This window comes from Papaver somniferum, chromosome 5 (assembly GCF_003573695.1).
Source record: "Papaver somniferum cultivar HN1 chromosome 5, ASM357369v1, whole genome shotgun sequence".
In the NCBI taxonomy this organism is placed as follows: Eukaryota; Viridiplantae; Streptophyta; class Magnoliopsida; order Ranunculales; family Papaveraceae; genus Papaver; species Papaver somniferum.
Window position 1 is genome coordinate 145,396,223 of NC_039362.1, and position 72,089 is coordinate 145,468,311.

The window sequence follows — 72,089 nt, forward strand, 5'->3', positions numbered from 1 at the left end:
TCGTCTTTAAATCTTTGTTTGAATTCAATAACTTGCACATCACCACTTGAAACCTCTTCTAATCAATCACGCACATAACGGAGTCTATTAACAATGGATTATCACAAGATGTCTTTAGATCCGAAAATGGTTTAAAAATACCGTCTACACTTTGATCTAGTTTGAGTGAATCTTATATCAGAAGAGAAGATTCTCAAAAATAAACAAACTAAGTGCAATCAAAGTTTCAACAACCGTTAGTCAATCAAATCAATAATCGAAACTGTAATCACAATGAAATTATCTAATTTCCCACCAACAGTACTCGTAGAGCTTCTTGAGCCCACAAAAGTCTTTAAACGAGCGATCATAAGAGATTTTGCCTAATTAGGATATTTTCCTCTCCAGATAGACGGCTCCACCAGAAACAACAAGAATGAAGTTTGCCTGGCTCTTACGATAGTTTTCAAGAAATGCAAACTCAAGTATTTATACACCAAGGTTGTTTGGACAACAAGGAAAATCCAAAACCGAAAATATTCTCAAGATATTCTCATTAAAGTACCTAATTTCGGTTTTCCTATTTCCACATAAATGCCAAACCATATTTCCTAAAAACTCTCACTGAAAACTTCTATAATTAGTCTAGCACACTAACTAATAATATTTTGCATAGGATATGTTTTAATTGTTGGTAATTAAAACATATATGATGAAAATCATAACTAAATGCTTTTCACTTTTTCGGACAGGAGACCTCCTTGATTATCAAGTAATATCTTTGAACAATAAATGATAAGAGTTATGTACATGTTCAAACAATATCGACATCTAGAAGTTTCTCAGCAAACCTTAATTCCAAGATTCACACAAAACATAAAGATGAATGTGAATATTGGAACTCGGTTTTGCTCTTTGGTGCCGGTTGTACCAACCTCACAATGTAAGTTTTGATCGGTTATACCATGTTTTCCAAACCAGGTTGTGACCGGTCACACCTTGTTTCCCAGAGGTAGCTTGTGATCGGTTACACCTTACTTCCTGAGTTAGCTTGTGATCGGTTACACCTTGCTTCCCAAAGGTAGCTTGTGATCGATTACAACTAACTTCCCAATTCATCTTATGGACGGTTATACCTTGGATCCCAAATTAACTTGTGAACAGATACAACTTGCATTCCAATATAGCTTGTGATCGGTTATACCTTGATTTCCAATGTAGCTCGTGGCATATTACAACTAGATATATTATATAGGCTATGACCGGTTATACCATTAATCTTAAGATTTTAATATAAGTTCTACCTTGTCATCTTATATTGGTCATTCCAAAGATATTCAATAAAGAACCTGACCAATCATGATTTCCTTTCGATTGTGAAACAAGTTCATATATGTACTTCCTTTAAACAAATATTATAAAACATTGTTTCCTAGGGTGAAATCATGCCTATGTAATGCACATATAATCAAACAACTATATAGAATAAATTATGTTGATGTTGTATTTACGAAGTTCAAAAGATAGGCGTTATACTTCGTAATTCAATAAATCTCTTGACACTTTAATCATAATATCATGACCAAGTCTAACCACTAGAATTTATATGTACATTTTCGCATGCTATATTTTCAATATAATCCGACTTGAAAGATACGTTAGGAATGGAAACAAGATGAGTTAAATATTATTAACCTCAAGAGGAAGAGTGATGTAACCGTTGTATTCGTTACTTTTTCACATTGTTCAGGTCTTCAGAGTAATACTTGTACGTCTCAACATTCCTAGTCTAACCTAAACGAAGTTGACTCTAGTTTTTAATCAAGCGACTCTAGATGAGTTTTGATACTAAAATATGACAACCACACTTCATATACCAACGTTTGGTGGGTTCAATCTATGCTCTAACACCAAATAAACAAATTTATTCTTTGATGACTTACTTTTACACAATTGCTAATGTGTAATATTATATTCAATTATTGAAGTGTCACGTTGTTTGTGGTAACTTGGTTTTTGGAGAGGCTTGATGTATTTACATATTTAGTTCCCTTGGAACTCATGAGGGATTTAATTGTCTATGTATCATTCAATCCGATCTTTTAAGCCTCACTTAACCTCGATGGTTATGACATGATGTCCTTGAAGACATATGTCCTTTTGACCATGTCATATTTGCTTATTTGAACAAAATTTCTTTCTCAAAGAAATGGAATAGATAATTCCACAAAAAAAATCTTTTTCACGAGGTATAACTGATAATTCCTGTTTTTGGAATGATTTGAAGAACACAACTGGATGTGCTAAAATCTAGGGGTGAGAAAAAACATCCATATCCGTGGATTTTATCCAATCTGATCCGCATTTTGGCGGGTGGATACCCGATCCATTTCTTAGCGGATTTGACGCGAATGAATTTTTGAAACCGATCATTTTTACAGGTTGGACGTGGGTGGATTAGTACCCATCCGCTGGACACCCGACCCCAAGGATAATGTTAGTATTATACATATAAGAAGGTTATTATATAAAATTGGTAGATAATATATATAGTTTCTTATGAGATGCATTGAAGTTCCAAAAGTATTAACTTTGGATTGATTGGAGACCCTCATGTCAATAAAACTTACAATTTTGGTTGTTGGAAAGACATTATGTTACTCTAAGTTTTAAAACTAAGTTATATTACTCATCTTCCATATTTATTTGTTTTCGTTTATATCTTTTTTGAATCCACAAATTCAGCCGCATCAAATCCGCTCATCCGCTCGCCCACGGATACCAAATCCGACGGGTAATGGTTTGAACACAGGTGAAAATTTCAAGTCTGCCATTTAGATGGATTGGATTGGGTGATACCAAATCCGCATCCACCTATCAGTCGCTCACCCCTACTAAAATCTCTTATATTCAAATTTTATTTTGATTTTCAAAGTATTCATTTTTTTCATGTTTTACCTTTTGTCTTATAATTATCATACATCATAAATAACAATATACATGGAGAAAACCATCTTGAAATTGGAGTTTAGCCAACCAAAATTTAAAATTTCGCTTTTCTGCGTGAGACGAAAGAATTGTAAATAACGTCGATTTAACTTCATTGTTACAATTTATACGAGTAGGTTCTACAAAAACAATCATACAAATAAAACAATTTTTGAATCCACAAAAAGTTTATGCAAACTTAGAAAACCCATTCAATTTATTAGGGATTTTACAACCCGTACAACTTATCTAACATCAGATTCAACATACATTATTTCGTACTAACTGAACAAAGTCCAACTGACCACCATATTAAACACAAATGAAAACATGACGAAAAGAAACACACAAACCAAAAGAAAAAAAGAATAACTTATACGAGGTCAAAATTAGTTCAATAAACCAATTCTTTTACCTAGTTTTCCGAGAAGATCAATACGTTTTTTCTTACCTTTCTTCTCTTTTTTTATTTTATCTTCCAGAATGGCACGTTCATCCTCATATTTCGGCCAATTCTGCAGCAAATTGTGTTTCTTTAGGACTTGGATGCAGGAATTCTCCGCCAACATATTTAACCCCGCGATATGGAATCGTCGAAACAGATAAATCATAATTGGGCATGTTTAATACCACCCGCCTAGAACCTTACTGGTTCGCTCATTTGAAGTTGATAATTGTTGGATCTATCACGAGGAAAAGTTATGGGTAGAAGCTAACCACAATAGTTAATTAAACAATCATATATGTATATGAAATATGTCGTAGCGCCGAAATCGTTCTTATTCTATTGGAAAGTATGATCAACTAAAGATAAATGATATGTGACATATCTTAATTAAGAATATGACGTCACCCGCGACACTATTATTTTTTATGATAGGATTACTATGAGGATCTTTAAGCCTCTGCAAGCTAATCTTATATTCTAGATAATCGATAATTAACGTAGGGTCTTTCCATCAATGTATTTCATTTAAATTTTGGGCTATTGATGAATATTAAATAAATTCATTATAATGAAGATTGTGAAGATAACGGACATTTTCATTTTCTTTAAAGTGAGAGTGATACAAATTGGTGATGTAGAGAGAGAAAACAAGTTTATTTTGTTTGTTTGATTCGAGAATAATAAGTTTGGATAAAGATAAATGATGGTATCTATCTATACAATGTAAGAGTAAGCATTATTACGTCGAGTTTTCCCCTTTCGAAAGAGAGCTCTGCAGCGTCATCCTGACGTATGCACCCAATTCTCTGTTTCATGTTCTCTGAAACTCTCCATCTGAGATTTAATCCTACTAGTATTCATCAATCATTTCTTCTCCTAGTGATTCTCTTTAGTAGTTATATCATCTACAGATCCCTGTTACTTCTTATTACAACTTCAGATAGAAAATCTTTGCCAAGTGAAAACAGTTTCAACATAAATAACTACAAACATTACATAAACATCATTGAAATAAAGATAATACATGTCAATTAAGTTCTACATAGAGAGTTTCTGAATATGCACTCAGCATTACAACCCAATTTCTCCATCAAACTCTCAAAATATTAAAGTTCCAACATATCACATATTAACCTTGTACCCCATAACACCAAATCTCCAATCTTAGGTGCTACCAAACATCATAACGAACCCAAAAAAACCATAACCCCATCAAACTTTTTAACATTAAACCAAGAAATTCCCCTGAACACCATCACCTTTTCATATCAACGTCACCACCAAAAAAGAAAAAAACCCGACCGAAATCACAATAAACAAAAGAAGAAGCTTACCACCATCTGTACCAGCACCAAAAAGTGTAGGAATAAGAAAAATTACCAGAAAAGTTGTCTTGTTAAAAACTTGTTGTTCGTTTTCAAGTTATATGCGCAGCCTGAAAATCCAGCTTTTTCTGATAATTTTGAAGAAATTACCAAAAATCTTCTTCATCAGTATCCCATCCCTCCTCCTCATACCACTCACTGTCATCACTATCTGATGGAGTGGGAGAAGTACCACTGGATGATGAAGACTCTTCACTGTCTTCCTCTTCCTCTTCAGTATCCTCTTCATCAGACTTGGTCTGCAGCATCTCTGCATCCCTTCTTCTTGGATCGCCTTCATTCATGGTCCGTGCAAAGATCTTGGGATTGGAAAGTTTATACTCAAATCTTCTCTGCACCTTTCTCTCATGATACCTCTCCATCATTTCCTTACCTGCTGCAGCATCCGAAGCCTGAGAATCGCTTTCTGTTGCACTCTCATATTTTGGTGCTTTGGCATGCTTCTCTGCCCACTCTTCATCTTTTCTTTCTCGACTTTCAAAGTATTTTGGTCTTCATGCAGCATACAGATCTTCAATCCTCTGTTATTCTCTATGTCGAGCCCTTTTTTCCTCCTCTCTCTGACGAATCCGTTCATGAATTAGATGATCAATTTCAGATTGAACATCAACCCTCAATCTCTGTAATTCTTCAATGCTTAATGACTGAACAAGAAGCTTGGATTGTGCATATTCAGGGGATACTGGTGGTTCAACGGGAAGCTCTTCCTCACCGGCATTTGGAGGATTCTTGTTAGAGCATAACTCAGTTGAACCAAGTATTGGTATGTCATGTTTGGTTGTCATATTTTAGTGAATCAAAACTCATGTTAAGATTCGCTTGATTTTGTACTAGAGTCAATTTCGTTTAGGTTAGCTTGAAAGTATTAGGATATGAGACATTACAAGTATTGCGAAGACTTGAAGATGTGAAGAAGCAAGGAGCTATAATGACAACAATCATCCTTCCACTTGAGGTTAGTGATATTTGACTTGAACTGTTTGATTCCCTAACGTATCTTTCAAGTCGTGAATATTGAAGAAAAAAAACTGCGAAGCATATTTGAACTATAAATAGACATAGTATTAAGGAATACAATACGAGGTTTATTGCTTAACCATTAAAAGTTGTAGATAAGACATCGTCATAATCATTTAAATGCTATCGTGATTATGTATGGGTATAAGGTGAGGATTTCATTCTAGGAAACAATGTTTACACGTGTTCTAAGGAAGTAAGTTCATAAACTTGTTTGTGAACCGAAAAGGAAATTTCCAGGTATTATTGGTTTTTTATTCATTGATATCTTATGAACAACCAATATGTATGATTGAGTATAACCGCTCACAACTTGTTTATGTTCTTGGTAGAACTATTCACAAAGTCCTGACTTATGTATTGGTATGACTTTTATTAGTGAAACCGATCTTAAGTAATCACCTGAGATGTTATGATCGGGTTTTTAATTTTATGTCTGACCAAAACTAGGAAAGGGGACCCTATCCTAGTAAGAGGTTCAATACATCACAAAGGGGAACCGATCCTTGTATGAGGTGCAGCAGGTTTATAGCAGAAAGGGGAACCGATCCTATGGACATGTGCAACACGTTTTTAGGCAAAGGGGAACCGATCCTATGAACATGTGCAACAGATTCAAGTGAAATACCATATATATGTGGGGAACCGATCCTAGTACCTAGTCAACCGAATTTTGGAAAGCTAGTGTGACTATGAAAGTACTCACATGGAGGTAGAACCGAAACTTGTTTTGGTAAAACCGTTAAACCCATGATTTTTGATTGAATGTTATTTGATCAATCGCATAGTTCTTGAAAGTTAGATGAACCAATTCTAAACTTGTTTGGAAGTGTGGCAAATCGGTTTCAAGGTTGTAAGTATGAAAGAGAACTTACAAAGTTAGGATGTCAACATACTTTGAACACATGCTGTGAACGTTTATTATTTAATTGTTCAAAGTTATTCCTTAATAGCTAAGGGAAGAGAATCCCAGGATCGAAACATAAATAAGTTAAGATTCTTTTAATTAAGGTTATTAATTCATTTTGTAGGGAAATAAGAATTAGTAATGTGCATTTACTAATTAGAGATTTTCCGAGAGATTTCGATCATTATTTTTGGACAGAGCATTTTCAGGAATTATGAAAACCGAATTTGTGATTTAATGAATATCTTGAGAATATTTTCGGTTTTGGAAATTCCTTGGTGTCCAAACTTCCTAGTCTAAAAAATACTAAAGTTTGCATTTCTAGCAAACTAATCCTCCATAACAGCAAACTACCTCTTGTTGTGCTGCTACTGGTGAAGCCACCTATTCGGAGAGGAGAGTAACCTAATTAGGCGAAATCTCTTACGGCCGCTCGGTTTAAAGTCTTCTTTGGGATTGAGAAGCTCTAGTCAGTACCGTTGGTGGGAAACTAGATAACTGCGGTTTATCTTTTGTTTTCATTGATTTGATTGACTAACGGTGGTTGAACTTTGACTTCACCTAGTTTGTTTATGCTTGAGAATTTTCTCTTCTGATATAAGATTCACTCAAACTAGTTCAGAGTTTCGACAGGGATCTTTAGACTGTTGTTAGTTCTAAAGACGATCTTGTGATAATCCATTGTTAACAGACTCTGTTCTGTGCGTGATTGATCACAAGAGATTCAAGTGATTGTGTGCAGGTGTTTATTTAAGATCTAAGAAGATTTGAATACGAAGAAGATATTGAAGATTTATGATTTATGAGTTCATAATCTTTGGTGTGCACAATACTTGTTTTGGTAAAAAGAGGATCCAATTAATAATCGGTTTTATCCTTGTGGTAGAATTGGATTGATTAATTGAGTAGATCGGCATCAACACAATTATTTGGATTAAGAGTGTTGATCTCAAAATCTTACGATTACTTTGGTAATTGAACATAAGATAGATCTAAGGACCTGACGAAGAAGTTTATGTTAAGATAAACAGAAGAGTCTTTGTCCAACTCATATCACTTGGTTGAAGAGAGTTTATACCAAACAGATTTGTTGTTCCTTTACTGTTTGGAATACGAACCAAAGGAATTAATCCAAGTACGTGACTTATTTATAAGTTGGAGGCGTGGGAATACAGACGGAACTAGGTGAACTATAAGTTTAGTTGTTTGGTATCAACTATAAGAATTTGGTGTAATTTTGTGTAGCGGCTTAATCCTGAGAGTATCCAATTCTGGGCAAGGTCGCGGGGTTTTTCTGCATTTGCGACTTCCTCGTTAACAAAATCTTGATGTGTCATTTACTTTTATTTTCTGCATTATAATTGTTTTATTATAATTAAAGTAAATCACACAAACGTTAATTCCTATTTACTTGATAAGTGAATCCTATTGTGTTTGGTAAGTCCGAACCTTTTTTATCAAGTAAACATATTTCGTTGTTGTATTGTATCGATCTCGTATCCATAGATGATCACACGAAGTGTGAACCCATTAGTTGTATTGTCTCGACTCAGTCCATAGACGATCACTTTCGGAGAAAGGACTTATATGTGGGAAAAGTTTTAGATTGAGGTATATTTGGGTACCCTCGTCTTTTCAGTTCTGACCAGATGGATCAACCATTATCTAAATCTCTACCCTCTCAGTTAAACCTTTCCTTTTCTATGAAACACTTAGAAGAAAATTACCTGGTCTATGATAATCTCTTGGCTAAACAACCTTTTAAAGACCCAATTGCGCCTATTAATTCCAATTTATGGCGCTTGGTTAAGCGTCATGTCTCTTTGTTTACCACGCCCATTCAAAACCATGCGTCTAATTTTCACCCTTCTGATCATAATTACCCTATGAATACCTATTTTAAACACTTACACTTCATTATCACATTTACTCCTATTGGAACTGCTATTAAGGATGCATTGGTAGGTCACCAAATTTTGGTATCATATTTTGAGGTATAATTAAAATTTTGTATTTTATGCAGATTAGAAGAATGCAACACCAGTTGAGAGGCACCATTGAGGTCTGGGGCATGTCTGCCAGATGGGTTACTAGCTCTACTACCAAGCCTATGCCTTCTACCAAAATACAACATCCCAATTAAAACTGTCAACTACAACACAATCTCTCCCTCATTACCATCTCTACTTCCTATTTCACAACTTTACTACCATCATTAAATTTGGCGATTTGTACCATCATACCTACGTCAATCTAAAAAAAGACAAACCCATTAAATATCCACCAACCTAAAGTTACGTCAAGCTTACATACCATCCTCTTATATCCCAGGAATACCTACAAAGTATTATGGGATTTGTCCTTATTTGGTTCTTTCATCACCAATCCCATGTGAATACCTATACCCCCACCCTGATAGTATCCATAAAGTTTGGATGCGAAAATGACATCTCGAATGTTAAGCCCTTCCACCATCATAGTCATTGCAGTGCTATAACAACTATCTTACACCAATTTTCTCCTAAAAACTCTTCAAATTTTATTCAACAGTCCTCTCATTCCTTTTTTAAGGTTCAAAATTATAAACAAATCAAAATCTCTTGCTTTTTATCCATCCACATTTCCTGTGATCAATATCAGTATAGTACCAAAAAGAGATTCCTTTCTCTACAACTGCATATTATAATAGTTATCCATATCCCTGATCTCAACCAATATCTACTCATATATATCCAATCCTCTTACCTAATGGAGTTCTCAAACTCTACAGAAAATATTTAAAAACTAGACCAAGATATCCAAAACTTGTCTGCTCAAATGACTGAGAAATTAACTTTACCTTCCTCTCTCACTGAACCAGTGTTCATTGATAAAAAAGTTTTTCTAGCTGAAGCTGACAGTAATTGGAAATGGTGTATGGTGGTATATTTGTGTTGTAAAACCTTGGTTCCTACCTCATCAATTCGTTTCTATATATGTAATCAGTGGCCTCTAGCTCAATATCCCACTGTCACCACCTTTAGTGGATTGCGCAACAAAGTTCTTATTAGTTTCCTAGCAGAAAATGACTTCAACAGAATCAACTCTCAGAGGCCTTGGTTTGTACGTGGTTATCTAATGGTGTTAAAAGTGGTTCCAACAGAAGGCTGGCCAGCAAATCATCGACTCTACTTCACTGAAGAACTAATGTGGTTTATTTTATGCAATATTCCAAATGAATGCACAGAATTTGAAGACCTTCAGAAACTTACTTGCAAGATGGGTGAACTTATTGAAGCTCTAGATCCTTATGGTAAACATACTCTTAAGAAGAATGTCAAGGTGTGTCTCAGAATTCCAGTTCAGAAAGATTTACCATCAGGTATCCCCCTCTTCACCAGTGGTAGAACTCAACCATTTCTGATTGAATGTAGATATATCAAAACTCCAAGATACTTCTGCACTTCATGTCGAGTGCTTGATCACAAAGACCAAAATTGTCCAGCATGGAAATTAAAACAGAAAGTAATTAAAGAAGTTGCTTCCTCTAGAAACAATTATGTTCTCCCTGTTGTCTCAAGATTATTGATGCGATCTCCACTAGTAAACAAGCAAGTTGTACCTTCTTCTACTTCTATAACAGATACCATCATGCAACAAACTGAGATTGTACCAGAAACTCAAACTGAATCACCTGCTGTTACTATGTGTAACAAAGGAAAAGCAAAGGATATCGACCAAAAAGGTTTATCAAATATCTTTAAGATGGGTCCCTTTGTTAACAGATCCACTGCGCTAAAGATCTTTGATATTGGTCTTGTTCAGCAACAATCAACTCAATTGGAGAATGGTCTACCAATCATACTTAAACAGGTTACAACTCAGAATGTAACTGTTGAGGCTTCTTTTTCTGGTTCTGAGCCAACTCCGAGCGGTCTGATTCGCACTACTAACTCTTCAATGAGATTCAAGATTGTTGTTGTTCCAAATACTAACTCTGTTATCACTAGAGGAGCTCTTAATTCAACTGAGCATGATGCCTTAGAAAATCTCAAAAGGAAGATTAACCCTATGGCTGATTTGAGGAAAAGAACAAGAGATAATTCCAGTTCGGCTAGTTTAGTGGTTATTCCATAAGAACATGATATCACTGAACCTGATTATGCTCAATTATTTCCTCCAATTACTAAATTGGGGGATTTACCTGCTATCAATCTTTCTAACTGTTCTCTCAATACCCAACCTTTGATAAATTCTTATGGGATCTACAATGTATCTGCTGCCAATGCCCCAGACAACGATGGTGTCCGTAATAATTCTCTTCTCAATGCTGCTACTTCTAGTCTCGATTCCTCCCAAAACGATTCTCAAAGTGGTGATGATACCAGTGCTTCTGTTGGTGGTAGGTCTGATTCCACCACTCAGGTAAATCCAACTCAACCAACCTCTCTAATTGATAATGCCAATAACACCATAAACCAATTCCTGGTCAATAATAACAACCTGATTGCCTGGTGGTCGGTCGTCAGCCGACGCAAAAATAATTTACGTTATTTCACTTCACAATTATAAATAAGAGTATAATTATAAGAACAGATTCGTTCCACAGGGAGATATGGGTTGTCAAAATGTTTTGATTACTTATAGAAACTGGGGGGGTTTTGTTTATGATTCTAAATAATAAGAATAACACAAATAGAATAATACGAATATCAGAGATAAAAAGTATTGGTTAGAGTTTTCATCTTCCATTTTCCAACATGTTATCAACTGAATCAATCTCAACATTCATTTTCTATCGATATCAATAACCCTAGAGCGTCCTATCGCAGACTTACTCCGGCAAAACTCCTATTATCATCAAAGGCGCAAGAGCCACTCTTTGAATCCTTTCCACCAAATAACTTGGCGCAAGAGCTACTCAAGTTTAACCCAATGAAAGCACTAGTATTTATGATTTGAGGTTATTCTAAGCAATCCGCCGCAAGAGCAACACGGATTTAACCTAGGTTATGCTTCTACATATAATTGTATGGTAACATCCCGTCGTTAACAACTATATTATGCTACTTCTAACAAGGATTATTCGACAATTCCGGATCTCAAACCCTAGTTTAGCAATAGATATGAATGCATGCCCATTAAATTTGCAACTTAAACAAACTAGCAATCAATCATACGTGGAGTTATAAACGGTAGAACATAAACGATACTAACAAATTATGAATGAATAAGAATGAATACTTCAATTGAATAACATGTCTTCCAACTTAGGACTACATCTCTAACCAATAAGAAGAGTTTAGTTACTCATGGATTTCTTAAATCCCATGAAAAATATTAAAGAAGAAATTGAAAGCAGATCCTAGGTTGTAAAGAAATCTCCCACTCCAGGGCTCCTTCCTCTTATGTAGGTTTCCAAAGTCTGGCCACGTCCTAAGTTCTGCTAGCATAGCAATTGGGTTTCGCACCAACTCAGTAAAGTCCAGCCCATAAAGTATTTTTGGCTTGTTAGTTTTGGTAAACTGACAGCTTATTCTCCTTGTTCAACAATCAATTCCCACGGACACTCGGTTGGCCGTGAAATAAATTTTCTTCTGAGTTTTGTCTATTTTCTCGGCATTCCTTCCGATATATACCCCTCCGTGAGAAATAAAATTTTCTGGATCTTAGTTTTCCATTCACGGACACACAATACTCCGTGAGTTTTAATTTCTTCTGGATTTTTATCCCTGACGGCTAATCTCGTGTATACCAGGTCCTCCGTGAGTAATCAACTTCCCTGACTTCCCCATCACTGCCAATATTGGAAGAAGCTCAATCCTACGACTACAGCTCCCCATAAACTTTCCATTGATTCAAAAGAAGCCAATCAACTCCTTCATGCTATTCTCGATCTTCTCTGCCAACTACGTGTTCTGATCGTCATCATCACAGAAACTACAGCACTCTTTCATTCTTCTTCTTCAGTTCCATCATCACTGTCATTTCGTGAAAACTCAAACTATCTGAGTTTCCTAACTACAGCATCCAACCTCTCCAAGACTCCCACTTCATCGTCATCACAACTCATCTCTTTCCTCGCAGCTTCTTCTTATCGATCTCCAACCTCGTCCGTGTCACAGATGCCAACTCTGTTCCATCTCCAAAGATATACAACAACCCCATTCTCATTGTAACACCATCGATCACTCCATGAAATTGTTCACCGACCATTCATGGCAGTCCCGAGCTTAACCTTCATCAACAAGTATCACAGGTATAACTCCCTGTAACTCCATCGCTGACCCTTGTTCCTTCTCGTATTTCCAACTAACAACACCAGCAGACAACATCTCGAGCTCCACCTTCTCTGTATCGATCACTTCCAACTCCAAGTTTTCCATATTCTCTGCCAATCTCCACCAACTCCATTCAACAGTTTCACTTCTCTTCCACCGAGTTTCATCACCAATTTTCCATCGCTGCTCTTTTAATTAGCATTCAACTGTCAGTCTCCCAAGACTGACAATTCAATTTTCTTTTGAAGTGTGTCTGCCCCTTAACATATGCTGGAGTGGCAATAACAATTCTGTGCTCTTGTAATCTTTTCGCAACTTTGTCTTGCTTCAATTGCGCTCAACTTTCTCATATGAAGTCGGAATGACTCCGTTCATTCGCCATTAGCTTCGTCTTTTCGTCCTCTTCAAGGTGATGCGAAGAAATCTCGAATTTGAATTAGTTCCACTTCCTTTTGGTTAAGATTACCCAAAAAACCTAAGAAACGCAAAAGCAAACAAAATCAAAGCATAATGATACAAAAACTACCAATAAAGCAAAGCATTTGAGTACCAAACTAGTGTAAATAATGCACCTATCAAATTCCCCCACACTTGCCTTTTGCTAGTCCTCGAGCAAACTACAACAATAAAATAAAGTACAACAACTCCCTATCGCCGAGGACACGGTTTCATTTAGTATATGCAACAAGCCTTTAAACCCCTAGGTGTCCCTAGTGGACGAGTTATAGTCTCGTGAGGGCTTACGAGAGATATACCCACAAAACCTACTCCAACTTCAAAGCTTTCCAGCGTCCCAAGCATCCAAAGAGCTATGAGGACATAGAGTTTTTGCATGCTAGTAATAAGAAGTTAGAAATACCAAAGAACATATTCATTCTTAAATCTTGAGTGAGAAATAACCATACCATAATGAGAGAATGCGTGTTTGAGAGCGATCAATAAGCATTTTGCCTCGACTTCTGCCTCACTTAAAAGGATTTTATGATAATTGCACTCAATAAGACGGCTTTTTTATGGGTCTCACATATGTGCAGGTAGGAATGAAGAGAGAATCCTACACATGTTGAATGGTGGGGAAGAAACCTTCCGAATAATTTCTAGAGACTCCACAAAATCGTGAAAAACAAGAATATTTCTGATGATCTCTAAGAAAGGAAATCAACCATTATTATTAAAAATAAAGGATGAGAGTACTTACCACCTTCACATATGATTGCAATGATGATAACACCACTCTCACAGCATCCAATAGAAACGTAGTCTTCAACTCGTCTTCTTCATATTTTTGGTCTTGGTCTTCGGTCTTCAACTATTGATGATAAACATTTGAACTTCGTAGAACTTCGACAATTTTTAACTCTTTTCCTCTATTTCCTTGTTGCTTGAAACTTCCTTATAAATGTTTCTTTCTAATGACCTTATTGAACAAATAACAACCTAAATGCGAATCTTTTTTTTTTTTTTGACAAAAAGATTGCAACTACAAAAATAATGAAATTAAAATTAACATGGCCATAAAAGAAGTGCTTTACCACTTTGATCTTCACAACTTGTATTGCCTTCGTATCATAAACTTCAATAGCTCTCATCTTTTGATTTTCTTTGCTCTTGTAAATAAGTCTTCATACTTTGATATAAAAATTATGCTCCTTATGTGTAAGTCTTCAACATGTATATAATAATCTTCTCATTGAATGTTGTTTTACTTGGATATGAAATTTGCTCTTTCTTGAATTTTTGCTTGTAAACCTTAAACGTCTTCAACTTCCCTTGTAGATTTTGATGTCGCTCTGCTTGTTGATGATGATGTGTTTTTATGGACCTGTTGTTGGCGAGAGAGATAGTGGTGCTAACTGCAAATCAAACTACAAGAAGGTGGTTTTCGTCTATAGACATCACCCTCATGATTGACAAAGTTAGCACTCAAGAGATCAAAAGTAGTGCTTATATTGGTGGGAGGTTGGGTAGCTCACCATTCTACCCGGAATTAACGTACGGTAACACACACTCAAAAGAAAGCTCTTTAGTCATTTATAAAAAAAAATCTGGTCTGTGCCTCAGTTGATATGAAAATAGGTAGTCTCCACTACTGATTGATCAGCAACTCTAATAATGCATTTCTCCCTACACCTCATTTGCATCACCGGCATGATTAAATCCATTATTTGATACTCCAATTCGTAAGAAATCCGAATGTAGTTCCCTAACACTTCCAAGTTCAGTTATGTCGGTCAGAAACTTTATGTAAACATACCTAGAAGCAGGCTAGTGACTCTAACATCTCTAAAAGTTGGAGGTTTTATGAAAATTTCGAAAAATCTAGGCAAAAAGCTAAAAACTCTATATGCAAAATACTCCCTCACACTTAAACTTCACATTGTCCTCAATGTGCAAAACTGAAAATTCTGAATTCTGACGTAGCAGCATATTAAACACGAAAACTGTACAAATTGGTAAAGAATTTGGAAAAACACCATTTCACAAAAGTTGTTCGACTACGTCTTTTCTACAAAGTGTCAAAAGGGTACAGTTTTTCGAAAAATGGTCTGACAGATATGGTCTCTGGACTGAACTATCTGCAGTCTGAATTTTTCTGACGAAAAGTTATTCGTCATAATTCTCTTTTAAAATAGATTATGGATTCTATGAAATTAAATATGGGGATGCAAATATGATAAGAAAATAATAAAAACTTAAATTACAAGGTATTAAGATACAAAACCTATGGGTTGCCTCCCATTAGCGCTTGGTTTAACGTCGTTAGCTCGACTTGGCATTCGTCTTACTACTCCTCCAGAGGGAGTACATCGACAAGGTTGATCTCTTCCATTTCAGAATCAAACGGTTCATAATAGGGCATTAAGCGATGCACATTCACTTTAAGTTCCTTTCCTGTTAACAGGCTACGAATCTCTACTGCACCATGAGAAAAAACATTAAGCACAACAAAAGGTCCTATACAACGAGATTTCAATTTACCAGGAAATAAATGAAGGCGAGAATTAAACAAAAGAACTTTCTGTCCAACAGTAAACTGTTTTCTAGAAATCCTACCATCATGAAAGGCCTTTGTTTTCTCCTTGTAAATTCGTGAACTTTCATATGCATCATTACGAATTTATTCTAGTTCACTTAATTGAAGTTTTTGTTGATTACCAGCCCCGTCCATATCCATGTTGCATTGTTAAATAGCCCAAAAATCCTTATGCTCTATTTCAACAGGAAGATGACAAGGTTTACCGTACACAAGCCTGTAAGTCGACATCCCAATAGGTGTCTTGTATGCAGTTCGGTATACCCATAATGCATCGTTGAGACGTAAACTCCAATCCTTCCTTGATGGATTCACTGTTTTCTCCAGAATGGACTTTACTTCTCGATTAGAAACTTCTGCTTGCCCGTTTGTTTGTGGATGATACGTTGTAGCAATCTTGTGAGATATGTTGTACTTTTTCAACAAGTCCTGAAAGAACTTATTTCGAAAGTGTGATCCTCCATCACTGATTATGGCCCTTGGGGTTCCAAACCTTGCAAAAATTTGATCCTTAACAAAATCTGTAATCGCTTTAGAATCATTAGTAGGGGTGGCTTTAGCTTCCACCTATTTCGACACATAATCAACAGCAAGTAAGATATAATATTTCCCAAAATAAATAATAAAAGGTCCCATAAATTCTATACCCCATACGTCAAAAAGTTCTACAAAAAGAATAAACTTCCGTGACATTTGATTTTGGGCACCTAGATTGCCTATTCTTTGACATCTATCACAAGTTGTACAAAACACATACGCATCTTTGAATAAAATAGGACAATAAAAACCACTTTCAAGTACCTTAAGAGCGGTTCTCTTTTCTCCAAAGTGTCCTCCACAAGCGTACGAATGACAAAAAGACAATAGAGAATTATATTCAGATTCGGTTACGCACCTTCGTAGAATGTGGTCTGCACAATGTTTCCATAAGTATGGATCATCCCAAATATATTGATTTGCTATCTTTTTCAGTTTGTCCCTCTCAGCACGAGACAAATTCTTGGGGATTTGTTTAGATACTAAATAATTCACAATATCAGCGTACCATGGTTCTGAAAATACAATTGAGAAAAGTTGCTCATCTGGGAAGCTTTCACGCAACGGGATAGCTTCTTTGTCTACAGTAAGAGGACTCAAGTGATATGCAACAGTATTCTCAATGCCTTTCTTGTCTTTAATTTCGAGATCAAACTCTTGTAAGAGTAATATCCATTGAATGAGCCTTGGTTTCGCCTCATTCTTTGCAAATAAGTACCTAAGTACTGCATGATCAGAAAATACAACAACTTTGGTACAAATTAAATAAGAACGAAATTTTTCGAATGCAAAAACGATTGCTAATAACTCTTTTTCCGTGGTCGTGTAATTTTGTTGAGCATCATTCAACGTTCTGGAAGCATAATAAATGTCATGGGGTAGCTTCCCAGTACGCTGTCCTAATACTGCACCGACCGCATAATCACTAGCATCACACATTAGCTCGAACGGCTTACTCCAATCTGGTGGTTTCATAATAGGGGTTGTTATCAAAAGTTCTTTCAAACGATTGAATGCCGCCAAACACTTCTCATTGAAGTTAAAAACCATATCTTTTTGCAAAAGGTTGCATAATGGTGCTGCAACCTTGGAAAAGTCCTTGATAAACCTGCGATAAAATCTCGCGTGACCAAGAAAAGAACGAATTTCCCTCACCGTAGTGGGAGGAGTTAGAGTACGAATAAGATAAATCTTAGATTTATCAACTTCCAATCCGTTAGAAGATATAATATGGCCTAAAACAATGCCATGAGTTACCATAAAATGGCACTTCTCCCAATTTAACATAAGATTAGTCTCAACACATCGTTTAAGAATTAATGTTTTCATACACACTGAAATCATCCATAAAAACTTCGATAATGTTTTCGACATATTCAGAAAAGATACTTACCATACACCTTTGGAAGGTAGCGGGTACGTTACACAAACCAAAAGGCATCCTTATATATGAAAATGTTCCGAACGGACACGTAAAAGTAGTTTTATCTTGATCCTCAGGTGCTATAGAAATCTGATTGTAACCTGAATAACCATCAAGAAAATAGTAGTGAGAGTGTTCAGACAAACGTTCCAACATTTGATCCATAAAAGGTAAAGGAAAATCATCTTTTTTAGTGGTTGCATTCAGTTTTCTGTAATCTATACAAACCCTCTAACCGGTTTGCACACGAGTTGGGACAAGTTCGTTATTATCATTTTGCACCACTCTGACGCCCGACTTCTTTGGTACCACTTGTACCGGGCTCACCCATTTGCTATCAGAAATGGGGTAGATAACTCCCACATCTAATAACTTTAGTATCTCTTTCTTTACGACTTCCATCATTGGAGGATTCAAGCGGCGTTGTGCCTCCCTTGTAGGCTTTGCTTCATCCTCAAGCCGTATTTTATGCATGCACGTCGATGGACTTATTCCCTTAATATCATCAATTGTCCATCCTATAGCAGTTTTGTACTCCCTCAAAATTTGAAGAAGTCTTTGTTCCTGCAATTCAGTTAGTGCATTCGAAACTATTACTGGCAACTCTTCATTATCACCCAAATATATGTATTTTAGGTGATCAGGAAGAGGCTTTAGTTCTAGTTTAGGTGCCTGCAAAATAGATGGCAATAACTTTTCAGCAGTGCATGGTAAAGAGATAAAAGAAATATCATGAGTAGGTGGGAACTGTTGCAACGAATTAAGTTCACCAATGGTTTCCTCAAATTCGTCACCTAACTTAAGCTCGGTTCTCGGATCTTTAAAATTTTTAGAACCCACACTTCTCATGATAAAAGTCTCCAATGGATCATCATACCTCAAATCAAACATCTGTTGAGCTAATGAGTCAATCACATCAACGGAGAAGCAAGAGTGGACATCACTAGGATATCTCATCGTTTCATAAATGTTGAAATGTATTACTTCTCCATCAAATTCCATAGTCAATGAACCATCATGCACATCAATTTTAGTTCTAGCCGTGCTCATAAATGGTCGACCAAGAAGTAACGGTAGAGATGTGTCAGTTGATCCGTCTGTCATCTTCAACACACAAAAATCCGCTGGAAAAATTAGTTGGTTTACCTGCACAAGCACATCCTCAATAATACCTTTAGGGTATACATTAGAACAATCAGTCAACTGTAAAGTAATTCCAGTTTCTTTCAAGGGACCTAACTTAAGAGATTCATATATATATGCAGGCATAACATTTACTGATGCTCCTAAATCAAGCATAGCCTTATTAAACTTAGTAATACCAATAACAATAGGAATATCAAAACTACCGGGGTCTTTACATTTAAGTGGGAGTTTCTTTTGCAAGATAGCTGAAGCATTTTCCCCCACTTTCATTACTTCATTACCGGTTAACCTCTGTTTATTGGTGCACAAGTCCTTTAAAATTCTCGCATACTTGGGGACTTGTTTAATAGCATCTATCAGTGGAATGTTCATATGAATCTTCCTGAAAATATCTAATATCTCCTTATCTTGTTCCGCCTTTTTAGAGTTAGCAAACCTGCAAGGAAAAGGCAGAGGGGGAACATAAGTAGAAACATGAGTTTTAGAGTTTTCTTTAGGTACCTCATCGGTTTTGGAAGAGTTGGTAACCTATTTCTCCAATACCGGCCCCTTAGGGTCTTTGTTTTTCTCAGTATCCTATGGTTGCACAGTTCGTGTACCACTTATCAATGTCATGGCGTTGACAAAATCTCTTGGGTTAAGAGGTTGAGAAGGAAGTTTCCCACTATTCTGCGTCTCCAAATAGTTCAATCTACCTTCCATGATGCTCATTTGTGTCTACAACTCCTTGATTGCACCATCAGTCGTTTGCTGATTCTTTTGCACCATTGTGGTTAGATTCTTCATCATAGCAAGCATCTCTGATGATTCTGAGTTCTGCACTGGTTATGGTTGTTGTTGCTGTTGAAAACCACTAGGACGATTGAAAACTGGTCCTTGAGTTGCAGCTTGCTTGTTTGCATAACTGAAATTGGGATGATCTCTCCATCCTGGATTGTAAGTGTTGGAATAGGGATCATACCGTTGTCTCTGTTGATTCAGGAATTTGCATTGACTTGTTCAGCTTCTTCCTCATAAGAAGGAATGATTACTGAGGCCATTTGTTGTATCATCTTCTCCATATTACCAATCCTATATTCTAAGTGCGGTGAAGAAGTAACCTCATTAACCTTTCGACTCATTCACATACCTCTTGTGTTGAATTGCTGCGTGTTTGCATCCATATTCTCGATCAATTTTGTCGCTTCGTTAATGGTTTTGTTTGTCAAAGCACCACCACTAGCTGCATCAATAAGATTTATCTAGGATTGGAGCAAACCATCATAAAAATATTGCACTATGAGTTGCTCAGATATTTGATGATGTGGGCAGCTCGCTAACAACTTCTTGTACCGTTCCCAGTAGTCGTAAAGAGTCTCACCAGTAATTTGTTCAATCCCACTAATTGCTTTACGACTAGTTGCTGCTTTAGAGGCGGGAAAGTACTTTTCTAAAAATGCACTCTGCATCTCGTTCCAAGTTGTAATACTTCTAGGTGGAAGACCATAAAACCATTCTTCTGTAGAATCAATCAAAGAGAGTGGAAAAGCTGTCAGTAAAGCTCTTCCTTGATCAGTTCCAGTTGGCTTCCAACTTGTCAACCTATGTTGAAACAACCGTAAATGACGATTTGGATCGTCTCCTGGAAGCCCTTTAAACTTCGGTAACCAATGAATCAACTGAGTTTTGAGCTCAATTGAATCTTCCAAGTTGACACAACTTTTGTTGATCAAACGATGGGGATGTCAGATCTTTGAGGGTCCTCTTGGGAGGTGGAGGTGGTGGAGCGCCATAATTTCCCTGGTTCCCTTGGTTTCCCTGGTTACCAGTGTTATTTTTGTTCGTTCCTCCAACCATCTCTTCTTGTTGTGGATTTCGAGGTTCTTGTAATATTGTTCCTCAGCGAGTTGAAATTCCACACCGTTGGTAGTTCCAACATTTGGGTGCCAGAGATCAAGTACCTAAAACAAGATTCTCAAAAAGAAAATTAAAAAAAAAAACTATAAATAAGAAACCAAAAACAAAATAACAATCCGCTATGTCCCCCGACATCGGCGCCTAAATTTGGTCGGTCGTCAGCCGACGCAAAAATAATTTAAGTTATTTCACTTCACAATTATAAATAAGAGTATAGTTATAAGAACAGATTCGTTCCACAGGGACATATGGGTTGTCAAAATGTTTTGATTACTTATAGAAACTGGGGGGTTTTGTTTGTGATTTCAAATAAATAAGAATAACACAAATAGAGTAATACGAACATCAGAGATAAAAAGTACTGGTTAGAGTTTTCATCTTCCATCTTATAACATGTTATCAACTGAATCAATCTCAACATTCGTTTTCCATCGATATCAATAACCCTAGAGTGTCCTATCGCAGGCTTACTCCGGCAAAACTCCTATTATCATCAAAGGCGCAAGAGCCACTCTTTGAATCCTTTCCACCAAATAACTTGGCGCAAGAGCCACTCAAGTTTAACCAAGGAAAGTACTAATATTTATGAGTTGAGGTTATTCTAAGCAATTCGGCGCAAGAGCAACACGGATTTAACCTAGATTACGCTTCTATATATAATTGTATGGAAACATCCCGTCGTTAACAACTATATTATGCTACTTTTAATCAGGATTATTCGACAATTTTGGATCTCAAACCCTAGTTTAGCAATAGATATGAATGCATGCCCATTTAATTTGCAACTTAAACAAACTAGCAATCAATCATACGTGGAGTTATAAACCGTAGAACATAAACGATACTGACAAATTATGAATGAATAAGAATGAATACTCCACTTGAATAACATGTCTTCCAACTTAGGACTATATCTCTAACCAATAAGAAGAGTTTAGTTACTCATGGATTTCTTAAAATCCATGAAAAAATATTAAAGAAGAAATTGAAAGCAAACCCTAGGTTGTAAAGAAATCTCCCACTCCAAGGCTCCTTCCTCTTACATAGGTTTCCAAAGTCTGGCCACGTCCTAAGTTCTGCTAGCATAGCAATTGGGTTTCACACCAACTCGGTGAAGTCCAGCCCATAAAGTATTTTTGGCTTGTCAGTTTTGGAAAACTGACAGCTTATTCTCCTTGTTCAACAATCAATTCCCACGGACACTCCGTTGGCCGTGAAATAAAGTTTCTTCTGAGTTTTGTCTATTTGCTCGGCATTCCCTCGGATATATACCCCTCCGTGAGAAATAAAATTTTCTGGATCTTAGTTTTCCAGTCACGGACACACAATACTCCGTGAGTTTTAATTTCTTCTGGATTTTTATCCCTGACGGCTAATCTCGCGTATACCAGGTCCTCCGTGAGTAATCAACTTCGCTGACTTCTCCATCACTGCCAATATTGGCAGCAGCTCAATCCTACGACTACAGCTCCCCATAAACCTTCCATTGATTCAAAAGAACCCAATCAACTCCTTCCTGCTATTCTCGATCTTCTCTGCCAACTCCATGTTCTGATCGTCATCACCACAGAAACTACAGCACTCTTTCATTCTCCTTCTTCAGTTCCATCATCACTGCCATTTCGTGAAAACTCAAGCTATCTGAGTTTCCTAACTACAGCATCCAACCTCTCCAAGACTCCCACTTCATCGTCATCACAACTCAGCTCCTTCCTCGCAGCTTCTTCTTATCGATCTCCAACCTCATCCGTGTCACAGATGCCAACTCTGTTCCATCTCCAAAGATATACAACAACCCCATTCTCATTGTAACACCATCGATCACTCCATGAAATTGTTCACCGGCCATTCATGGCAGTCCCGAGCTTAACCTTCATCAACAAGTATCACAGGTATAACTCCCTGTAACTCCATTGCTGACCCTTGTTCCTTCTCGTATTGCCAACTAACAACACCAGCAGGCAACATCTCGAGCTCCACCTTCTCTGTATCGATCACTTCCAACTCCAACTTTTCCATATTCTCTGCCAATCGCCAACAACTCCATTCAACAGCTTCACAACTCTTCCACCGAGTTTCATCACCAATTTTCCATTGCTGCTCTTATAATTAGCATTCAACTGTCAGTCTCCCAAGACTGACAGTTCAGTTTTCTTTTCAAGTATGTCCGCCCCTTGACATATGCTGGAGTGGCAATAGCAATTCTGTGCTCTTGTAATCTTTTTTCAACTTTGTCTTGCTTCGATTGCGCTCAACTTTCTCATATGAAGTCGGAATGACTCCATTCATTAGCCATTAGCTTCGTCTTTTCGTCCTCTTCAAGGTGATGTGAAGAAATCTCGAATTTGAATTAGTTCCACTTCCTTTTGGTTAAGATTACCAAAAACACCTAAGAAACTCAAAAGCAAACGAAATCAAAGCATAATGATACAAAAACTACCAATACAGCAAAGTATTTGAGTACCAAACTAGTGCAAATAATGCACCTATCACCTGGAACATTAGAGGATTTGGAAAAAAATCTGCTAGTAAGGAACTTAGTTTACTATGTAGGAATGTCAATCCTGATATCATTTTCCTCTCTGAAACAAAAATGAATAAATATATGGCGGCCAGAAAACTAAAGAACATGGGTTTCCCTTGCACCTTTAATGTTTCTAGTGTGGTAGAAGTGGTGGTCTTGTCCTTGCTTGGAAAAAGGAAATTCATCTCAACATTGTTTCATCCAGTATGAGGGGTATCTATGTTACATGTACTGACATCATTCATTCCAAAACTTGTCATAATCATTTTATGTATGGTGAACCTAATAGTAGTTTGAGACAAGCTTTCTGGGAACAACAATGCCAGCAAGCTAATGCTGCTTTAGATGAACCTGTTTTCTGTATAGGAGATTTCAATGCCCTCCTAAGATCTGAAGACAAAAATGGTGGTTTAGAACTTGATGATCCTGATTTTGAAAACCTTAGAAATTTATGTTCTGTGTTTAACTTGCATGACCCTAGTTTTTATGGACCTAGATTCACTTGGTCCAATATGCAACAAGGTCCAGATCTAATTCTTGAAAGATTAGATAGATGTCTTGTAAACCAAACTGCTGAAGATCTTTGTCCTAAACTTTGTGTTAACAACCTTCCCAGGGACTCTTCTGACCATTGCCCTACGCTTTTAGGTTTTAATTATGAGGATATTTGTATGCCTAAACCTTTTCATTTTATGGCTATGTGGATTGAGGATCCTACTTGTAGAGACATTATTTCTAATTCTTGGTCTGTCAATGTGGTAGGATATCCTCCTTACAAGCTTAAGTCTAAATTTTTAAGTACTAAGAAAGGTATAACGGATTGGAATAAGTCTTTGTTTGGTAATATTCAAACTAATATATCTACCATTAGAAAAGACCTAGTTGAGATTCAAGTCTTTAATCCAACTGATACTAGCACTACTGCTAGACTCAAAGCTAGGCTTGAATACCTTTAGAATTTAGAAGAGTTATATTGGAAAGATAAATCCAGGGAGGTTTGGCTCATGGAAGTGACAGAAATTCACCCCATTTCCATAGAGTAACTCTCGTTAGGAGAAAAAGAACTTCCATTAGTTGGATTAAGAATTCCTTAAATACTATTCTAACTGATAGAGATAGTATTGGAACTTCTTTCATAGACTATTTCAAAACCTTATACTCTTCCCATCCTCAACAATTCCAGGATGAAATTCTTGTTGATCTCCCCATTAAGTTCTCTGAAGAGGATAACACAATCTTAAATATGCCTATAACTCCATAGGAAATTAAGAATGTTGTTTTCCAAAATGTGTGCGTGTGTGGGTGGGGGTGGTGGTGGTGGTGGGGGGGGGGGGGGGGGGGGGGGGGGGGGGGGGGGGGGGGGGGGGGGTAGCTCCTGGACCTAATGGTTTCACATGCCCTTTTTTACCAAAAACACTGGGACATTGCGGGAGATGCTGTCATTGATATGACTCAGACTTGTTTCAGAACTGGGCACATTGCTAAGGTTTTTAACCATAATAATATTGCCCTTATCCCCAAAGTCCCTCTTGCTGAACTTGTTTCTCAATATAGACCTATAGGGCTCCGTAATTTCATTTACAAAATTCTTTCAAAAACCCTTGCTAATAGACTCAAACCCTTTATGAATAATACAATATCCCAAAATCAAAGTGCCTTTATCCCTAAGAGGAGTATTTCTGATAATATTCTGCTGCTAATGAGGACATATATGCTGTCAACCACAATGAAAATGAAGGCATTGCTTCCATCAAACTTGATATGTCTAAGGTTTATGACAAGCTTGAATGGGATTTCTTGGAAAAGGTTTTAACTAAAATGGGTCTCTCTAACTACTGGGTTAAACTCATAAATCGGTGTGTTTCTACTGTCTCCTACTCTGTTCTTCTTAATGGTAACCCAACTGGGTTCTTCCAACCTGAAAGAGGTCTAAGACAGGGAGACCTTCTGCTTATCTTTAAATCATGTGCTCTGAAGCTTTATCTTCTTACATTGATAGCCTTCAAAAAAAGGGCATTTTAGAAGGTATCAAAGTTTGTAAAGATGCTCCAGAAATGACACATCTTTTGTTTGCTGATGATTCTCTCTTGTTTTCAAAAGCTACTTCTCAAAATTTTATTGTTATCAGAGACTATCTTCAAAAATAATGTCTGGATTCTAGGCAAGAAATAAAGTTTGAAAAATCTAGTATTCTTTTTAGCAGGAAGATTCATGAGCATAGGAAATCTCTCCTTGATAATATTCTAGATATCCGGAGCAGGGACTTAGAAGCAAAATATCTTGGCACCCCTACTGTGTTCCAAGCCTCTAAAATCCATACTCATATGGGTATTCTCCAAGCTGTTGATGCCAGAATCTCCATCTGGCTTCATAAGCTCATGTCCCAAGCTGCTAGAACTACTCTGATTAAGCATATTGGCCAAGTTATCCCCCTTTTTCAAATGGGAGCTTTTCTTATTCCTAAACACCTTTGTAAACAAATGGATGCTCATCTTTGTAAATTTTGGTGGGGTGAAACTCTAGACCCAAAAGATAGGAAATTACACCTACTTGGTTGGGATACTTTATGCTCCCCCAAGGCTGAAGGTGGTTTGGGTTTTAGAAAAGCTGAATTAAATAATCTAGCTATGCTGGCCAGAAATTCCTGGAGGATTCTGGAAAATCCTGACTGCTTGTTAGCTACTGTTCTTGAGGCTAAATACTTTCCTAGAACTGATTTCTTGAACGGCAAGAACTAGTAAGTGCACTTGGATTTGGAAGTGTTTGCATGTTATTAAAGAACTAATTAAGCCTTTCATTTCTTGGATATAGTTGGGGATGGTCAATTTATTGACCCACGGTGTGATAAATGGATACCCACTCTAGGTTCTGATACACCCAACCCTCTTGTCCCCCCTGACCCTAGTATTAAAGTGTCTTATTTTATTGACTCCCAAACCAGAAGTTGGGATGTGTATAAACTCAACAACCACTTTGATAATGCTTCTGTTCAGAATATTATCACCATTCCCTTAAGCCAGCTTTGCACTCCTGATAGGAGGGCTTGGAATCTTTCAAAGAATCGCAAGTTTACTTCAAAATCTTCCTACATGGGGCTCAGATGTCTTAGGCCCTCCCCTTGTAAAAACCTTTGGAAGCGTATATGGAAAGTCAGAGTTCCTTACAGAATTCAAGTGTTTGTCTGGATAGCAGCTAAAAATGCTCTTCCTACCAGAACTATTCTTCATACTAGAATGCCCATGCATAGTGTGGATTTTCCTAGGTGTACTGATCTTTATGAATATATTATGCATGCTTTGGTCCTTTGTCCCTTTGCTAGCAGAGTCTGGTTTATCTCTGATTTCAATATAAACACCCAGTTTTTTCAAAACAAGTGTTTCATTGACTGACTTCTTTTTTGGTTAACTGACCCTGTGTCTAAACTTTCTGAGGAAGATCAAAGCCTGTTTGTTGCTATCTTATGGTCTGTCTGTACTAGTAGAAACAATTTTATTTTACAAAACCTCATTGAAAACCATACCACTGTCCTTGCTAGAGCAGGATCTATGCTCCTTACTAGGAAAACTAGCTTTACAGTTTCTACCACCATTTCTGTCAGTATGTGTGACAAATGGATGCCCCCCTCTTTTGGATGGATTAAATGCAATATTGATGGTGCCTTTGATGTTACTTCTGGAGCAAATGGTGCAGGGTATGTGATGCGTGATTTCTCAGAAAAACAACCTTTTGTGCCTCCTTAGTCTTTAAAGTTCATTCTGCTGAAGAAGCTGAAGCCAGAGCCATATGGGCAGTTTTGAAGAAATCTCTGGAGCAACATTTTACTCATATCATTGTTGAAAGTGATGCGAAATCCCTCATCGACCAATTTTCAGCTGGAAAGTTCGAAGGAAACTCGCGTACGGATGCTCTTTTTAAGGATATTCAACTTTTTTCTTCTAAGTTAGTTGCTTGTATCTTTAGTTTTCAACCACGGATTTGTAACTCTGTAGCTCATGAACTAGCTTTATGGGCTAAAAAAAACAATTCTACTATGTACTGGTCTTCTCCTCTTATTTGGCTTCTACCAACAGTCGAGGATGATCATTAGCCTTTTTGAAGGCATTTAATTATTAAAAAAAAAAGAGAGTAAGCATTATTTTTATTCCTTTAAAAACATTTTACAATAGGTGGGGCGCATCTAATTAAAGATCTAAACACCTACAATATAAAATAGTAAGAATTATTCGGATAAGGACGGACCAATTTCATAATTCTCTCCTATAGACGTGCCATTTCATATTTCCCAAAAGAAACTTTAAACCGAGAGGAGTTAAAAAAAAAATTTAATGACTCGTAAGCGAAACTTATTAAGTGAATAATGTTTCAGCAGACCTCTCTAGTTTTCTCGATTCCTGCAGACCTTCATCTCAGATTCCTTCTTTCAGCAGAATATAATAGAATCTTAGGTTGTGAGCCTTTGGCGTGGTTCAATTAGGGTGATTTAGTGTGATACCTCATGAATAGAGAGGTTGAAGCCATCCCTAAATCCGAGAAATCTTTTTTAACCCTAACCTCTATGTAAGAACAAGATATGTCTCCAATCATTGATCTCTCAAATGTTTGGCGGTGGAAGAAGAACACCACTAGTTATTTTTTTCCCCACTGGAGCAAGCATCAAGGTGATTTGCTTCATTGCAGCGATGCAGTAAGGGTAATATCCATAAAGGTATGCTCTCCTTAGTCCTGGTGTTCTCTAAGGTGTGATGTTGCCTCGTGACCTATCCCTCACAAAAGCATTTCCTCTTTGGGTACGAATTCCTTGCGTAAACCACTCATGCGAATGAGAGCTAAGTACATGTCTCACCATCTGTCCAAGTGGTTCACATTTTTTTTTTTTTGAAAAACTAACTTTCATTCATACTTGAAATATATTACAATAACCTTCGAAACAAGAACTTGATCACATCAGGTGGAGTGTACCACCATTTCATAGTACTAACATAAGACCTAGCAGACTTAGCAAGCGTATCTGCTGCTTTATTTTGCACTCGACCAACATATTGAACAAATACATTAGAAAAACTGTCTAACAGACTACGACAAGTTAATAACAAAGACCTGTCAATCCACGACACACTATTTATAGAACCATGCAAAGCATCAACTAGTTTTTTACAATCAGACTTGACGAGAACATTAGAAAACTGATGAGATGATAACAATTGCAGATCTTTGTGTAAATCCATCATTTCCCCATGTATTACGTTCCTTCCCCAGAGTGGTGATGCTGAAGCTGTCACAAAAGAGGCAAATGGAGTGGTAAGAACAAATGCAGAACCTGCACTATGAGAGTTAGGTAAAATGGAAGCATCAACATTCAAATAAAAGCCATTAGTTGTCGGAACAGCAAGAATAGCCGGAAATGCAAGAGTAGTCTGAACTGTAGGAGTAGTAGTCTGAACATGTGAAGTAACTTGCGAACTGATGCGATATAATCTGCAGAACTCCTTAATTTTGTGAATGACAGATTGGGCAGTGTGATCAAAAGCTAGAGTGCAACGCGCCTTCCAAATATGCCACAGAATAACCACAATAAGATGAATTCGATGGCGATCTCTGAAGTTAAAAGTGTTGGCTGAATTACTCCATCCTTGCAACCATACATTGATTAAGAAAAATTTTGCAGATTGGATAGAGCTTGCGCTCTTACTCCTGTCAATACTAATGTTTTAACTGAGAACATAAACAATATATGGAAACCTGCAGATGAAACTGACACAAAATTGAATTTTGATGCTTCTTTTAAGTTATCTATGATACTGGTTTTGGACTAATATTAAGACATTCAGCAGGAAATTGCAATGGTATTAGATGCTGCCGGACAAAAGCGCTGACCCAGGACAAGCAGAAGCCAAAGCAGTTTTGGAGGCAGTCATTAGGGCAAAAAGGAAAAGGGTCAGAAATCTTTTCATCAGAGGGTGATTGTGCAAACATCATTTCGGCTTTTCAGCTTTGAATAGGAATTCAGCCTTTTCAGCTGTGAATCGAAATTTAGCCTGGCTAAATTTGGACCTATAAGGATTAATTTGGGCCTATCACTACGTGATAAAATAGAGACATTTTGAAGTAAAATGAAAAGCCGCTAAACCAAATATTTTTTTATTTTAATGACAAATTTACCCCCTAATTAATTAGTGTTAATTCAGTAATTAGTGGTAAAATATAGTGTTAGATGTGAAATTAACGTGTGTTAATGAATCATCCGAACATGAAAAAATTTGAAATTTGAAATTTTTTGAAGAACACCAACTCAGAATCGGTATATGTTTTCATTGATATCAACCGATTATCCAGAATCGGTTTATATGGGCATGAACATAAACCGATTGTGGGTAAAAAATTTCTTTTTTATCTGTGAATTTTGTGTTGTTAAACATCAAATAAAATCAAAATTCATTTTATACCCGAGTTAAGAATGAGTATGACTTCATACTCAATATCAAATCTTTTAAGATGTTATACTCGCTTTCAATTCGCATATGAATTTATACTCTCTTTTGATCCGAGTATTAAGTTATATTCGTTTTCAAATTGGGTAAAATTATACGGAACTATTTTATTTTTCATTTGTAATCGAAATGAAATCGAGTATGATTTCATACTCATTTTATGATCGAGTATTAACTGGAAAAAGAAAGGGTTAACCAGAATCGGTTTACACGATACATATGTAAAGACTGATTCCTGACATTGCACAACAGGAATCGGTTTATAAGAATGCTCATGTAATCCGATTCTAACAAAAAAAAAAGATACAGAAAAATTGAGAACAACAATCGGTTTACTCGACACACATATAAAATCTGATTATAACATTATACATCAATAATTGGTTTTTGTAAGTGCTAATGTAATCCGAATCTGGTTCAAATTTCTCGAACCAGAAAACATATCAAGGACAATCGGTCTTTGTGGGCATGAACATAAATCGTTTCTATTTGCGACCGGATCATATATATATTAACGTTAACCGATTCTGATAAACCAGGAAAAGTTTGATTTCAGAATTTTCAATTTTTGAGCAATTTTGTGTTACTAAAACCTAGTTTATAGGATTGGATTGAGAAGAAAAGAAGAAGAATCGGTTGAAGTGGAGATGGAAATGAATTTGATTTTGATTTTAGTTTTTAATTTTATGATTTTAGTTTTGATTCTAGTTTTTAAATTTTATGATTTTAGTTTTATGATTTTGATTATAGTTTTTAATTTTATGATTAGGATTTGATGGGGACGAATTAGTAGTATTAATATTTGATAGAGGATAAAATGATAGTTTCATCAAACTTAGACACCCCTTATCATTCTTTATGGGGTGGATGAAGAAATCCATAGGCCCCAATTTAGCCAGGAAATTTAGAGTCAATAAAATTTCTTTCTTATTAAAAAAAAGAAGTCAAAACAGAAGGAATATCTAGTGATATCTAAGTGAAAGTTTTAACCTTGAACTGGTTGAAAGGATATAAGCAAATACATATACAGATAATATCAAAGATACATGAAAGAATATAAGGTGTATTTTTCTTCGTAAGGCTTTTTTGTTTTTGTTTTTTTTGGACCTTCTAAAGATCTAGCTAACACTTGGATACAAAGCAAGATCCTTCTAAAAAAATGGGGGTATACTTGTATTGAAGTTCTACCTGTACTGAAACTCTACCTGTACATAATTGTACCCTTGAGGGCTCAAATGAGCACTTTTATACCGCGCTGACTTTTACTACATGGTGGGGTCAAGTTGGATCATGATCAATGATCAACAATGTGACCTTGGTTGTTCATCTTCATTTTTGTTTTGGGGACTGATCGCCACCCTTGGACTGGAAGGCCATGGACATAATTCGGAGTCTGCTTGTTATTTCAGTAAAAGATGGCCTAGCTGCAGGCTCTTGTAACCAGCAGTGTTCCATGAGCTTTCTCCATTCAGGATCACACTGTTTAGGAATAGTCGGACGAAGATTGTTGTTCATAATTCCACCTTCAAGCACATGCGAACATTCATAACAGTTAGATGCTTGCTATAAATAAACACGAATCTGATTGTTTATACAAAGACAGGCTTAATAAGCAATGAAAATAATTAGGAAAAAGAGGTGGCATACCAATAATTGCACCACAATGCATGTTGGCATAGGGTTCTTCCCCGGTAAGTATTTCCCACATTGCAATACCAAATGAGAAAACATCAACCTGTTGGAAGAAAAATAAGGTACAGCACATTGTATACATGACTTATATAATATATCTTAAGTTTTTGCCAGCTCAAGTTTTGCAGTAGATTTGAACAAGCACAATCAACAGGCCATGGTGCATTGCTTATTGTTGGCCAATATTCAAGATCAAGAACGTAATCATACCTTACGGAATAGTAAGCATTTTCCACAGGGACAATGCTAAATTCAAAATAGAGGATCTGCAATATGGCTATGAACTATTTTTTTTATCTTGTTTATCCAATACTTACTGTAAACGTTTTTCCCTTTCTCGCTACTGCGATGACTTTACTTTCATTGGAGTACATAAAAGGACTTCAAAATATGGTTGATACAGATACCAATTAGATCCTACTCACCCATGTTGTTTCTTTAAAGCATGCATACATATGTGTTGAGAACCATGTACAAATATGTAAAAATCTAAATAAATACTAACAGATAAAAAAATATCCTAACCTTTTCTGAAACCCGGCTACTACTACCATTCAATAACTCTGGTGCCATCCATGGAAGGGTTCCCCGAACCCCGCCTGAGACAAGGGTATTTCGTTTGATTCTTGACAATCCGAAATCTCCAACCTGGAAAGGTAAACCAGAAAAAAACCGTGAATGGATATACATTAGTTTTTTATATTTTCCTGTAATCCTGTAAATTGCTTTCCTTTTTTTTTGCTTATCCTATAAATTTTGATCAAGTGAATAGTCCATCTATTAAGAAGGTCGTGCTTGTCAGGTGATACCACACATAAACTATGAAGACAACCTTACTCTCATAAGCAGAACCAGGAACAATAAGCTCAGCTTAGGTCCACAGTACGACAACAACAACAACAAAAAAAAAAAATCCTGACATATTGCGCGACACAAAAACCTTTTGATAAGTTATGCACTTACCTTAAAGTTTTATATTTTGAACTTAAAGATAACAACACCAACACAGACAGGGAAAACTAAGATTTGCATATAACAGAGGGAGAATGCTAAGCTCATAAATATGATCAAACCACAAGGAGAACTTCAGTTGCAAGTCATACAGAAGTTTTCACCAATTAGTATGCTCTTACCTTTAAGTAAGTTTTATGTGTTAGATCAGCATCCACACAAACAAAGAAAAAAAAAAATGTTGTGTATGACAATAAAAGGCTCATAAAATATGATTTCATCAAAGCACAAGGAGAGCTTCAGTTGCAAGTCATACAGAAGTTTTCACCTTGAATGCCAGTTTTTTGTGGAACTAACATGACTAAATTAACAAACAACTGCGATCAAAATTTCATTTCCTACTATTTACCTTGCATATTGGTCGATGTGGATCCTTCATATTGACGAGTAAATTATCACATTTCAGATCAAAATGAACAATGTTTTTCAAATGCAGATACTCCATGCCAAAAGCTGCATCCATGGCGATTATAAATTTTTTACGTCGATCAAGTGCCCTACATCATAATCGTTCCAAGATTCTCAGATCAACAGGAAGAGGACAGACAAGAAGAAGGAAACCAAGGAAGAGGAACCTCACTTATCCTTCTTTAGGAGGACATGCCTAAGTGAACCATTCACCATAAATTCTGTTACAGTAGCCAATGTACCCCCCACCCCATCTGGAACCACCCCGTAGAAAGCTACCACATTTGGATGGTGAAGATTCGATAGGATTTTGGCTTCTCTCCAGAAATCGTTAGTCTGGAACCAATTATAAAGGAATAATCGTGTCAACATGCCATATTATGTTAGCATAAGAATTCCACGGAAAATAAACAGTAGACTAACATGCTCTACAGACAGCTGAAATAGAGCAAATTATTTCCTATAAATACCATTCGCTCTTGCTCAGATGATCGGCCTGCAAAGCAGCTCTTTTTTAGTCTCTTTATAGCAACATCTGTTCCCCTCCACTTTCCATGATAAACTGTCCCAAAGGTACCAGATCCTAATTCTCGTAGTTCTTCAAGATCCGCATTCTTGATGATCTGTCCATTAGCATCTGAAACATTCAGTTACATATAAAGTTTGAAAAATGTTTATTAATATATCAAGCTAGCGGGTGGGATGTTCCTAAACTAGAAAGTCAAGAAACTGCACGTCACATTCAGCTACAGCATGAGTAGTATCCAATTCCAAAAGTTTCTTTTCTATTATGTACTTCTACGTATCGCTTATTTTGTGGCAATATTTTTCTTCACTCATTAAGCGCTAACATATGTAACTTACATCATTTTGAAATTTAATCACAACTAACTATTGACATAGGCAAATAACTGCCCATAGCTAATATGTTATACTTGAATTTATATGTATCGAGGTAACAGTACCAGTCATGTCATGGTTATCAATTACCTAGACATACTGTATGTGGCACAAAATTGGAGATGTGGTTTTCAAATACTCATCCATGAATTATTAAGTAAAAATATTTGGTGGAATCTGAGCTCAGCATGATAGAATCCACATAAAAAGAACTGAACGAACACGCAATACATGGGTTTCTCTCAAATGCCCCTTACTCATTCTATCACACTCTTGTTTTAAAGAAAGAAGTTATCCATAACTTCAAAAGCTCAAAGGCCCCACAGACAAATCACAACTTAATCACTCAAATATATATGAAACAAACTAGGGGGTGCACTGGGAGTTTTTAGCTAAAGCATCCATAAAAGAAAGTCCAAGGGATGACTTCTGGTAAGGATGGTGTATCTCAACGGTAAGCATGACTTCAATGCATGGCTAGTAACCGTAGGACAACCATGGCTTCAGTGGTGAAAAAAAGACTTGCACAAGCAGGAAATCATGTCCACTAATCAAATAGAAAAGGCGTTATCAAGTAAAATAAGTTCAAACCTGCAAACCGTAGACCCCTGCTTCCATTTCAGCAATCACAGAGTCACTTATTGAGTTTCCCTTATCTCTGTCATCTACTTTAGTGTCCTAAACACGAAATTACACCAACTTAAATCTTACACAATACATATGAAATATAAGTCATTTCTGAAGAAAAAGCAAGAAGGTACCTCAGACTCTGGAATGAAGCTCTTAGCTTCGGTTGTTCTCTGGGTAAGTATATCTCCAGTAGTCTCATCAACTACACGAGGAATCAAGTTTGAGGAAGACGTACTATTAGTTACATCTTCAAGAATAAGCAGTGGTTCTAGTTGAACATGGTGGTTAATCTTATTTTGAGCCTCTGTCCCAACTTTCACAGTATTTTCTACCTTACACTGTTCATTAGAGAATTTCCTGCAATCCACCTTATAAAACTCTTCTTCAGAACAGCTTACAGGCAAAACGACTTCGGTTCCCAAAGGACTCTCAGTGGCCAGATTCTGATTCTGAAATATATCCCAAGTAAGAGAGGAGTCGCTCATGTTTAACTTTAAAAGTTCTTCTAAATTGTCAACTCCTCCGAATGGAGCTAAATCTGCAGAGACCAAAAGTAAGGATTCACTGTTAGCCGATTCCCTTTGTGATACCACACCAGGTTCCTTTACAAAGGATGGAAACGAAATTAAACCACCACTGGATGAGCCATGAGGTAGTTCCGTAGGAGAACTTTCACTGTTAGGCTGGTGAAGTGATTTTTCCAAGTTTGAAGCTTCTGAATTCTTTGAAGATGAACCAATGGACCCCTGTGTGATAATTTTGCTTATTTTACTTCCTAGGTCGCCATTAACCTGATTAATCAAAGAGGAATAATATCCTTGGGACTGTTCTTTAGCAGTATCTTTGCAGAACACCAGAGTGGTGACAGGTGATGCAGAAACTTTGGTATTCGAAGCGTGTAACTCTCCTGAGTAAATATTATACCCAACTGACATCTGGTGGTAATCAAGATTTTGAAGATCATCCTTATATGGCATTCCAGTACCACCTGCTCTAGAGTTGCTATCCGAGTCAAAACTAACTCCACGATGTGGACGAGAATCATCAATCTGATCTATTTTGTTCAGCATATCAAGACTTAACACGGGATGAGTTTCCTGGTCATTAGATTCATTCCCCCATGACATCAAATTTATTTCTTTGGTCATTTGGCGTTTTTCACCACCTAGATCTTGCATGTCTTCCCAATAAATTTGTTCATTTCCACCAGAGAACTCTCGGCGATGAGAAGCTTTTGTCAAATTCGTACCCCTTTCCAGAACAATAGATGCTGAAACACTACTTCGCAAGTCATTTTGAAAATTAGGACTTGGTAGATCAGTATTCTCATCGTAATGCATATGCTCCCCACTGTGCCGCGAGCTTGACTTTACCCACGCAGGTGATTGTGCTGGTAAGTCCAAGGGAGATAACGGAGTGTCTCCTTCTTGAAAACAATAGTTCCCTCCTCCATGTTCTAGCAACCTTGAATCGGAATATGCATGTGGCATACCATGATGAGACCCAACTGAGTCATTCGATCCTGATAATAGACACATTGGATCTTCAGGCTGTATCGGCAGTTTCTCAGAATGAAAAGGCCTTTGTTTAACCATCGGCCTCTCGCAGGAATATCCATCTAAGTCGCGATTATTCCGAACAATTGTAGTTGGAGCCACAAATGCTTTGTCTGCTGTGATATCTGGAAAATGAACCTCACGAGGTCTATTGGGTTGGTCGAAATTCACCCCCGAAGGTTTATTTAGATAATGGTGATGATGATGAATCAACGATACACACCCTCGTGGAGAACCATAACAGCCGATATTGGTATCATGATGGTAGTTACCAGCTGGTGCTTGGTCTGTTAAGTAGGGGTCCTTGCTTTCATTATTACAACAATACTGATCGTTATATAACTTCTTCTGACCATTCATAGCATCTTTTTGTAGGAGCGCCAGAGGAGAAAAAGGTGGTGAATGATTTGGAGATCTGGATAGCTTCTGAGGAGCAATAAAATAATTCCTTGAAAGATTGGATGGCTTAATACCATCTTTGATCTCTGAAGGTTTCGGTGAATTGACGGAGTCTTTATTAAAGCTCAATTGGCTTGCTAAAGTTTTCCCGGTGGAGCTAATCTTAGGACTGGAGTGGTCTAATATGCCATTAACAGCAACAACATAGTGATACTCTGAAGGATTCTGCTCTGAGGCCCTTGCTTCAAAAGAAGATTGGTTTTCACATTCACTGGATGATATCAAAAATATTCGAAGTCTTTGTCCCTCAACTTTCTTGAAGCCATGGTATTCTTCCAACATATTTTGAATATCTTCATCTGACGACACGGATATAAGAGCATCAAGGTCCTCGCCAGGTAGCTGGTACTTAATTGCATGAGGTTGATTGCATATTCCTGTTGTTTTTTTGACAAAATCTACCCAAGATATATTTGTTCTAATGCTGATAATCCGTGTTTCTCCGCCCACATATCTGAGCTTCCCGTCCCCTGGTCTTGGTAAGATTCTTCCACCAAAACTGCAAAGGATCTTCATCTTGTAATGTTGAGAATTGTCTGAAGTTTCAGACCCATGCGGCTGATACTCGCAAGGAGACTCTTTGACAGAGATTGATGGCGTTGTTGGCCCCGAAGCAGCTTGATAAAAACTCAAATCATCAGTAGACCTCCTCAGTTCTTCTCCACTAACACCAACCTCCTGCCCAAACCTACTTGCTTTGTCGGAATAACCCTTACTATCACCTTCAACAGCACAACCTTTGCTCAAAACCTCATTAGGAACATCGTAACTACACTCAGAATCCATTCTTGTAAGACCAAGAATCCCAGTCAGGTCCTGGTACCCAACATGAGAATTTTTCCATACGGAATCAAACCCCCCTATCTTCTTCTCATCCTTGTGTTCCAAATCAGGTACTACGTTGTTTACTTTCCTTGTACCAAATCGTTCTTGTAGAAACTCCATGGAAAATTCCTCACCCGTTTGTACAGACACATTGTGTGCACGACGTCCACCACCACCACCGAAGAACAACCCACCAGAAACATCATTATCTTGCTCGGCGGCCCTCTGTCCAGATGGACCAGGTGCCTCACCGTTATTCATGCTGATAATCAAATAAATTAAGCTTCACTAAACTGCTGCACATATCAACATTATAATAGGGACCCAAATTGTGTTTCCTCTTGTAATCTTTTCACAATATATACAAAATGAACACACCTAAAGCCCACACCCGTAGTTTCGTGATTGCTAAATTACAATGCACCTGATCATAACAAACAAAATAAGATGGATTTGAACAATTTTAATCGACTAAGTATTCAAGAGAAATGATCATCAAATTATTAAAAAAAAACGATCAATTCATGAGAAACTTGATAGGAATTGGCTTGGAAAATCCTAATTTGAATTAGATAACACGAAAACAAGTGGTATATCTAAAATCAAAATAAAAATTCAAAAGATTAAATAATTTGACAGAGAAAAATGAATTATTGGTTGAGAAATAAGTACCTGTGTTTTGTTTATTTGTAGATCAAAATGAAGGAAATCCAGGCACGGAGATCAAATTGAATAATGGATCAGAGAATTTAGTTTTAGGATTCTCGATGGTGATGGAGGGGAAGAATTTCTGAGATGCACCAAAAGAGAAACGAGCTCGCCGAGAGGAAGTGAGGAACATCCGTCGGACTCAGAATAACGCGGCACCAATTTAGGAAATACCAAACCCTCCCTGAAACATATATTCTTTCTTTGGTTACTTTTCGGATCCTCCTATCTGTCACACTTTATGTTTGTCTCTCTCCCTGTCGGGAAATAAAATAACTACTGCTCCAGGTAAGCCAAAGGGTGGAAATTTTGGGCACCCATCTCTTAAGCCAGTTCCTGCGTCATCATGGGAAATGAGTTAAGCGGTGGAAAGCTTATCGAGCAAAATTATGTATATCGCCAACAATAGAATCTTTATCACTGGTTAGTAAATCAATATCGTCTGATATTGCTAATATCACCAATGATCGATTCTACTCATAAAAGTACCACACCTTCCTTCTCATTCCTTTTTACATCTTCTCTTCTTTCTGTATTTTTCTCTGAACAAAAATCTTCGATTTATAGTTACTGTTTTCCAAATATGGGTGAGAAATCAAAAATAAAATAAACAGGGAAGCCAAAGGATCTACTAGCACTCCCAACCAGTGGATTGAATTATGTGCATGATAATGAATATGAGTTTCAAGATGTTAGACAACTAGATGATGATGATGTACTCCCTATGCACATATCTAGCCATCCAGAGCGAATTAATTCAGTCGCTCTAAAAGGTGGGTGGTCTGAGTTTTGTAAGGTGTTGAGGTACCTTCCCCCTTTTGTTCAAGAAAGAGTCTGAAGATATTCTTGGTGGTGTTTATATGATACACAACCTAGAAATCATAGTACTCAAATAGTTCAATTCATATTGGAACGATCGTGGAAGACTACAAATACGTTCTTTTTCTAAGATTTCGGATATGGTAAGTTTGTTTTTTCTTGTAATTAAATTTTTGGATTTTGTTTTTAGTTTTATAAAATTCAATCAACTTTAATTATGAATACGTTTTTCACATTGTCAGATTTGTACATATTGACGGGAACTCCAGTAAAGAAAATTTACTTCTATTTAACAAATTAAAGTGAGCGTCGAAAGAAAGATGAAAAGATCGACTTCCATTATACTCAAATGATCTAGAAGGAAATCCAGAACATAGAAGACTAAAAGCATATGAATTATAGGTGGATGGGTTTAAAAGTTTTTACAACGTTATGCTAGGAAAATGAATAAAAACATGTTACAAAATACACAACATTTGTAGCCTAAACTTTATGAGGAGCTCGAACGTGTGTTTGTGTTGTGGACAATAGGCAATGTCTATTACCAAATGCTAGTTCAGTGACATTAATTAGTTTTCTTGAGTCGTTAGAATATTTAGAGCAAGCACCAAGATATGACGTGGTATAAAATTTTATCAAGACTTAATATAACCCTTCGTACATGCTCGACGAGTACCAAAGAAAGCCTCAATGGTTTTCGAGGAGTGTTGGAGGTAAGAACCAATATTTTTCATACTAATTATTTATTATTTTGACATGTCAAATGTATTAACCCAATAATTTTATTATTTTCAATATTGGCGGTTCGAACCTTATCCAATGTTTTCCTACCTGTATAGAAGTACAATGCCGATAATTGGACAAAAGATCGGATTGAAGTTGGTCAACATGTTGTCTCTGTTTAGAGGACTCTAAAAAATTGACTATTTAGAGTAAGCAGAACTGATATTGGGAGTAAGCTTACTTGATGTGAGCAACACCAGTCATTATTCTTGAACCAATAGGTTTATATTTTCGTATAACAGTTACGCTTTATAAGATGAGATTAAAGGTGTGTCTTGCATATTCTTAAACCGTTTATTATCCAATATGAGCTTACACTTCCTACAAATGTGTCGTTCTGTTTTAGAGAAGTGGTAAAACTTTTGACTTGCGATGAATCATAATGAGTTTGACTTGGCACAAGAATCAATATGAGATCCTTGTCTTTAAGGTGAGACAATTTATCCTTGGTTAGAGAGAATCAAATTGCTCATTCCTTAGGGAAGTAGAGACACTTCGACCATGATCTTCGGAATAAGATTTGGTTAAGTAAACATGAATATCATTAAAAATCACTTCTTATAACTCCTTAATCATTTCATAAGCCATGGATAAGGCTAATTTTTTGATTCACAGACAGTGCTACAAGTTGTAGGAGGAGCATCTTGTATAAGTTTAAGTTCCAAGGAGTTTTTCTCCAGTCACGACTCGAGGGAGATAATTTTCCTATCCACCAAGGCATTTTCTTCGAGAAGGATCCTTATTCGTGAATCTCTTTCATTAACCTTATCTATGAAATTTGACTTTGTTTTTCAGCATGTTGACCTTAGAAGTCTGAATTATAAGATATTTAAGAATTTCATCACTTTTTTTAGTTGCTTCCCTTTCTACTTCCGAGTCAGACTCATCAATAAGATAATAGGGATAACAATTGTCAGTACTTGACTGTTTTATGGGAACAGGATTTTCGTCTACTTTCGAGAAGGAAGAAGATTCGATCTCATTAATATAATCCATCAAAACAGTGTCTTCGGAAATCAGTAATACGTTATTAGAGATTGAACTCTTGTCTATAGATTCAGATCACCACAACACACAGACATGTTCGGTATAACGGGTTTTGTTGCTCTGATACCAATTGAAAATGAAAGGGTACCAAGTACATTACCAACTTTTTCGTTCGGAAACATGTATAAACAAAACCTAATACAATCACAAGTAGGTCACTCCCAGTTGCACCAAAAATTAGTAGCCAAAAAGTGACTACAAGGTTCAACTTGGCTTCTCTCTAAAATCAGGAGTATCAACAGACATACAGGTACATCAGTACTTTTCGCGCACCTCAACAGAGTAGAGGTGCATTCATATACATGACTGAATAGAAATAACAATAAGTGCCTGATGAGATATCTTTTAAAAAAAATTCTTATATATCCTCAATACATTTTCCGCCGCTCCGATTCCGATAAGTTTAGACATCACTTGTGAAAAGCTGAGAGATTTTTTGAAAGATGCATACAGAAGAAAAATGGGTAATGAAGGAGTTGGCAGTTGTGTGTGACATGTAAATGACATATCACACGACGTCGAGGATGTTATTGATGAATTCGTGCACAATGAGGTATTGGGATCAATGTCAACAATGATGTACTGGGATCAATGGAATTAGACATCATATATTTAACCTTTCTAAGATTGTAACAACTCATCATCGAATTCCTTCCAAGTTACAGAGCATCAAGACGAGATATCGAGAGAAGCAATCGGTATGGTTTTGATAAGATAGACTGATAGAAAAATTTCAAATGAGGTCAATAAATGGCATGAAAAAAGCTTCTCTTGTGGTTTTGGAAGATGAGCCATGACGAACAATTGTTGGAATGGGTGGTCTTATAAAGACAACTCTTGTTACTGAAGTCTACAATGACGCGATTGTTCTCTCTTAAGGTTAGATTTCACAACTAATATCCAAACTTATGTAGCTTGTTGCTTCAACTTTGCAAGAGCCTACTAACAAGAGTTTTGGAATGTATGTCTACTAACAAGAGCCTCTTGAAGTTCATTATCCAAATTAGGAGCATCAACAAGTGCTTACCTTACCAATTCTTGTAAATGAGAATAAAAGAAATATAATTTACCTTGCATGGGGTTAAACTAATAATTCTCCATCTTCCTTTTTACCAGTAATGATGTCCCTTTCTTTCAGATCTGCTTCTTCATATTCTTTCTCCTCTGTGCTTTCCATTTTCTTCAACAAAAAATATTCATTTTCCTGCTCCATAATGTAATCATCCATCTTCTTCATATCATAATCTTCATGTTCCTTGTCTGGAGTAGTGATGTCCTCCTCCTTCAATTCTACTACTTCATGATCATTCTCCACATTGTTGTCCATATTTCTTCAAATCTAATGCTGGTGTTCATTGTTAGAGCACTGCTCGGTCGAACTCGCAAGCATTTCTATCTCAAGCTTGTTTGTCAAGTTTAGTTGTCAAAACTATAAGTCTTGATTTCTAGTCTACTTATAGCTATGTCTCGGATTAGGATAGAATGTGTAGTTGAGCTTTAGACTTTACGGCGTTCATCGATTGAAGACGAAGAAATACTAAAGGGAGCTTGTTGAACTTCATCAACAAAAAGTATATGGAGACTTGAACTCATCTATCACTCAGAAGATTATTTCTATTCTATCTCCTTTTGAGACAAAAGTCGTATAGCTATATAGACTTTAATTTATACACATTTGATATTTCGAGCTGAGTTTAACACGCTTACATATTTCTCGAAATATGTGTTGGTAAGCTTCCTCTTTAACCAAGTTCATTTTATATTTTTGACGAAAGTCAAAAGATGATCATGTGAAAATCGCCTGGTAACATCTTATATGATTTGTGCGAGACAGTCATTTGATGTAGTCTCGAAATATTTTGTATTGATTATTTGATCACTTGAAAATTGCTTTGAATCTAATAGTTTGTGTGAGACAGTTATTCCCGTCTTCTAAGAATGTTTCAATGATTGAAATGGGAGTTTAGAACAATTAACCATGATTGGATATTGCATAGTATGCGTACTTGTATAGTAACTATTGCAAATATATTCCAAGTCCGGGAACTTAATATGCATACCCGAATGCGTACTGGTTAAACAGTTGAAGTCCGGGAACTTAGTATGCATACCCGTATGTATACTGATTTCAACTGAGTTCGGTCATGAACGTCGGTATGCGTACCCGTTTGCATATTGGAGAACACATACCAAGTACGGCTCCTTAGGTATGCATACCCGTTTGCATACTTGAGTGGGTTAAGTTTTTAAAATCGATTATTCATGAAAAATACATTTATATATTAGGGAATACAATCTTTTGCAAACCATGGCTATAATGTTCATGAATTGATTCGAGTGAATCAAATCTGGTTTTGCTTCAATTGTGTCTTGTATACTTCTATGAGAATATACACAATTGAACAACTCTATAACTAGTTTCATTTGAACTAGTTGTGTTTAAGATGAACAACATTGATATGAAAGTGTTCATATGGCTAACTTCGGTTATCTATTGTTGAGACAACTAAGTGTACACGTTTAGGTATGGTTACCCATATCTAAATGAAGGAGCATTTCATTTGTATGTAACAAGTTAAGTCAATCTAACGGTTGAAAGATATTAGCTTGAATCTAATCAGGTTTTCATCTAATGGTGAATATTGAGTGCTTTGTTACCAAGGTAACATTGATTGCAAACCCTCATTTGAAGACTATATAAGGGATAACTGTGGCAACTGGGAAACTTAATCCCCACACCTCCTATGTGATACTAGTTGCAACTAGAGTCGATTCTCCTTTAACCTAGGTTTTTCTAAAACCATTATAGATTAACGACTTAAAGACTTCATTGGGATCCTGAAACCAAACCCACCTATTTTATCTGTAGTTGCGTGTTCTGATCTTACTTTGTTCTATCACATTTGAGTACTATCTTCCTTAAGATTCGCTCGAGATATAATCTCCGATAGGTAAGATAAAAAATAGTCACAAACATCTTCGTCTCATCGTTTGTGATTGCGTTATATCTTGTTCCGCTACCATACGTTAAGATCATTGTGAGGTGATTGATATTATTAGGTTGTTCTTCGGGAATATAAGTCCAACGTATCAATTGGTTCTTGTTCACCTTGATTTATCAAAATACGAAACAAAAAACTCGTAGGTATTTCTGTGGAAGACAGATTTATATATTCAATAGACTTTTCTGTGTGAGACAGATTTGTTTATCAAGTCTTCGAGTTTGGTTCGTAGCAACTCTTAGTTGTGGGTGGGATCAGTTAAGGGAATCAAGTGCGTAGAGTCTTGCTGGGATTCATAGGCGTGAGGAACACGACTTGTACCTTGATCAGTGTGAGATTGTTTAGGGCTCAACTACATTCCAATCCGACGTTAACTTGTAGTAGGCTAGAGTCTGTAGCGGCTTAATAAAGTGTGGTGTTCAAATCTGGACTAGGTCCCGGGGTTTTTCTGCATTTCCGGTTTCCTCGTTAACAAAACTTCGGGTGTCTGTGTTATTTCTTTTTTGCATTATATTTTCTATATAATTGAAATATCACAGGTTGTGGGTAGTTCAATCAATAAGATAATCCAACCTTTGGTTGTTGATATAAATTGATTGATACTTGAACATTGGTCTTTAGTACCGTCCAAGTTGTTTCTCATAATAATCAGGCTCATGAATTCTATTTGTTTGATTTGCTGATTATATTGAGAAACAGAGATATAACTCTTGGATGTAATTTTCTTGATTGAGTCTGAGTGTCTAGTTGATTCTCTTGGAAATATATTGGAGGTAGTCCATATAGATTTTCGAAATGAAATATTGGGTATGTTTGTTAGACCCTGCTTTTTCATTCTCGGTGATGAAACGAACACTTCGAATAATCTAATGCCGGTGTTGTTGGTGATGAGATGAACAAAAGACAGAAAGGATTTAAGAATTTAGGTGATGAGTAATATATATATCATTATTCAAAGCCACTGGTTGTGCAGGTTGTTGTGATGTTGTAAATACATGTCATGTCATGGGATAGGACTAGATGAAATGCATAATTAAAAGCCCTTCGATGCAGCAGCAGAACAAGCTGAAGTTCAAAACGGTCAAATGAACAACTGTTTTGAACATGACATACAAGGGTCCCAATCCTAAATCAATGCTAGAAGCAATTAAAGGTGTACATTTCAGAGCCTAAATTAAACTGTGTACTTGCAAGTCAATGTAAAATTTTAAAGTAGAAAGTGGGAAGCTCATAAAAGTGGACCCAAGCCAAAATCATACATTCGAAACTATGGTGGTTGTCCATTCCATGCTTCCCTGAGCTCCGGCATAAAACCCTTCAACACCTTGATATTTTCAGTGAGCTACATAAAAAGCTAAAAATAAAATACATCTGTAGAGCATCTTCAAATGTAATACCAAGTGCATGCATATACACTAGACGGCATAACTTTTTCTTTTTTGATAGAAATCCGGCATAACTTGAAAATACAGACATACTAAATTAACCGGAAAAAGGAGAGAAATCGGAATTGGAATGTTTTTCTCAAATTTCTGTTACTGTACATTTAAAGAGACCGGAACGGGTTTATATAGATACTACCACGATCCGACACGTTTTTAGCTCAGGTGGCTTTGCATAAAACTTGTATGGCTTATGGACCATGTGAAGTGTGGTCGTCCACAAATGATCCTGCCCATCATCAAATTTTCCTCCTATATTTGATCCTTTTCCCCAAATATATATGCAAGATGATGCAAAAGTTGACGAAGTGAATCAATATATGCCAGGTGAGTCGAGTTTGATGTGCGACGTAAAACAACCCCATAAATTCCAAAATCTGACTTTGTGCTAAGTCCTGTGGGTGGTATTCAAGTAGCTAGATTGGCAATCCACGTCAGTTAGGACAACCACCTAGTATTATAGAAGTGTTATTCTAGCGGCTAAATTAGCAGTCCACGTCAGCTGGGACCACTGCTCAGCATTGAACGGTTCAGCACTTTAAATCTCAGTCGTCAGATCAAAAATAAATCTCCCAACGCTGAGCCATTCCGCCAAAAGGTGGTTTCCCAACGCTGAATGATTCATTGTAACTATCTAGCTGCTAGTTCAATTGCGAGCAATTGCTAGGAGAGAGACCTAGTGTTAAAAAATATACAACACTTTTTTTTTAATTGCAACACATTTTTGCTAATCTAGCAGCTCAATCTAGTCCATAAAACTTAGCCTTACAACCTGACCTACCTAGAAGATATCTCCCCCATAATATTGGATGAGCAGGATTTCAAGAGAGACGAGAGCCAAAAACCTTTTTTTGTTGTTTTTTCCATTGCACCATTATACTTGATCACACACTAGTTATTACCATTGTATTGTATTTAATCCAACACTAGTTAAAAATAATAATAAACACCCAACCATTATATTTTAATGGAAAACGAATTCTCTTAGAACCCAAAAATTGAATATAAATCCTAACTTTAGCTTTCAACAAATTCATAATCAAGAACTTCTAATATATTGAGGAGTAAATTGGTGTTTGGTTCCTAACTTATAATGTAAATTATGAGACAAATTGTGAGATATTAACAATTGATATCAGCAATATCAAGGATTTAATACAATTCTATCTCTAAATAATCGATGTTTTCAGTTTATCACTTATGAGCAAGTTTCTCATTCCACGGGTAGGAAAAACGATTTTTCAAGGATAACCAAAGCTATTTTCCCCCTAATTTAGGCTCAAATTTGTAACACTAGTGGGAAAATGGGACAGCCAAGGGCAGGCAAGTGCCTACCCTTGCCTTGGATGCCTCCGCCCATGGCCCATAATATGGCAAACAACGGGCTCGGGAGGCGTAAAACTTCCCTTCACTCAATATTTGTGCGGTTACTGAATTGTAATTTGCAACCAAAACTTGGATGGCTAAGGATTTGTCCGATGACCCAAAAATTGCCCCGGCAATCAGTATTTTGTTTGATGATTTAAAATTATGAAGCAAATTTGATACACAAATTTTGATGTGACCCAAAATGTATCTCATGTCTCGATGTCCATCAAGGATGAAAGAGTACCAGTATGCAGAGTAACATTAACAATTTTGCGTGGTATGTGGTGGAGCTTGCCAAATGAGCCCTGTATCAAGCTTACCTTTGATTTGATGCATAATTTTATCAAGAAACTATGCAGGACTGGGGCTGGATGAATTTTCCTAATGATGCTAGTACATATCGTGAAACTAGATGATGCACAACTAAAGCCTTAAATGTAGAACCAGGCCCGCTTTGGAGCCTAGCAACCTGGGCTCCAGCCGAGGGTAGCACAAAAAAATTATAACTATCTTGAAGACCAAAATTTGTTTTTTTCTTTTTGCTATAATTGTGGGCTAACATTAAACATTACTAAGCTTAAGATAAGGAGAAAATATAGTGTACGCAGTACATAGGGTTTTTTTGTATCTTTTCAGTTCAATTAATTCACGTTTTTTTTTTAAGATTGGGTTAAAGCCGAAAGATTATATTGAAGTTTAAATAACAAAGAAGTCTATTATCTACAAGCCAGGTGTTGTAAGCTAAAAACTGATTCTGCTGAAAATGGTAAAATGGGGTAGGTTGATGAGAAACGAGTTTCAACCCTAAACAAATGTACTTCACAGGAGTACTTTAGAATCGAGAGATCAATCTGTACAATTCTGGTCTAAACCAAGAAATGGTTGTTCCGATCTTGCTTCGTTTACAAAGGAAGGGAAATGGTTAATCTTAGGGAGGGAAGCATACAAAGTGTTGAGATCAGAGTGGTAGACTCTGTGAGAGGTGTAGGTGCATGACCGTTTATCAGAAGGTAGAACTTGTTTGAAGATTGTAAGCAGTGTATTCAGTGTATTCTATATACTTGCGCTAATGGTTCTGATTTCCTATCTAGAAATATATCAGAAAATCTATCTATAATCATGCTTGTATACCCTGATCTTGTAGGAAGTGGAATTTGTGAAGGAGTGAGAAGATGGAGATCGAGTGAAAATGATGAAACCGTGTCCCTAGGATGGAGGGGAGACTAGGAGGTTGCATACCCACTACTCCTTCACTTGTCAACTGTCTGCATTTCCTGACACTTTCTCATAATGGGTGCATTGCACACCGCATTGTCATAGACCGCCAGACCAGTTCCCTGATGAACATGCCCCCACTTGTGACATTGTTGATGTCTCAAGTCAAAATAAGATAGAAGTCGTCTTGCACGACTAGCTTTACATGCATGACCAGTTATTAAAAAGTTGTGTCATGGAATGTGGTTATTCAACCCTCTTTTTGCCACGATGACATGTGAAGACTGGTCATAAGAAGTGTAAAATAGGATGTGTAGTCATCCAAACAACTAAGTACGTGTTGCTGATCGTGTATGTAAGACCTTCATGTTTCGACCAATCGCATGCGAGCTACGCTGTAGGTAGGTCGTGAGTGGCAAGTCAAGTCTCATATAACTTGCCAGGAGAAGTACTTCAAAAACTAGTACGTGGTTCTCGTTAAATAGCTTATGTTATTCATCTAAATTAATCTGAACATATAAAGTGTCGTTCATAACGGGTGGCTTGGATCAGTCGTAGCTCCTTTAATAATTACTCTCTTCGTCTTTTATTAACAGTCCTAATGGACAAAGTCAAAATATTAATGAAATCCTACAAAATGTCATGACTAACTCTTGACTATATTATTATTTTAGGAAATATTTCAAGATAATAAAAACAAAGATTACGTAAGAATAAGTAAAAGCTTTATTAGGAATTCTATAACTATCCATAAATATTTTTATTATTAAAAAGAGTATGACGATTAATACAAAGATATTGAATAGATTTTTTTCCTTCTATATGGTATTTAAGATTTTAAATTAAGTTTATATTAAAGTTGATTTTATGATTATAAATAATAAAGGGTATATTTGATAGTTTAAGGAAAAATTATGTATATAAACAGAGCGGATGATGTAATTTGTAGATAGTGGTAAAAAGTGATTCGATTCTCGAACTTGTGAAGGATAATTTTAGACTTAAATTCAAAACTAAATAGAAAACTCGCTAATAATTATAACAAACACCGACAAAATTGGTATCAATATTAAAAGAACACTGAGGCTAAGATTCCACTATTTCCAAGTTCAAAGTGATTTAATCCAATATTTATATTCATGCAATTTTTTCGTTCAATTTGATTCTAAACTATTGCAACAAGTAGATTCTCAAAATAAAAAGTGTAAATCTGAAGCATAGAACATCAAAAACCTAGGTCCAAGCATGCTCTATCAAAAGAAATAACAATTGCTGAACAAGAATCATTCAAACAATTTTCACTCAAGGAAAAACAATCATAAAAATAATTGCGATAAATAAATAAATAAGAATATACCACTTTTTGTTGGAAAAATAGCTTCCTCTATCGCCTCAGAAATGGGGTTTAGCTCCTCATATTAATCACTTGCTCAAAATACATGTTTGTTGCTCAAAAGTTGATTAAAAAGAAGAGAAGGTGTAAAACAGCGTGTTTGTAACGGATATAATTGTTACGAAACAAAGTACACTAACACAAAACTGTTGCGAACTCTGAATAATTGCTACAAAAATTGTGACAAACTGATTGAATTTGAAAGAAAAGGCCACGGATTCTGCGACTGTCTCTTACTGCTGTTCTGAGTTCTTCTTCTTCCTCTCGCCTGTATCTCTGCAACTTGGTGTTTTTGTGCTCTGTTTTGTTCTAAACTTCCCCAAACTCTCGACTATCCTCCTGGGACTCATATCAATCTTTTTTTTATACGTAACAGGGTCCAAAATCCCGAGAAATCTTCCACTTTCCTCCTCCAAAAGTCTCGGACTTTTGTTTCTCATTTTATTCTCCTACATGTCTCTGCCTTGTTCAATTCTTTCCTAAACTCCGTCTAGACTTGATAGAAATAATTATTGGGGAATATCTTCTCCATACCTTCACGTACCTTCCATATATATCCGCTATTCCCAAAAATATTCTTTCCCTGTATAACTCTGAAGAAAATTTCATATTCTTTCTAACACGTCATCTTCCATGTATAGTCACAACAAATCAATCCCATTCACCAAATTCTCATCCAAACCTCTTCCCGGTCCCACGTAATCACCGTCTTCCTCGTCACTCTGTTTTAGCCGAGATAACATGAAAACAAGTTATTTTTCCGACACCGTCTTGCTTCAAATCGATTATCTATCCCAGCTTCACCGAATCCATTAACTATACCTTCCCTGTTAAGCCAAAACAGGCCCATACAAGAAGTTTTTGCGATTGAATCTCTTTATAACCTCTCCAAAAATCAAACCCTAATTTCTTCCCGTGAAAATCCATTTTTCCCGCCAAATTTGAGAATTCAAATCGTGAAGAAGAAGGGTGCCCCCCTAATCCACTGCTGGGGTGCGAACAGCAAGTGGTGGTAAGTAGTAAAGAGGATAGCCCTTATCAATTGGGTTCCCCTTAGTAATTGAAGTGCCCCTTATCCAAATTGAGAGTCCGAATAGTAATTTTCTCCGACGAGCGCAAATACCACTTTTCGAGCCAATTTTCCCGCAAAAGCTTATTTCTCCAAAAACACCTACAAAAACATAAAATACCAAAATAAGTACAAAAATGGGTACTAACAAAATAGAAAATCGAGATCAAAATAGACATATAAATGCATCTATCAGCGGACAGATAAAAAAAGACAGACCAAGTAATAATTAGGACAGATAAAAAAGGACAGAGGGAATATCTTTTAATGTTTTAAGACATTTAACACATGAGACTCACATGGAAATTCACATATGCAATTTACATGCTTCGACAGGCTCTATTTGATCGGTTATTTGGAAGTTGTACAAGTAATCTATGGACGACTTGGTTAGCCCATTGAGAAGAGGGGTAATAGGTGCACTGACCTGATTGGTCGATCAAAATTGAAGCTAGGCCGGGGCTAGACAAGTCGAGCGGTTGAGATCGATCCGTGACTGACTTGGACGGTAATACTTAACCTAATAAGGTTTTAGATGGCTCGACTAGCCCTCTTTGGCCGACCACCGAGAGCGAAGAAGGTAAGTTCAACGATATGATTAGTCGAGAAATTAAATGGGCGACAAGTAGTCTCTATGACGCATGATTGGTTGAACTTTGTTGGAGCCGTGCTAGCTAGATTGACCGGCCAAGTTGGGCATCCGTGATCATACTGCGACTGACCTGGGCGGCCAATTGGGAGCGGAGCAAGTAGGCTAGGAGCGACCTGATTGGTTAGAAGGATAATAGGGAGACAGTTAGTCATCCTGGAGTCCGATTGGTTGAGTATGGAAGGACCTACGCTAGCTAGATTGGCCAACCAAGTTGAGTGGTCATGATCGTTTTGCGACTGACCATGGCGGTCAGGATCCAAGTTTAAATAAAATTACGCAGCTCGGCTAGCCTACTTTGATCGGCTACTGGGAGCGAACCAGGTAGGCTATGAGCAATCTGATTCACCGATTAGGAAGAGGAACGACATGTATCCACCATGAGACTTGATTGGTCGATTGCGAGAGGCGTAGAGCTTGCCAAATTGGCTGGAAATATGGCGCGGTGAGTCAGTCGGGATATGCCCTAATTCCAATTTTCACCAACTTCGGCCTTGATTAAGGTTTCGTACCCATCGACCAGCCTAGTCTCGACCAATAGAAATTGAGATATCATGATTGCTCCATTTTTGGGTAAAAAAAATTAATTTATGTCATTCATCTGAGAATGAACATAAATGTCAAGTAAGCTTTAGGAGTTCAGCTGGGGAACATAGTACTAAAACAGTTTGACAATCAAGTATTGTGGAAAAATTCCAAAATGACCGTTATTCCCTTTTAGGTCAAATTTTGGTAAAATGACTATTTTGCTCGTGGTCCAAAACTTATGAATATGACTTTTTACTTCGAATTATAGAATAAACATTTTGCCCCTAATGTAGAAAATTACTATTTTACTCTTGGTCTAAAAATTCACTTAAAATGATTGTTTTACCCTTTGTCAAAAATCCACCATCAATACCAGGTAGCTAGGATAAGAAAGAAATAAATATCTCCCATCACGATGCTAACATTAAAAATTCAATTCTTTTCTTACTATAAAGTAAACTAGTAAATATTATTCATTTCGTTGTTGTAAATTAAGAAGAGGAAAGAATTTTATTCATTTATATGTAATTTAATAGCGATAGAAGACCTAATACCCTATTATATAAAAATACTTAAACACACGGACATCTTACTTCGATAATAAACTTTATTCTATAACATTACTCATGATGAACACTGTGTCTAAGTCATTAGGATTGTTGATGGGACAAAACGATTTGCTGGTTTTATAGGAAAGTGAAGAGACGACCGAGAAAATTGCTTTAACCTTTTGCAAACATATGCACTGCACGGGAGTGCTTTGAGTTCGAGAGATCAATCTGTAGGAATCCGGACTAAACCAAGACAACGGTCGTTCTAGTCAATTCGTTCATAAGAGAGGATGGGTCAATCTGTAGGACGGAAGTTGAGAAGTGTGTGAGATCAATGATGATCAAGGATTGAGGATGTGTTGTGTATTCTGCGTGAAGAAATAAGATAAGTTCTGATTGATTGAATTTGCTATGTTGAGAGTGATTTCTTAGACGAGAATTCTTGTGCAGATGAGAACTTTTTTTTGGATGAGCGTTCTTGTTTTTCAATCATATATTAACAGACTAATTTATATTGCAAGAATAGTAGACACATTGATCCTAGTAAGTGTAACGGTTGCTGGAGTGAAAAAGTGGGAAAGTGGAAAATCGTGTTACTGGAGTTACTCATCGTGTGGAGACTTGGTTGATTGTCCACCCACTACTTTGATAACTCCTCTAACCGCTTGCACGACTTAATCACATTCTCATCGTGGATGGACACACGTTCCATGGGCTGTCAGACCAAAATCCTAGTTAATATCCCCCCATATGACATGATTTATGTCTCATGATTGTTAAGTCTGCAAGGCAGACGTGTATTTCATTATTTAGTTATTTGACTTGATCAGACGACGAGTCTTAATATTGTCGAGTCGAGCATGATGGACGAATGATCTATGATTCATGGATTGAGTATGTTTGTTAGAGCATAGCTCGGTTGAGCACACTAAGTGTTGGTATATCAAGTTTGTTTGTCATATTTTAGTGAACTAAAACTCATTTAAAGAGTCGCTTGATTATGTACTAGAGTCAACTTCGTATAGGTTAGCTTGAAAGTATTAGGATATGAGACATTACAAGTATTGCGAAGAATTGAAGAAGTAAGGAGCTACAACGACAACATCATCCTTCCACTTGAGGTTAGTGATATTTGACTTGAACTGTTTTATTCCCTAACGTATCTTTCAAGTCGTGCATATTGAAAACATAACTGCGAAGCATGAATGATTACACTCTAGTTAGACGTAGTATTAAGGAATACAATACGAAGTATAACGCTTATCTTTTGAACTTCGTATATAAGACACCGACATAATCGTTTTAATGCTATTGTGATTATGTATGGGTATGGGGTGAATATTTCATCCTAGGAAAAAATGTTTTACATTAGTTTAAAGGAAGTAAATTCATGAACTTGTTTCGTGAATCGAAAGGGAATTCGCTAGGCTTATTGGTATTGTTATTGATTTCATATCTTTTGAACTACCAATATGTGTGATTAGTATAACCGCTCATGACTTGTTTATGTTCTCGGTAAAACTATTCACAAGGCCTAACTTTTGTATTGGTATGACTTTTATTAGTGAAAACGATCTTGAGTAATCACCTGAGATGGTATGATCGATTTAGTGTTATTGGTATGACCAACTCTAGACAAAGGGGAACCGATCCTTGTAAAAGGTGCAACACGTTTTTAGTAGATGTGGGAACCGATCCTATGAACATGTGCAACAAGTTTTTAGTGAAAGGGGAACCGATCCTATGAACATGTGCAACAAATACAAGTAGTTACCATAAGTATATGGGGAACCGATCCTAATACCTAGTCAACCGAATTTTTGGAAATCTAGTGTGACTATGCACAATACTCACATGGAGGTAGAACCGAAACATGATTTGGTAGAACCGTGAAACCCATGATTTGTGATTGAGTGTTCTTGATCAATCACATAGTTCTTGAAAGTAAGATGAACCAATTCTAAACTCATTTGGAAGTGTGGCAAATCGATTTCAAGATTGTAAGTATGAAAAATGACTTACAAAGTAATGATGTCGACATTCTTTGAACATGTGCAGTAACACTTATCTTTTATTGTTCAAAGATATTCCTTAATAGCTAAAGGAAAAATCCCGGATCGAAAAATAAGTTGAGAATCTTTTAATTAAGGTTTTTAATTTTATTTTTGGAAAATGAAAATTGGTAATGTGCATTTACTAGTTGGAGATTTTCTAAGAGATTTTTGGTTAATGTTTGGACAAAGCATTTGCAGGAATATGGAAACCGAATCTGGAATATATTGCATGTCTTGAGAATATTTTCGGTTTTGGAAATTCCTTGATGTCCAAACTTCCTTGGTCTATAAATACCAAAGTTTGCATTTCTAGCAAACTAATCCTCAAAGCCAGCAAAACTACCTAGTTTTGTTGTTACTGGTGGATCCGCCTATTCGGAGAGGAAAGTAACCTAATTAGGCGAGATGTCTTACGGCCGGTCAGTTTAAAGACTTCGTTGGGATTGAGAAGCTCTATAAGTACCGTTGGTGGGAAACTAGATAATTGCGGTTTATTATTAGTTTTCGACTGATTTGATTGACTAACGGTTGTTGAACTTTGATTGCACCTAGTTTGTTTATGCTTGAGAATCTTCTCTTCTGATATAAGATTCACTCACTCTAGATCGAAGTTTCGACGGGGATCTTTAGACTGTTTGTAGATCTAAAGAAGTCTTATGATAATCCATTGTTAACAAACTCCATTCTTTGCGTGATTGATCACAAGAAATTCAAGTTGATTGTGTGCAGGTGTTTATTGAAGATCTAAGAAGATTTGAGGACATATAAGACTTTGAAGATTTATGATTTGGGTTCATAATGTTTGGTGTGCACAATACTTGTTTCGGTGAAAGAGGATCCAACTATAATCAGTTTATCCTTATGGTAGATTGGAATGATTAGTTGAGTAGATCGACATCAATACGTTTCTTTGTAATTCAAGGTATTGATTGCAAAATCTAGACGATCACTTTGGTAATTGTTAGTAGATAGATCTAAAGACCTTACAAATGAGTTTATTGGGATAAACGGAAGAGCCTTTTGTCGAACTCACATCACCTGGTTGAAAAGAGTTGTTACCAAACAGATTTGTTGTTCCTTTACTGTTTGGAATATGAACCAAAAGAATTATTTTAAGTATGTGACTTATTATAAGTTAGAGGCTTGGGAATACAGACAGAACTAGGTGAACTATAGGTTTAGTTTCTTGGTATCAACTATACTAAGTTGGTTTGATTTTGTATAGCGTCTTAATCCTGAGAGTATTTAATTCGGGACAAGGTCCCATGGTTTTTCTGCATTTGCGGTTTCCTCGTTAACAAAATCTCGTTGTGTCTTTTACTTTTCTATTTCCGCAATTATAATTGTTTTTATTATAATTAGAAGTAAAATACACAAACGTTAATTCCTATTTACTTGATAGTAATCCTTTTGTGTTTGGTTAAATCTGAACCTCTTATCAAGTAAACATACTTCGTTGTTGTATCGTCTCAATCCCATATTTATGGACGATCACATGAAGTGTGAACCGATTAGTTGTATTGTCTCGAATCAGTACATAGACAATCACTTTCTGAGAAAGGACTTATAGGTGGAAAAGTTTTAGATTGAGATATATTTGGGTACCCTCGTATTTTCAATGTCTGTTGAGACAGATGTATAATTCTTGAATGAATGTTGATGGTTGAATCAACATGATGAACATTAATAATCTGAGAAAATATTGCTCATCTGATGAATTACTGAATATTGATAGTTGAATCAATATTGCTAATTTGAGAAAATATTTCTCGTATGAACAAGTATTGTTCACGTGAATAATTAAATATTGATAGTTGAACCAATATTCCTACCTCGAGAAAATATTGCTCGTTTCATGAATTATTGGTAGCGCGACCAAATAAAATATTAATTTAAAATATTTTTATCTAGACCAAATATAATTAACAAGAATGTTGATTGCTGGGTCAATATAAAAATATTGGTGCTTGAATCTCTTCAGAATTGTGCTTCAAAGAGCATTTGATTCAAAACCCTAATTTTGATCAATTGCTGATCAATTAATGATTTACTGAAAATTAATCACTGAGCGATAGAGGGATCGGATTTGTAGCGCCCAGGTGCTCGAATGAGCATGCACCAAAGTCCTTTGAAGACCGGTTGGTGGAAGGGTGATTAAATGCTGGTTTAATCATTTATTGAAAAATAGTGCTCGTCTGAGCATTAGGAAATAAAACCTAATTATGGAGAGATGAGGGACCGACCAAGAGGGCATGGAACCGTCCCTTGGTGGTCGTGAAATTCCTATTTGGAAAGAGTTTGAACCCAATATGAACGGATTAGGTCAAATTATGAAGATGTGTGGGACTGGCTCCTTGCAAGCCAAAGGGCTGACCTTGGCCGGTCAAGGTGACATGTACGTGTCACCATAGTGTTCGTGTCTCAGTCATGAGGATTTTGGTATTTTCTGGTGCGGTTTGAGCAATATTTTGGATTTTCAGAAGAATTTGATCTTGATTGAAATTCTCAATTTTCTTGAATGAGAAAGTAGGACATTGCTGGTGCGATCAATATTTTGAGAATATTAAAATAATATTTTAATATTTTCCCTGAGTAGCCTAGTCGGTCATGTGACATTTGACTTTTTGACATTTTTCTAGTTTGAGCAATATTGGTGAAATATTGAAAAACCATGGTTTTTGCTCGAACGAAGGAGTTTCATGAGATAAGAGTAGGTGGGACCGGCTACGTCTAGGGCATGGCCGGACGGCTAGTAGGCCCGTCCCATGATACTCTTTCCAATTTTATATTATTTTCATCGTGTGAGGAAATATGGAGAAACTAAGAGTTTATCTTGAACGAGGAAGTTTACTCGAATGAAGGAGTTTTCATGAGATTAAGAAAAATAATAAAATAAAAGAGAGTGGCGTGGGACCAGACACAGCAGCATGACCGGCCGGCCAGTGGACCCGGTCCCCTTAGGCGCTTCTTTATTATTTTTCTTCCCTATTTTGCATAGGTTTCCTTGTTCGTCCATATTTTTGAATGCTCGTTCGTGCATTATTATTAAGTACACTTGCACCATTTTCTCGGGGTTTACTCGGTGGTGATGTAGATTTTATATAACCAAAAATAATGATTAAATAAAACCTAGTTTTATCCGCAAGCGCACAGGTCAAGTGTAATATAGATAGCAAATGCAGTTCGTTCCACAAGAAGTGTGAAATACTCTCTACCAACTAATACCAAAACTAAGTAATCGCAATATGATGTTTTTGAGAGTTTCAGAAATTTAGACAAAATGAAATAATAAATAACAAAGACGTAACCAAGAATGCGAGAGTCGGTAACCAGGGTTATATGATATTCACTACAACTTCCAATTAATTACTGAAATGAAACATAATTTTGAATATATGTTTATCTTCTGTTCTATTGACATCACCTATTATAAGCATATATCGCAAATATCGCTAATATACTAAAAGCAAAGCGTAACAAAAGAATAAACCTAAGCATGCACTATCAAATTGTATTAGCGAGAAAATTATACGAAGCTAATTACTAGTTCAAAAATATTACTCGACTATTCTAAGCATAACCCATCAAAGAATTTAACCAAAGCATGGACTATCAAATAATGAGACAAGCATATTTGTACAACTATCGATTACGCATAAAGGTTCTTAAACCGGCAATGCAACAACTCGTTTTTCAATCTATCAATAAACAATATTGAAGAATTAATTTATTCAAATCATAACGGTCTATTTCTTCATACTTCAATTCAATCAAAAATGGCCTAATACCCATGTAGTTTCAATCATAATAACCCTAGTTACAAAATAATTAGCAAGACATGGCTTTCTCAAAAACCATAAATAAGTATAAGTATAAAGAACACAAGCTAATTAAAAATGACAAATGAAAACGAAAACTTCAAACCCTAGTTTCTCTATGTTGCGGCTCTGTAGCCGCACCTCCCATTTTCATTTTGAAACAACACATAAATATAGCCTACAAATGAATTCACGTCGTCGCCATATCACCTCCCAATAGAAGTCTGCCACATGTCATGAAATACAATCCTCCCAATAATATTGTGCCGCGTGTCATAATATGACGAAACATTATAAAGTATCAGCGAATCTCCACTTTCCATAGTATATGAAACCACCAAGGAAATGAATTAATTTCATTTAAAAAACATGATATTTTCTTGCATGTGCTGGGCCCACCTTAACTGTATTTTCACAAATGACATCATTTGGTCTCAAACATTCCTTCAGATTCTTTATATATATATATAGAAAGAGAACTTATGTAAGGACAAGATATGTTAATCTTTCCTTTTTCTTCATTTGCACTTCATTTGCACGTGGTCATGGAGGTGATATTCTTCCATTCTTATGCTAACAATAATAAAGTCACTCTTGACCAATCTTAGGTGGCATTAGTGTGCTGATGTCGACTCGCTTCACCATGTATTAATTGAAGAGCAAATTAAAACTTGTCTGCCCATTGTGACCTCGCTGTGAAATAATTCTATGCTGCTGATATATATGGAGATTCCAGGCCAACATAATAAGTGTTGCTGATATATAGAAATACTATGCCAGCATAATAAGTGTTGCTGATATATAGAAATACCAGGCCAACATAATAAGTGCTGCTGATATATAGAAATAGCAGGCCAACATATTTGATCAGTGTGGTTGCTGATACATGGAAATACCAGGCCAACCCCATTTCATCATTGTGGTTGCTAATACATGGAAATACCATGACAACCACGTTTCATCATTGTGATTGATGATATATGGAAATATCAGGCCAACCACATTTCATCATTGTGGTTGCTGATATATGGAAATCCAGGCCAACCACATTTTGCAATTTTCGTCGCAAACACCAGTAAGTCTCACATTTTGCTGTTTATTCGCTGGATGAACGAATTCACTTGTACTTTCTACAAAAGCACTAAAATAGTATTATTAACTAAAATATTGTATCATAGCTAATATAAATAGGAAAATTTCTTGTTTGGTCCTAGGCCCATATAGTTATTTATAGTAGGGTCCAACCGGATTTTTTTTTTATCCGGAGGTCCAAAATTAATTAAAACATGGAAATGTCCATAATGCCCATTACTACCAAACGTGTGTGTCTACACTGCTTACAAATTTGAGTACATATCTGGTACACTGCTTAAAAATTCGAGTACATATTTGCTACACTGCTTACAAATTTGAGTACATATCTGTCGCACTGCTTAGAAATCTGAGTACATATCTGTCGTACTGCTTACAAATCCGATTATATATCTGAATGCTTACAAATTCGAGTACATATTTGCTGCACTGCTTCCAGGTAGAGTACAAATCTATAAGAATCAATGATAAATAAATTAGAAAACGTATTACATCACATACATTGTGATGATTATAATTTTTCTTCGACTGTATTGCCATGCTTCTGGGGGCAAAGCAAGGATCTTCTATTATCGTTTTCTTCTTAACTGCATATAGATTGACTCTCTTTACGTACTGCTAGTGTCAATGCCTGCAGACACACAAAAATTAGAACGTTCATCATATGGGCCATAACTTATGCCCAAACATACAGAGTCTAATTTGAGGAACCATACAAACCAATGCAAATAAAACTCATAATGCACGACAAATGGTCTCCACCAATAAATCCAGAATTTAACGAACCTGAAAAACTGTGGGCTGCACGGTGATATTACTGACTGAGCCATCCTGCTCTGTTGCGGTCTCCACCAATAAATCCTGTAGAAATACATCGAAGTCTGGTCAACAAAAGCAGCAATCTCATAGAAATCCAGTCATAATATAACTGAAAAACTATATTACTTCTGCTGAAATAAGTCGTGCAACTATGTTTTTTGTTTTTGCTAGTTTCTTACAGTTAATCGACAACCAAAAAACTAAACTGGAAGCACATAATTGGCATTCTTGATGCCCCTGCCATTAATCCAAAGCATCTAATACACAACAGTTAATACATTAAGAAAAAGAAAAAAAACATTAGTATCAACAATGAGAAGACATTTACAGCATAAGCTGCGCTTTACCCCGAAGCTAACATTAGTAGTTTTCCTCAATCATAGCCATAAAGAATTTAAAAGGGGTGTAATTAAATTCAAATTACCATGGGAGGTATCAATGATTTTACCTGTCGATTGTTACCACATAATGAGAAATTTTTTATCAGCAGTAGCTTAATCAAATCTAAGAAGAGCCGAACCTGAAACGCATGAGACATTAATTTAACATCTAAAATAAAAATGGTTCTAAGCAAGCACAGGGATTGCAATTCGGTGGATCAATGAAGGAACCCCAACCTTGAGTGTTACTGAGAAAAGTACACATCTGTTCCAACAACGAAGTTCTCTATGTCACATTTGTTATGCAACTCAGATATGATCACATATTAATAAATTTAATCTGCTTGCAAGGCTCTATTATTGTCATGGAAATATATACTCGGTAGGATAATAAAATAGCAAAACCCAAACTCCTGAATCAGCTAATATCAATATAGAAGACAATGGTCATGGAAAAAATCAATTAATGTTCCACTAAAGAAGAATTCTTTTCAAAGACATCTAAATTAATTCCTGAGTTCTACGCCATGTCTCCAATTTATGCTCATTTCCTAAGCTTTATCAAAACCATTGTTTGGGTGTATTCTATCATTGTTTCATCTGATGTGTTCAACTTAGTCAGCATTAACAACTGTCCAAATGATAAATAAGAAAGTTAAGTTAACATATTAACTGAACCAAACCTGTGAGAGCAATCATTCTACACCGCAAAATCCCTATTATTGTGGCGATTTTTCAATAGCATTTTTCTCATCTTTGGTCGACTCTTTCTGCAAAGGAAAAATAAATACATGGTTAACCATTTAGTTGTATATAGAGTTGATAAAAAAAAGATCAACATTGGTGTCAGGGAGAACAGACTGGAGCTAAAATGCATTCTTAAAAACGACAATCGTTGCAAGATAGGAATATTCTTTGATAGTAATTAACTTAAGGTTAGTTATTTGTATACACGACTCATGGAGACTGTATTGGCTAATACAACTCCATAGCAGTTGAGGCTTTAGTTCAATATTAACAGCTCAACACCATAGTACCAACTCCATATGCTCATCATCAACGGCCGGTTGTCTCCCAGCCAACTTTGATGTCGTTTGATACATATGGTTGAGAAGCAATACCAAAAGGCAGTACCAATGGAGTAACGGTAGTTTTGAGCAGCAAAAACAACACACGGCAAAAGGAAACACCAATGAAAGCCTATTCTACACAGTAATCTACTTTTCATGGATTTCATAGGTACATCAGCGGGAGAAAAAGAAGCAATACCAAAAGGAGAGAAATTAAACCATGGTTGTACCTGCAAAATGGCGAGTACAAACCTGTATATGAATACGTACCGCGTAAAACACATCAACAAAACTAGAATCTATTTCAGTATTTCACACACGTACTGAATCAAACACAACAAAAAGCACTTAATATCACTATGTGACATATGTACTAAAGATTCTTGAATTACAAATCAACTGCATGACAAGAATAGGTGACAGATCTATGAAAAATAAGAGAATTGAAAGACATATTACCGTATTTAACATACTTACTGAAGGATAAGACTAAAAAGGTGACAAAACTATGAATCAAACACAACAAAGAGCACTTCATATCAGTATCTGACATATGTACTTGTGGATAATAACATCTGAATCTACAAACAAGCGTGGTTTTGAAGCGAAAAACAAAAAGATAATCAAATTAAGGAAGTTCTTTTCAGTATTCCATATATGTACCTATGATTCATAAGTAAAAATCAACTGCATATCAAAAAAAAACTTATAAATCTACAAATAAAACAAAATCAAAACAGTTATATCTCAGTATTGCATATATGTACTTCTAGATCAAGCAAAAAAAATTAAAAAACTATAAATACAACAAAATTAAAGCAATTTTTATCAGTATTCCATATATGTACTGCTGATCCAAACAATTTGTAACAGCAAACAAGCATGATCTGAACTATTTTCATCAAAAACTACCAGTACATCATATATGTATTGATGGTTCATAAAGAAAAACAAAGTGAAAAAAATCTAAAACTAACAAAAAGAAACTAGTATAGGCAAATCTCATAACGAAATAAACAAAAAATGTGAGGATCCATCTAGATCTGACCTATTTTCAGGAAAATAAACTAATAAAGCATGGAGATCGAAAAATCAAACATCAAAAAGGACCATATATATGTACAGATCGAAAAAATCACCAAACAATGCAAGATCAAGATAATTCAAGTGATTATGTAAAAATTGTAAATTCAAGCAAAGACTACTAAACTGAAGTGTTGACTTACCAAGACAGAGCGATTAATTGGAAGCACTAGTAGAAAGAAAAGCAGCAGTGAAGATCGAGAGACTTGTTTAGTGTAGAAACAGCTTATATCTGGAATCACAATGTTTAATCGGCCGCCATTAAAGAGAAAATCTGAGAACTGGGAAGGAAAACCCTTGAGAAGGAGGAGGAGATGTTTCTGAAAGAAAAGGTTTAAAGGAAAATGAAAAGAGGGTTTTGATTATTTTAGTGTTTTACATAAATGAATCACATTATTGTGTTTTATATTACCCGAGGGTGTTTTGGGAATTATAATAATACGTTTCATGTGTTCCGCACGTGTACAGGACCTAGGCTTAAAAAATTGGGTCCATTTTCTTTTTTTGTTTTAATTATGGACCTCTGGTTACTGGGCTTTAGTGGGTGGACCTGCCACTAACTAAGACTACTATATTAGTACCTATTGGTAATTCCTACATATAAATATGGGTATAAAATGTAGCATATACATGCTTATCAACACCCCCACACTTATATTTTTCTAGTCCTCGAGCAAAACAGAGATATTATGCAATTGTTTTTTTGTTTTTTTATTCATTCTAAGATAAGTGAAAACCTACAAAAATATGGATAATTACCCACTCCCCCACACTTAAACATTACATTGTCCTCAATGTAATTGAGTCATCCAACGTAGAAATTAAGATGAATACAAAAATAAACAATAAAAATAAGATATAGAGTAGAGGGAACAAATCTAAAGGGTTGACTCCCATGAAGCGAAATGTATTTGTTTCCTTACTTTCCAATAGCATGTAGTCTCAAACAAGGTGAAGTTGGTACCCCAAAGTAGACATCCAATCATATATATAGAGTCTAAAAAGTTGAGGATCATCCCAACTAATCCGGTCAGCTGAAGGTATGTCCCTGTGAACATTATAAACCTCCAAACGGTATGTAAATTCATTCTCAATCAAAAACTGTAAGTGATATTCAAATAATGCATAGATGGGATAAGAAAATCATTCCCATACGCAGCAAATTCAGATTGTTTGACAGTTTTTATTAGCGGAACACGCTCTAAATCAGGTTCTAAATCAGCTGAAATAATTTTCGCGGAACAAGAACTCAATGAAGAAATAATATCACGACTCATAGACCCATTATCATCTAAAACGGTTTCATTATTAATATCATCAAGACGAAAAAATTCAGAACTTAATGGATTAAGGGTCCAGGTCGGATCTTTCTCGACTGATGGAACTAGTCGAGACACGGACAAAACTAGAGGTTCTAATTTGGGGTTCCATTTATTAGTGTCTATCAATGGGAGGAGTTTAACAAGGCATTGACTTCAAAAATAACACTATCATCATCAAAACCAAACCCAAAATGAGCTAAGCAAACCTCTAATGGATCTTTCAAGTGGCTCTTGCAAAAGCTTGCTGAGTACATACTTGCTTTTCGCGCACTACTGGTTTCAATTGCAACACTTCAATCACTAAGGTACCTAAAAAAAATAATCAAACAAACTGCGTAAAAAGAAACTAAAGAAAATCTAAAAGAAAAATAAAAATAAATTATGTACAAAAATTAAAACTAAAATAAAAATAAACTATATACAATGATAGCAACTAGAGAGTATTTTGCAACCACTCCCCGGCAGCGGCGCCAAAAACTTGATGTAGATTTTATATAACCAAAAATAATGATTAAATAAAACCTAGTTTTATCCGCAAGCGCACAGGTCAAGTGTAATATAGATAGAAAATACGGTTCGTTCCCACAGGGAGTGTGAAATACTCTACCAACTAATACAAAACCAAGTAATCACAATATGATGTTTTTGAGAGTTTCAGAAATTCAGACAAAATGAAATAATAAATAACAAAGACGTAACCAAGAATGCGAGAGTCGGTAACCAGGGTTATATGATATTCACTACTACTTCCAATTAATTACTGAAATGAAACATAATTTTGAATATATATTTATCCTCTGTTCTATTGACATCACCTATTATAAGCATAGATCGCAAATATCGCTAGTATACTGAAAGCAAAAGCGCATCAAAAGAATAAACCTAAGCATGCACTATTAAATTATATTAGCGAGAAAATTATACGAAGCTAATTACTAGTTCACAAATATTACTCGTCTATTCTAAGCATAACCCATCAAAGAATTTAACCAAAGCATGGATTATCAAATAATGAGACATACATATTTGTAAAGCTATCGATTACGCATAAAGGTTCTTAAACCGGCAATGCAACAACTCGTTTTTCAATCTATCAATAAACAATATTCAAGAATTAATTTATTCAAATCATAACGATCTATTTCTTCATACTTCAATTCAATCAAAAATGGCCTAATACCCATGTAGTTTCAATCATAAAAATCCTAGTTACAAAATAATTAGCAAGACATGGCTTTCTCAAAAACCATAAATAAGTATAAGTATAAAGAACACAAGCTAATTAAAAATGACAAATGAAAACGAAAACTTCAAACCCTAGTTTCTCTAAGCTGCGGCTCTGTAGCCGCACCTCCCATTTTCATTTTGAAACAACACATAAATATAGCTACAAATGAATTCACGTCGTCGCCACATCACCTCCCAATAGAGGTCTGCCACATGTCATGAAATACAATCCTCCCAATAATATTGTGCCGCGTGTCATAATATGACGAAACATTATAAAGTATCAGCGAATCTCCACTTTCCATAGTATATGAAACCACCAAGGAAATGAATTAATTTCATTTAAAAAACATGATATTTTCTTGCATGTGCTGGTCCCACCTTAACTGTATTTGCACAAATGACATCATTTGGTCTCAAACATTCCTTCAGATTCTTTATATATATATATATATATATATATATAGAAAGAGAACTTATGTAAGTAGAAGATATGTTAATCTTTCCTTTTTCTTCATTTGCATTTCATTTGCACGTGGTCATGGAGGTGATATTCTTCCATTCTTATGCTAACAATAATAAAGTCACTCTTGACCAATCTTAGGTGGCATTAGTGTGTTGACGTCGAATCGCTTCACCATGTATTAATTGAAGAGCAAATTAAAACTTGTCTGCCCATTGTGACCTCGCTGTGAAATAATTCTATGCTGCTGATATATATGGAGATTCCAGGCCAACATAATAAGTGTTGCTGATATATAGAAATACCATGCCAGCATAATAAGTGTTGCTGATATATAAAAATACCTGGCCAGCATAATAAGTGCGGTTGATATATAGAAATACCAGGACAACATATTTGATCAGTGTGGTTGCTGATACATGGAAATACCAGGCCAACCCCATTTCATCATTGTGGTTGCTAATACATGGAAATACCATGACAACCACGTTTCATCATTGTGATTGCTTATATATGGAAATATCATGCCAACCACATTTCATCATTGTGGTTGCTGATATATGGAAATCCAGGCCAACCACATTTTGCAATTTTCGTCGCAAACACCAGTAAGTCTCACATTTTGCTGTTTATTCGCTGGATGATCGAATTCACTTGTACTTTCTACAAAAGCACTAAAATAGTATTAGTAACTAAAATATTGTATCATAGCTAATATAAATATGGGTATAAAATGTAGCATATACATGCTTATCAACACCCGCACACTTATATTTTTCTATTCCTCGAGCAAAACAGAGATATTATGCAATTGTTTTTTTGTTTTTTTATTCATTCTAAGAAAAGTGAAAACCTACAAAAATATGGATAATTACCCACTCCCCCACACTTAAACATTACATTGTCCTCAATGTAATTGAGTCATCCAACGTAGAAATTAAGATGAATACAAAAATAAACAATAAAAATAAGAGATAGAGTAGAGAGAACAAATCTAAAGGGTTGATTCCCATGAAGCGAAATGTATTTGTTTCCTTACTTTCCAATAACATGTAGTCTCAAACAAGGTGAAGTTGGTACCCCAAAGTAGACATCCAATCATATATATAGAGTCTAAAAAGTTGAGGATTATCCCAACTAATCCGGTCAGCTGAAGGAATGTCCCTGTGAACACTATAAACCTCCAAAACGGTATGTAAATTCATTCTCAATCAAAAACTGTAAGTGATATTCAAATAATGCATAGATGGGATAAGCAAATCATTCCCATACGCAGCAAATTCAGATTGTTTGACAGTTTTTATTGGCGGAACACGCTCTAAATCAGCTGAAATAATTTCCGCGGAACAAGAGCTCAATGGATAAATAATATCACGACTCATAGACCCATTATCATCTAAAACGGTTTCGTTATTAATATCATCAAGACGAAAAAATTCAGAACTTAATGGATTAAGGGTCAAGGTCGGATCTTTCTCGACTGATGGAACTAGTCGAGACACGGACAAAACTAGAGGTTCTAATTTGGGGCTCCATTTATTAGTGTCTATCAATGGGAGGAGTTTAACAAGGCATTGACTTCACAAATAATACTATCATCATCAAAACCAAACCCAAAATGATCTAAGAAAACCTCTACTGGATCTTTCAAGTGGCTCTTGCAAAAGCTTGCTGAGTACATACTTGCTTTTCGCGCACTACTGGTTTCAATTGCAGCACTTCAATCACTAAGGCACCTAAAAAAATAATCAAACAAACTGCGTAAAAAGAAACTAAAGAAAAATAAAAATAAATTATGCACAAAAATTAAAGCTAAAATAAAAATAAACTATATACAATGATAGAAACTAGAGAGTATTTTGCAACCACTCCCCGGCAGCGGCGCCAAAAACTTGATGTAGATTTTATATAACCAAAAATAATGATTAAATAAAACCTAGTTTTATCCGCTAGCGCACAAGTCAAGTGTAATATAGATAGAAAATACGGTTCGTTCCCACAGGGAGTGTGAAATACTCTACCAACTAATACAAAACCAAGTAATCGCAATTTGATGTTTTTGAGAGTTTCAGAAATTCAGACAAAATGAAATAATAAATAACAAAGACGTAACCAAGAGTGCGAGAGTCGGTAACCAGGGTTATATGATATTCACTACTACTTCCAATTAATTATTGAAATGAAACATAATTTTGAATATATATTTATCCACTGTTCTATTGACATCACCTAGTATAAGCATAGATCGCAAATATCGCTAGTATACTAAAAGCAAAGCGCATCAAAAGAATAAACCTAAGCATGCATTATCAAATTGTATTAGCGAGAAAATTATACGAAGTTAATTACTAGTTCACAAATATTACTCGGCTATTCTAAGCATAACCCATCAAAGAATTAAACCAAAGCATGGATTATCAATTAATGAGACATGCATATTTGTAAAGCTATCGGTTACGCATAAAGGTTCTTAAACCGGCAATGCAACAACTCGTTTTTCAATCTATCAATAAACAATATTCAAGAATTAATTTATTCAAATCATAACGATCTATTTCTTCATACTTCAATTCAATCAAAAATGGCCTAATACCCATGTAGTGTCAATCATAAAAATCCTAGTTACAAAATAATTAGCAAGACATGGCTTTCTCAAAAACCATAAATAAGTATAAGTATAAAGAACACAAGATAATTAAAAATGACAAATGAAAACGAAAACTTCAAACCCTAGTTTCTCTAAGCTGCGGCTCTGTAGCCGCACCTCCCATTTTCATTTTGAAACAACACATAAATATAGCTACAAATGAATTCACGTCGTCGCCACATCACCTCCCAATAGAAGTCTGTCACATGTCATGAAATACAATCCTCCCAATAATATTGTGCCGCGTGTCATAATATGACGAAACATTATAAAGTATCAGCGAATCTCCACTTTCCATAGTATATGAAACCACCAAAGAAATGAATTAATTTCATTTAAAAAACATGATATTTTCTTGCATGTGCTGGTCCCACCTTAACTGTATTTGCACAAATGACATCATTTGGTCTCAAACATTCCTTCAGATTCTTTTTTTTTATATATATATATCTATAGAAAGAGAACTTATGTAAGGACAAGATATGTTAATCTTTCCTTTTTCTTCATTTGCATTTCATTTGCACGTGGTCATGGAGGTGATATTCTTCCATTCTTATGCTAACAATAATAAAGTCACTCTTGACCAATCTTAGGTGGCATTAGTGTGCTGACGTCGACTCGCTTCACCATGTATTAATTGAAGATCAAATTAAAACTTGTCTTCCCATTGTGACTTCGCTGTGAAATAATTCTATGCAGCTGATATATATGGAGATTCCAGGCCAACATAATAAGCGTTGCTGATATATAGAAATACCATGCCAGCATAATAAGTGTTGCTGATATATAGAAATACCAGGCCAGCATAATAACTGCTGCTGATATATAGAAATACCAGGCCAACACATTTGATCAGTGTGGTTGCTGATACATGGAAATACCAGGCGAACCCCATTTCATCATTGTGGTTGTTGATACATGGAAATACCAGGCCAACCACGTTTCATCATTGTGAGTGCTGATATATGGAAATATCAGGCCAACCACATTTCATCATTGTGGTTGCTGATATATGGAAATCCAGGCCAACCACATTTTGCAATTTTCGTCGCAAACACCAGTAAGTCTCACATTTTGCTGTTTATTCGCTGGATTATCGAATTCACTTGTACTTTCTACAAAAGCACTAAAATAGTATTAGTAACTAAAATATTGTATCATAGCTAATATAAATATGGGTATAAAATGTAGCATATACATGCTTATCAACACCCGCACACTTATATTTTTCTAGTCCTCGAGCAAAACAGAGATATTATGCAATTGTTTTTTTGTTTTTTTATTCATTCTAAGAAAAGTGAAAACCTACAAATATATGGATAATTACCCACTCCCCCACACTTAAAAATTACATTGTCCTCAATGTAATTGAGTCATCCAACGTACAAATTAAGATGAATACAAAAATAAACAATAAAAATAAGAGATAGAGTAGAGGGAACAAATCTAAAGGGTTGACTCCCATGAAGCGAAATGTATTTGTTTCCTTACTTTCCAATAGCATGTAGTCTCAAACAAGGTGAAGTTGGTACCCCAAAGTAGACATCCAATCATATATATAGAGACTAAAAAGTTGAGGATCATCCCAACTAATCCGGTCAGCTGAAGGTATGTCCCTGTGAACACTATAAACCTCCAAAACGGTATGTAAATTCATTCTCAATCAAAAACTGTAAGTGATATTCAAATAATGCATAAATGGGATAAGCAAATCATTCCCATACGCTGCAAATTCAGATTGTTTGACAGTTTTTATTGGCGGAACACGCTCTAAATCGGGTTCTAAATCAGCTGAAATAATTTCCGCGGAACAAGAGCTCAATGAAGAAATAATATCATGACTCATAGACCCATTATCATCTAAAACGGTTTCATTATTAATATCATCAAGACGAAAAAATTCAGAACTTAATGGATTAAGGGTCCAGGTCGGATCTTTCTCGACTGATGGAACTAGTCGAGACACGGACAAAACTAGAGGTTCTAATTTTGGGTTCCATTTATTAGTGTCTATTATTGGGAGGAGTTTAACAAGGCATTGACTTCACAAATAACACTATCATCATCAAAACCAAACCCAAAATGAGCTAAGCAAACCTGTAATGGATCTTTCAAGTGGCTCTTGCAAAAGCTTGCTGAGTACATACTTGCTTTTCGCGCACTACTGGTTTCAATTGCAGCACTTCAATCACTAAGGTACCTAAAAAAATAATCAAACAAACTGCGTAAAAAGAAACTAAAGAAAATCTAAAAGAAAAATAAAAATAAATGTACAAAAATTAAAACTAAAATAAAAATAAACTATATACAATGATAGCAACTAGAGAGTATTTTGCAACCACTCCCCGGCAACGGCGCCAAAAACTTGATGTAGATTTTATATAACCAAAAATAATGATTAAATAAAACCTAGTTTTATCCGCAAGCGCACAAGTCAAGTGTAATATAGATAGAAAATACGGTTCGTTCCCACAGGGAGTGTGAAATACTCTACCAACTAATACAAAACCAAGTAATCGCAATATGATGTTTTTGAGAGTTTCAGAAATTCAGACAAAATGAAATAATAAATAACAAAGACTTAACCAAGAATGCGAGAGTTGGTAACCAGGGTTATATGATATTCACTACTACTTCCAATTAATTACTGAAATGAAACATAATTTTGAATATATATTTATCCTCTGTTCTATTGACATCACCTATTATAAGCATAGATCGCAAATATCGCTAGTATACTAAAAGCAAAGCGCATCAAAAGAATAAACCTAAGCATGCACTATCAAATTGTATTAGCGAGAAAATTATACGAAGCTAATTACTAGTTCACAAATATTACTCGTCTATTCTAAGCATAACCCATCAAAGAATTTAACCAAAGCATGGATTATCAAATAATGAGACATGCATATTTGTAAAGCTATCGATTACGCATAAAGGTTCTTAAACCGGCAATGCAACAACTCGTTTTTCAATCTATCAATAAACAATATTCAAGAATTAATTTATTCAAATCATAACGGTCTATTGCTTCATACTTCAATTCAATCAAAAATGGCCTAATACCCATGTAGTTTCAATCATAAAAACCCTAGTTACAAAATAATTAGCAAGACATGGCTTTCTCAAAAACCATAAATAAGTATAAATATAAAGAACACAAGCTAATTAAAAATGACAAATGAAAACGAAAACTTCAAACCCTAGTTTCTCTAAGCTGCGGCTCTGTAGCCGCACCTCCCATTTTCATTTTGAAATAACACATAAATATAGCCCACAGACGAATTCACGTCGTCGCCACATCACCTCCCAATAGAAGTCTGCCACATGTCATGAAATACAATCCTCCCAATAATATTGTGCCGCGTGTCATAATATGACGAAACATTGTAAAGTATCAGCGAATCTCCACTTTCCATAGTATATGAAACCACCAAGGAAATGAATTAATTTCATTTAAAAAACATGATATTTTCTTGCATGTGTTGGGCCCACCTTAACTGTATTTGCACAAATGACATCATTTGGTCTCAAACATTCCTTCAGATTCTTTATATATATATATATAGCAAGAGAACTTATGTAAGGACAAGATATGCTAATCTTTCCTTTTTCTTCATTTGCACTTCATTTGCGCGTGGTCATGGAGGTGATATTCTTCCATTCTTATGCTAACAATAATAAAGTCACTCTTGACCAATCTTAGGTGGCATTAGTGTGCTGACGTCGACTCGCTTCAGCATGCAATAATTGAAGAACAAATTAAAACTTGTATGTCCATTGTGACCTCGGCTGTGAAATAATTCTATGCTGCTGATATATATGGAGATACCAGGCCAACATAATAAGTGTTGCTGATATATAGAAATACCAGGCCAGCATAATAAGTGTTGCTGATATATAGAAATACCAGGCCAACATAATAAGTGCTGCTGATATATAAAAATACCAGGAAAACATATTTGATCATTGTGGTTGCTGATACATGGAAATACCAGGCGAACCCCATTTCATCATTGTGGTTGCT

General features: G+C 36.0%; 1 protein-coding gene across 1 annotated transcript; it reads right to left on the bottom strand.

Moving 5' to 3' along the window:
* Positions 1–31,005: 31,005 nt before the first annotated feature.
* LOC113283075 lies at positions 31,006–38,426 on the bottom strand. The gene is made up of 9 exons (XM_026532227.1): positions 38,186–38,426; positions 34,805–37,937; positions 34,635–34,721; positions 33,614–33,766; positions 33,316–33,479; positions 33,085–33,232; positions 32,250–32,372; positions 31,680–31,767; positions 31,006–31,555 (listed from the first exon to the last, which is right to left on the bottom strand). The coding sequence occupies exons 2-9, from the start codon at positions 37,772–37,774 to the stop codon at positions 31,362–31,364; spliced, it is 3,927 nt and encodes a 1,308-aa protein (XP_026388012.1). The 5' UTR covers positions 37,775–37,937; positions 38,186–38,426; the 3' UTR covers positions 31,006–31,361.
* Positions 38,427–72,089: the final 33,663 nt, after the last annotated feature.

Excerpts from the sequence above, each read along its gene's own strand:
- LOC113283075 (XM_026532227.1), bottom strand. The coding sequence starts at position 37,774 with ATGAATAACGGTGAGGCACCTGGTCCATCTGGACAGAGGGCCGCCGAG. Across the intron at positions 31,768-32,249 it reads GTAGCCGGGTTTCAGAAAAG|GTTGATGTTTTCTCATTTGG; the intron begins GTTAGGATATTT and ends TTCTTCCAACAG. Across the intron at positions 31,556-31,679 it reads GCATTGTGGTGCAATTATTG|GTGGAATTATGAACAACAAT; the intron begins GTATGCCACCTC and ends ATGTGCTTGAAG.